This window comes from Diospyros lotus, chromosome 10, assembly GCF_014633365.1.
Source record: "Diospyros lotus cultivar Yz01 chromosome 10, ASM1463336v1, whole genome shotgun sequence".
Classification (NCBI taxonomy): Eukaryota; Viridiplantae; Streptophyta; class Magnoliopsida; order Ericales; family Ebenaceae; genus Diospyros; species Diospyros lotus.
The window spans coordinates 22,079,647-22,151,735 of record NC_068347.1 but is presented as its reverse complement, the minus strand read 5'-3'; the positions used below and the strand labels follow the sequence as shown (position 1 = coordinate 22,151,735).

The following is a 72,089-nucleotide window of genomic DNA, read 5'->3' as shown; positions in this document are numbered from 1 at the left end:
GTATCCCCCATTTGGATTCAATAAAAATATTCAAAAAATCAAAATCCATAAAAATAAGAAAGTAGAATTTGGGTTTTAGTACAAACTTAGGATTTTGTGATTTTACCACCTCCAAGATATACACTTTCTATTTCTTGAAAAATTCTTTAAAAATCATTTTATCACTAATGAATGTTAGTTATTGAAATACCGGGAGTTAGTTTTCTAAAAAGAAAATATTTTCATATATGTCTCCTTATAAGGTGCTAACCTTCCAGACTTAGAAAAATATAACTTTGAAATCTTGATACTTAAAATTCATTTGGTTTACATTCTCACAAAGTAATACTTGATATTGAAATTGATTTATGTTGAAAACCACCACCTTGATTCATGACTTAGGGATTTAATAAAATATTATTTTTCATCATCAAAACTAAGTATACAAAAGTAAAACGATAGATCTTTAAGGTTAAAGAAGGTACAAGTGAAAAGGACCCCATAAGATTTAAGACTAGGTTAATAGCCAAAGGTTTCACATAAAAGGAAGGGGTAGGTTTCAACAAATGCATGCTTGCATTTATTGCATATTTTGACTGGGAACTTGAACAACTAGATGTTAAAACTGCTTTTTTGCATGTTGACTTAGATGAAAAAATTTATATGTTTCAACCCATGTTTCAACCCAAAGGTTTTGAAGATAAGAAAAAACCTGATTTTGTGTGTTTCTTGAAAAAATCTTTATATGGTTTGAAGAAATCTCCTAGGCAATGGTATAAATGTTTTGATTCATTTGTTAAATCAATTGGTTTTAAAATGAGTAATTTTGATCATTGCCTATATTTTCAGCATAAAAATAAAGATGACTGTGTATTTCTTTTACTTTATGTTGATGACATGCTTCTTATTGGCCTTAATGTTAAAAGGATCAATAGCATAAAATCTGCTTTAGGTGGAGAATTTGACACGAAAGACCTAGGTATGCCTAAGAGAATCCTAGGTATGGAAATTGTAAGAGATAGGTCAAATTCCATATTATTCTTGCATCAAACTTCATATGTGTTAAAAATTCTAAAAAGATTTAGCATGCATGAAAGCAAATCAGTTTCTTTACTCTTAGGAGCCCATTTCATATTGTCAAGAGAAAAATTTCCAGCTAACAAAGAAGAAGAGAAGTACATGAGTAAAGTCCCTTATTCTAATGCAATATGATCGGTTATGTAGCTCATGGTGTGTACTTGACCAGACCTAGCTCATGCAATTAGCACATTAAGTAGATTTATGACAAACCTAGGTTCTGTCCATTAGGAAGATTTGGAATGGTTACTTAGATATTTGAGGGATACTTCCAATGTAGGTTTAGTGTATAAACACCATTCAGATAAAATGAGTCTAATGGGGTTTACAGATTCAAATTATGCAGGTGATAGAGACAATAGGAAATCAACATCATCATATGTGTTTACTTTATGTAATTCATGCATTAGTTGGAAGTCTCAACTCCAACACATTGTTGCTTTGTCAACTACTAAATCTGAATATATAGCTGCTACAGAAGCAATTAAAGAAGCCTTGTGGCTTAAAAGTTTGCTTAATGAACTATGTGTTCTAACAGAAAATGTTAGTGTCTTTTCTGATAGTCAGTCAGCTATTCATTTGTGTAAAAATCCTATTTTTCACGAGTACACTAAACACATTGATATATGACTGCACTTTATTCGTGATATTATATCTCAAGATGTTATTAGACTTGAAAAAGTGCATTCAGATTTCAACCCCTCTGATATAGGAACAAAAGCGCTTACTGTTGAAAAATTCAGAAGGTGCCTAGACCTTCTAAGCATTGGTAAAGTTATGTGAGAATTGGTAAGGTTTTCTTTTTCCAATTGCTTACTGATTATTCTTATGTTTTTGCTGCATGTGTGTGCTGACCTTATTAGGAAACAAGGTGGAGATTTGTTGTTTTTTGTTCCCTAATAAGGCCCGAGGCCATGACGATTTTTTGGGTGGGTCTTCATAAGCTTCAGCCCGAGATTGAAGGACCCAAGACCGTCACAATTTTCTTTTGGCAGCCCATTTTAGAAGTTGGGCCACAAGCCCACTACCTACTTTAAATGAGAAATGGGCCTTGGCCCATTTGCTCAAGTAAGGTGAAGCCCACTAAACTTAGCCCATCAACCCTCATATAAAAGGGCCTCTTTGCCCTCTGTTTGGCGTATACTCTTCTCTCATTCGAACCCTAACTTTTCCCTCTCTCTCTCTCTCTCGTGTTTCCTATCTTGGACGATTGCTTCATCGCTTCTGTCCTTGTTCATCCGATAACAATGGAGGCATTCTTGCCTTCTGTGGATGCTGTTTCCTTTCATGTATTCAGCCGCCTTTCCTTGTGTGAGAAAGGTGGTTCCTCTGATGTCGCTGAAAGCCTCTTATATATTCAAATCTGGGTTCTCTTTTAGGGTGAGCTCTTTCTCTTGACTTTGTGTTTCGAACCCACTATCTTTGTGACCGATCTACCTTCTGTGGTAACCTATTTTGTGTGGCTGTTATCGTTTGGGTGAGAGAGAGTTTCTTTGGTGTTTCGGCCGAGAAGTGTTGGGTCTTTTCTGGGCTATGGTTTGAGAGCTTCGTTTGTGGCTTGTGGTTCCTATTCGTTGGTGTTACTAAGAGTGGTGACTGGTCTTTCAGATCTAAGCCTTGAATCGGTTTTAAACAGGGAGTATTTTCTGTTTGCTTTCAATCTTGAATTGATCTATACTTTGATTCGATTTATTGAACTAACCCTTCTGTTTTGAAGAGATCTTCCGCAACACATCGACCCTCTTCCTGATGGCATCAGGGTTCGCACCCACAAGCTTATCCATCTGAGTTCCTTCCTTCATCATCACAAACGTGGGCATGGCTTTTATCACCATCTTTGCTGCTACCTTCAGAATAATACATTTAATGTTGTATTTTTAAGTAATTTGTAACCTAAACGAATCTGCCGACTCACAGGTTCTATTATTATTAGTATCATAAGATTACTACCTTAACATCATCGACATCCACCACTAAGAAGAGAATGTCTTGGTAGCTCAGGGCCAGCTCTTCAAAGAAGGGATTCATGGCTACAGAGGGCACGCACCAGCCAGCTGCAAAGTGCACTGCAACCCGCTCTATACAAATGAGATAACAGAAGGATTTTTACATAAGAAACTTTATGGGCATGGGAGTTTGTATTCACTAGTTAGAAGAAAGCATTTTAAATATGCATTTAAAAAATGTTAGTAAGCATAAATAAGTTTGTAAGATATTATAATAAATAATATCTGAAAAGACATTACTATTCATGCCGAACAATTAGTATATTTGATTTGTGTCGTGGATAAAAATGATATCCATAATACACAATGCTCCTCACTTAAAAGTCAAGGAGATTTGTAATTGTAAACAATTTTATCTTTATTTTTATAATTTGAAAATGTAACTTTTCAGTTACAAACAAGAGAAATAGTAAGAGAAAAAAAAAATATCTTGTATTACTCACGATTAAAGATGTAGAAATAAGGATATCAATTACTTATGTTCCTATATAAATTAATCTCCCAAATAAGGATAAAACTTTACCCTTCAATTTTGAGGCCATGCATGGCTTCCCACTTTGTCATGACCAAGAGAGAGTTATATTTGTACGCAACCGTATTCTTACATTTTTGCATATATAGAGGCTGTTTTCACAACTCGAATCCATGACTTTCCAATCATAAATGAGCAATTTGCAGTTGTTATTAAGACTCACCTTATGTAACATTATAAGATTAGTTTAAACATATAAAAAGTAGAACAAAATTTCAATTGCACCAATCAATAATCTTTACATTTATGATAGAGCAACTCTATGAAACATCTATCATAAAAGCAAAAACAATAAGAAGATTTGTGGAGTGAGGGAAAGAAGAAGACTTTACAAGGCAGCCTTGTTCTGTGGCTTTAGTTATGAACAAATCCCATGTTTCTTCAGAGTCTACTTTGACAACTCTGGATTTCTTAAGCTTCTCCATCCCTGCCATCTTCTTCTTTCTCTCCCTTCTTTGTTTGTAGATGGTTGCACGCCCATACACACACATATATATAAAAGCAAGCTCTTGTGGCTGCTAGATTTGTCTGATATTTCTAGTTTGAAGGCTTTTGGATGAGAAGGAATGAATTAATTAAGGTAGGACCTTCCTTGATGGTTCCTTTATCCAATTCTATGCCCACGACAAGCATGCATCCTTAAAATACACATCTGATAATAAATATATTTATTTCATACTATTTTCTTGAGAAGAAAATCTACTGGATTATTGGAATTGAACTGCGTGTTCTCCCGAACATTAGGACATGGCAATTAATATTGAATAGTAAGAGGGGAAACCCTATCTTCCCCCCATATAATAAAATCAAACAATATAGGCATCATTTTCATACTGTTCTACACATTTACAATGTTTCGAGATGCAAATGAAAATTAAATTAGGCTAATTGTTACTTGTTTGGGTGGAATCAATCCTTTGCATGTTGTAATGAGTCTTCTTTTTCTCTCTCAAGCATCATCTAGCAACCTTAATTGCAGTGTTAATTCAGCTTCAGTTAGCTTTAGCGCTGTCTTCAAGTCAACTTTGCAAGTAGGTTCCCAACCCACAAAGTTCAGTTCTAGGGTCAGGCTGTTCACATAGTTAAAGAGCTTCTCATGTTGCCATTAGCAGGATTAGACCTCTGCTTAGTAATCGTCTAAGAGACTCAATCCTGTATGACAAATTAAACAAAAACTGTCATAGACCTATCGATTAGTTAAAGATTTACCCCATAAAAGGAGCCTACTCTTCTTTAGCCAGGATGTGTTGTGAAATGTGTTGATCTTGTGTTCATAGATCTTGTAGAATTGCCAGGACAACTGTAAAATATGCAAATATTTTTACAATCCCATCTACAGAAATAGTGTGAAGGAAAAGTGCATTCTTATTAGCCAAGTCCAAAAGTGACTACATAAGAACCAACAACAGAATCCAAGCACTCCAAAAGCACAAACACAGAAATAGTTTTCTTATATCTCAGTTTGAACAACCGGTATATGGGAAAGCTGTGTTTTTATTCAGTTTTCCATGAGGACAAGGGTGGAGTCTCCGAATCCTTCCAAGAAGAAGGGGTCATGCTTCCATATCTGTCACCCTTAACTGCATCAGCAGATGCAATCGATTCCAGTTCAGCCATTTCTTCTGGCGTTAGTTTTACTGACAAGGCTCCAATATTTTGATTGAAGTTTTCAATCTTGGTGGTGCCAGGAATAGGACACACATCACGCCCCTGGTGATGAACCCAAGCCAACGCTAGCTGCCCAGTGGTGCACCCCTTCTTTGCTGCCATGTCCTTAATCCGCTCAAAAATGATGTTATTGTGTTTGAGATTCTCACCCTGGAATCTTGGGAATCTCTGTAAAAGATGAAACACATAATTCAGCATTAAACAACAAATCTGTCGGTTACTCAAGAAAGGTGCTCTAAACAAAACATGCATGCAAGATGAAAGACCAAATTCATAGTCATTATGCAACACCAAAAACTGACTTTCTATGGAATTAGAGACCATCGATGATGAAATAAGCTGACTTTCTATGGAAGTTTTTCCCATCTACTTGATTCCTCTTATCATTTTCACAATTTCCAGCATCTTCCCCACTCATGTGACGTCCTTCTTAATTTAAAGATCACATTAAACAATTTTGTTATCCAAAAAATGCTCTCTTCTCCCATTCATTACCATGCTTCCATCAGGATATAATCTAGCCCAGTTGCTTTACTATTCTTCATCTTTTTTAATGTTTGCTTTATTTCGTTTGCAAAAAAATGTCTATGAAACATGTAAGTCCCATCTTCTTTAAAGTTGCTAAGATGTCCTGACAGAAGACTTGTTTCTCACCTCCATTGAAAAACTTTGAGAAAAACTCATTCCATCTCTCCTTGATAATCCCCTCACTAACTAGTACCTTTTGGTTTTTGTCTATTATACATTCCACTTGGCTCAAATCCCTTATTACGTTCCTACAACAGTTTTTTGTCATATTCCAAATAGCAGAAGCCATCTGGTTATCCTTTCCTTCCACAACCCAATCTAGTCTACCACTTGTTTTTTTTCCTTGAAATTAGTTTGTTTTACAACTTTTATATCCTACAATCTGACTCTAGGGCTTCATTTTGTATGATTTTTCTCTATTTTTTGATATGGACTTTAAGCACCACAAGTTATGTTGATTAGTTAGACATTCTCTCGGTATAACTTCACAATCCTTACAATGGAAGTGGTCACCTTCTCTCCTACCCATCTTATCTCTATATCCATTGGTATAATTCCAAGTTTAGCATTGTCGAGTTTCCTAGAAGGATCATTGGCTCATTAACATGCATAATTCATCTGCAGAAAATGAAGCATTTTTATCATCCATAAAATTTATTATAAATGCAAAATATTACCCTGAGAAAAATTATTAAAATTTCAGAATAGCATTGCTTCAATATTGCCTAACAGAGTTACATTCCGAAAGTAAAATATTATTGTTGAAGTCAGGTTTTTCTAGATACTCCCAAGTTAGATTAGAATATTTGTAATGATATTTGGCTGTGGAGGGTTAGTAAAAAGGAATGGATGTCCTTTTATGGAAAGTTTTTTGTAAGGGCTGCTAAAGGGAAAGTTGTAATAGGTATGGCCCCTCCTTAAATCATGGGATTATGTCTTTTGTGTATATATATCAGCAAGTATCAATGAGGCATTATTAAGTTCTGAAAAACAGGAAAGTGTGCTCCTTCCTTTCTATGCTATAATTCTAACAATTATGTGTTGTACACACAAACCTTTCTGGAGTCGTTATTTGAGACGTTCTCAACAATCTTGGGACCTGAAGAAAAGAATCCCCTTCCTAGTGGACTATATGCAACAATCCCAATGCCAAGCTCTCTGAACAATGCAAGAGGATTCAAATTAGAAACTTGGAATGCCAATTAAGACTACAGATTTGTTAGCAGAACAGATATCTCACCTGCAAGTTGGAACTATGTCTTCCTCCACATCTCTTGTCCACAAAGACCATTCTAATTGGACTGCTGTAATTGGATGAACAGCGTGAGCTCTTCTGATTGTTGAAGCAGAGGCCTCAGATAGACCAATATACTTTATTTTGCCCTCTTCAACCAACTTCTTGAGTTCTCCCATCTGGTGAAGCGAAGTCAAAATGAATTTGAAACACTTGATAAGCTTTCAGAAATAAAATACAACCAAACAAGAGAATCGTTGCAAACAGGTGCAAAACCTAGTGCCTTTGAGAGAAATGGAAGTAGCAAGTGAGATTGTCATGCTCTACACGACCAAGGCTTAAAGTTTGTACAAATTAACAATTCTTTATGCATGAATTGCTTTGAGAGATGAATTGAGAGGCAGAGTTTAATATAATTGATCTCTGTGAAATGGTGATTGGTCAGGAAACAGTCTCTTTGCTAAGGAAGGATAGGACTCACTATAATTGACCTTCCTAAGAGCCCACAATGCGAGAGTAGTGCACTGGGTTAACCTCCTTGTTAAATGGTGATTTGCTTTATCATCGGTCTAACTAGTTCCGACTCCTACTAAAATAATTGGACCAATGTTTCACTATGTTAACTAGAAGGAAACCATTTGTAGTAGGTACTAAATTCATCGCTTAGTATTTGAGAATTATGGAAACCTAATCTTGATATATGGTAAGTGATTGATTAATACCGTTAGTAATAGACAGGGCCGGCCCTGAGGATAGACAACAAGGCAGTTGCCTTGGGCCCCCACCAAGACCAGTCTGGCCTTATTGGCATGACCCATCTAAAATTAGTGTGGACCCATTTTATGTTTAATTAATTTTAAATTATTATTATGAAAATTTTGAATATTTTTATATAATAAAATAAATTTATTTATATTTATTACTTATAATTTTATTTTTAAATATAGGTGCCGGCCCTAGTAATAGAAGTGAAGGTACACATACTTGTACAGAACAAGTAGAAGACAGAAAAGGGGAAGGGGGATAGTTCGAACCGTGACTTCGATGGGAAGGCTAGTGTCAATCCTATGCTGGTAATAGAGATCAATGCAATCGACGTCGAGCCGCTTCAAGCTGGCCTCGCAGGCGGCCCGCACGTAGGCCGGATTGCCGCGCACCTCCATTTTGCCGCCGGCCATTATGATCCCAAATTTGGTAGCCAGTTCCACTTTCTCCCTTACCCCACCCTTCAGCGCCTGGATAATTCCACCAAATTCATTCGGCCAATCTCTCGGCATTTCATCAAACAAAATAACTACATTGAATCGAAATGTACCCAACAAGGGGTACCTTGCCGAGAAGGATTTCGTTGGTGTGGGGGCCGTAGACGTCGGAAGTGTCCAGGAAGGTGACGCCGGAGTTGACGGCGTGGTGGATGAGCTTGATCATCTCTTCTTCGGGCTTTGGAGGGCCATAGAAGGCGGACATGCCCATGCAGCCGAGACCCTGCGCCGAGACCTCGAAACCTTGGGAACCCAGCTTAATTCTTCCCATCCCGGCCATTTCTTTCTGCTTTTGTTGATCTTCTCCTCTCTGCCCTCTCTCTTTGTCTCTGCCTCTGCTCTCTCTCGCTGCGTGGATGAATGAATACATGTATATATAGAGAGACAGAGAGAGAGAGATGGGGTGCCGAGTGGAAGATAAAGAAGCAAGGGGAGCTGGCGACGCCGTAGATACAGACGTAAGCTGTGACGTCTCATAGTCAAAAGTGAAGCGTCATGACTCACGTCATCACCACCGATTTTAGTTTGGTAGTGAGGTCATGGACTACGCTCTACCTCGTTCATAAACTGGGAGATGGATGGCCACCATAATCTCCGGGGCTAATATGGAGATGATCTTCGCAAACTACAATTCATGGAAAAGAACGACCTCCGAGACTCGTTTATTAAGATAGCATTTGTTAAAATTTGTAAAATAAATTTTATCATGATAAAATTAAAATATTTTTTGAACTAAAATATGTAATGATAAAGATAAAATTAGAAAATATTTTAAGATTTTTATCAAATTATTTGTTAATTTTTTTAAAATACACTAGAGGATATATGCGTCATTTTTTCTTATCTGTAAGGTTAAAAATATGTTTATCTAGAAAGGAAGAGATAAAAATATCTGAAAAATATTAAATAAAAAATTACATGACTTATTTTTTAAGGGTCATCTGATAAGTTTAACAAACATATTTTGGTGAAAGAGTAGATCAATATGTTTGAGGTAAGGTGTTTGAAAGTTTCAATCGCTTCTCATTTATATTCGATCTCTTATGCTTTGATCGATCCTGTATGTATACATAAAATAAGAGAAAACTTTTTTCCAAATAGGATTTTCTGCAACATATCACATCAGTTGTTTCCTTTTTTTCAAATCTTAAATATAAACAAATATATTCAAACAACAAAAACGACATTAAATCTCCATTAACAAAGTATGTATATTCACTAAACACGTCTTAAAGATGTAAAACGTTCAAAATATTTGAAAGTGCAAAATAGGAATGCATATCCAAGAGGGGGAGGGGGGGAGTGAATTAGGTGTTTCAAAAACTTTTTTTGTTTGATCAAATATTTGTGCAAAAACTATTTTGAGCACTTTATTTATTTGAAAAATAGTGCTGTGAATTTAGATTGAAAATGTTTACACCTTTATGACTTCAAAAATATTGAGTTTGATTTTTAATATGTTTTGATGATGAATAAAAATACAAAACTTTAAAGCTTTGATGATGAAATCTAAGCAAAATTTAAATATGAGATTTCAAATAGAAAAATCATGCTTAAAACTGGCATTAGGTTGTTAATTGAGTCTGACTAATCATTAATCGATTAACAAATCTTTTACACAAGTAAAGTCTAATTATAATCGAGTAATAATATTTATGAATGGTAGCTGTAACTAAATTTTAAATATTACTTGAGTATTAAATGTTGGTAATCAAGTTTGATATGATAAGTCTTAGAAGATTATGCAACTAACATGTCTGTATAATCAAGTATGTTTTGACTTGAAGTTTAATTGAGTAATTAATGTATGAGCTTAATAGAATGATTTTTTCTTAATCGAGTAAGAATATAATTTAGTTAAATAATAAATGATTATACTTGACTAACTTATCAGTTTAATCGAGTAAAACCTGATATTCAAAGGGTTAATCGATTATGTATTTGCATTACTCCAGTGGGTGATAAAATAGTCATAATCGAGAGATCAATATGTTAATCAACTAAGAGGTATATTTAGTTGAGTAACCATACTCATTAATCGAGTAAGAAATGGAACTAAAGTGACAAGTCTCTAGACTTGTATCATTAATTGACTAAGAAGAATATGCTAATCAAGTATTACATTTAATTAGTTGAGTAATGAATTGATTAATCGACTAACAATTTGAGACAGAATGTTACCTGTATTCAAATTATTAATTGAGTAAGAGAAATTTTTAGCTGAATAATGAAACTTCTTAGTCGAGTGTCAAAATTGATTAATCAAGTAACAGTTTGAAGTTACAATTGGTTGAAAAAGTTAGTTGACTACGATATGTTTAATTGATTAATATCATTCTGTAGCCGAGTAATAAAGATTTGTAATTGAGTAATGATTGTGCAGCCAATGAGTTTAATTGCATTACAAAAAAAAAATAATAATTTTAGAGATGAAATTTTTTCTATTTCTAATAGAGACGAATTTGCAAAAAGACTTTTAGAGATAGATTTAAAGGCAAAAAATAGTCGTCTATGCGTCAAAGATGGATTTTTTTCATCTTTAAATTTTTTTTGGGTAGAAACAAATTTAGAGAAAAAAAAATTTTATCTCCGATGTCAGAGATGGAAAAGTTTGTCTTTGAAATTTTTTTTTCGATCTCTGGTTTAGAGATGAAAAACTTCTACCTCTGATATCTAAGGCGGAAAAAATTGACTTCGAGACGCAAAAAATTTCGTCTCTAATTTGAGATGAAAATTTTCAATCTCTCATTTTAGATGAAATATTTCAGTCTCTGATAAAATAAAAAATAAAAAACAAAACAAAATAATAAAATAGTTGTTATTTATCACATCATAAAGGTAATTATTTTAATAAAATAATCATTATTGCCTTAATTATTTTTATTTTTGGTAAAAATGACCTTTTTTATATATATAATTCTTCTAGATTGCTTTAATAATAGAGTACATATGGTAGTTTTCCTAGAATGTTAGGGTTCTTTGGGTAGATTCATTGTCTCCATCAATTTTTGATCTACTTCATTGTCTTCTAAGTTTCGATCAACGTGTAATTGTCGCATTGCTTCGACTTTTCTTATTTTTTTTCCTCTATTTTCTTTCCCACCAATTCACCTTTAGATACAACTCTCAACCATCTACACCTTTTCTCTCAAGAATGAATATAGTATATATACCGCAAGATTAATTGACTTTGTTGAATTTATTTTTTTATTTTATGATGCATATATATATTAAAGCTAATTAAGTTTTACTCAACTTAAAAAATAAATTTTTTTAATTATTCTCATTTACTTTGAAAATTACAAAATAATAATTAACAAAACTTGGCATTTTGCAATTGTTCCAATCCTTTGATTTTTTGTTTAATTTTCACTTAATAACAATATGTTTAAAATTATAAATAATTTCTAATTTTATGGACAACTTAATAATTTGTCAAAGATTTTGTAGAGGAAAGTTAAAGATATTATTAGCCATGGACACTTAAAGTACCAAATGATGGGAGATTATGGATGGGAAGCTTTTTTTAGTTGAACTTTTTGTATTTTTTGAAAAACACGAAATGGATTATTTGTGTGTAATTTCTAAAATTCAAGGTGCAACATTGTAAATGTTACAATTTTGCATCGTTATCAACTGATATAAATAAACAAACAATAATAAATACAATAATTGAATTTGTAAATTTAATAAATTCATTAATGAATTCTTATAATGATAAAACAAAAACATTTTTACAAATCAAACAAAAAAATTATATATATCTATTATAAACCAAGGAGACCAAGAATCACAGTACACACACAATCAACACCAAATGTTTTTGCATGGAAAAGTATCTCGGTGTGAGGAGTTGTTGTTGTTGAGATACAATAATAAATTTATTTGATAGGAAACGTTGTAGTCTGGCCGCTTGAGTCTGCAAGGAAAGAAATAGTTAGAGGGTACGGAGAGGTTCCGCGCAAACACTCCGATACTTAAGTTAGATATTGTATATACTCAAAGCTCGAGAACAGTATTTACACTAGTATTAGAGACATATCTTTTTTGGAATGAGTAACTGCTTATTTATAGAGAAACATAGAGTAATTCGAAGTAGTCCAGGATCAGTACTCTTACAGATAACGTCTATCTTGACTTTTTCCAACTTGGCTAGGATTAGGATTTTTATAGATGACGTTTTTCTTGTCATTTTGGGATTAAAATTCCTTATGGATAATTGTTTATCCCTTCTTTGGAAGGATTTTCAAATGTCAAAGTTATATAGTTTGAGCGTTGCGTGGAACCCCTCCACATTCAAGGAATATTTTGATAGCGGTGTCGTCCCGGGGGCAAGGATCTCTTCCCCCAGGCTAGGGCTGTAGCCAACGGCCTTGGGCCGTCATCTGTCTACAGTGGCCTAGGCCTCGATGACCTCACGAGGCTACCTTGTTACCTTGTGATGGGGTTTTCCCTTACAGGGGCTTTGGCTATCCCGTGTGGAGATTGTTCCCTGTGAGGGCCTTGGTTGCCCCACGTGGGCTTTCCCTAGCGGGGGCCTTGGCTACCCCGGTATTTGGGTCATGGGGATGCCCTTTATGGAGGCCCCCCATGGCCTACTCTAATGTTTTGCAAGCCACAGTAGTCACTTGCATCATTCTCTGTCACTGGGTTGACTCAGTTAATCTCATTCAACCCATTTACTTTTATTTATTAATTAATTTTTTTGTTCAATGTGTACTTTTTACCATGACATATCAATTGCTCCCCACTCTTTCATTCAAGTTTCTCAGAGGGAAGAGTAAACTGTGTTATTGATTACGCTTGCTTCTTTTGCATTAAGCATTTTAAGCCTCAGGGCTCATTTTTGTGCTTCACTGGTTCTATACTTTGGTTTCTTAGATAATAGGCTTTAGATCACTCTTGTGCATTCCCTGCTTCAGTAAGCTCTTTGTAATTTGTGATCTTTATGTGTTCTCCTTAGATTTGCCAACCACATAGGTTGGGGCTAAGATGGAAGGATGGTGTTCAATAGCACCATATTTTGGTTCTATAGATGAACCGTTGTATAAAAGTTAATCATCTCGAATAAAATCCTTCTTGTCACTGACTCCCAAGTTTGACCATAGGGGAAAGTTGGGATCAAACTAGGAAGTGACGAGGATTTTAAAATTATGATGAGCGTGTTGATTGAGGCTGGAGTTAAGAGCCCACACTTGGATCTTCCATGTGTTGTTAGTCTCAAACCCATCCACCACGTGGAATCCAGGTTTAATTAACTGTAGCCAATTACCCTGGTAGGCTTTTAGGGAGGAGATTTCAAGGCTAGACCATTAAAGATGAAGGGAGATTAGGTGGAGCATCTCTTAACTTTTAGCCCCGGGTAAATCATTACTTTACATTTAAGTGTAGTTGAAGTTGGGACAAAGTAGAGACGCTATGTAATATGGTTCCCTAGTCTATTGTGGATGATTGGTTCCATCATAGGACTTTCCATTGAGGAATATTACAGCGTTGCTCCCTAGTCCCATATGTGGATCAGTTTATTATAATACTTCATATTGGGGGGAATTGCACTGTTGTTCCCTGGTCCTTCGGCTCTAACAAGACGTTTTTTTTTTATGTATAAATGTCGTGAGGGCCCATGGGCATATTATCACCCTTAGTTTGTGTTGAGGATTTGTTATGTTTATTGGCATTTGAGTCTCTTATTATATTATATGGCCATTGAGCCTAAAGTCATGAGATATTGAGAGTATAATTAAATTTTATTTAATTTCCGCTGCTAGAAATGAAATGAGTTGTCATTTTAGATCAGTTTTATTCTATATCATTTCTATAATGACATTCTTTCGAATATCCTATGCTAAGTGAAAATATTCGAAAACGAGCCTTACAGCAACGATGCCAGCCCGTACTCTCAAGCAGATGCAATGCATGATCAGCAATATCATTTTGAACATATGCACATTTCATTATAACATGTAAATGCAATCTACATGACATATTTACATTAAGACATGACAACATAATAAAATCATTCACAAAAATCGGGTTAGGGTTGGACCACTTACAAGTCATAACCATTTGCATGAAATCTATGTTCAGTTTGGTAGAACCACTCACCTTAATTTTGCTTTTTAGAATTTCTCGAATAACACATAGACCTAAAAAATCGTGCAAATCTCCAAATTTTATATCCAAATTTCCTCCTGATCAATAAATATCCAAAAAATCAATACCTATGATTTTCCTAATTTCCATATTTTTCTAATTTTCTCCCATTTTCTTCTCAAAAATTCAAAAATAATTATCTCCACTAATATTTTCTCAAATTTTCCTTCATAAAAAATCCTAAAATATTTTTTTAAAAATAATAAAAAAAATTCAAAAATATTTAACCTGGCACATGTCCTTCATGCGCCAGTTGTATTTAACCTTTTGCTGCCAGTCGCCGGTGATACTCTAATCTCGAATTTTCTTGCACCATTTTGAAGCCCACTTTAGGTCGATCTTCTTGGTACCCTTGGGTATCCGAAAGCACAATCGGAGATGACCCAAATTGCCTAAAACCAGTATGACTCCAGTGGCTTTTCTCGAAACTTTGACCAAGCTCGAAACCCCTCGAAACCTCACGAAATTTTCCAGAATCGATCATTTCAACCTAAGGAGCAAAAGCCCTTTATCCAGAACCCTCGATTCACTCTCTAGCATGAGTACTTTCAAATTTAATCTTTGATGAAATTGACCACCTCAAAACCCCTATTTTTACTCGATTTTGGAGCCTAAACGAGCCATACCTAGTTTAATTCAAGCCTTAAATGCTTGATATGAGCTTACCCAACCTCAAATCGTGATGATTTGCCATGAAACCCCTTTCCCAAATTTTTGGCAACCCGCGACAATACCCACAATTTCTTTTGTCTAATTACGACCATACTTGGCCATTTCTCGATCCATACCCTGCTCCAAACGACTTCTCATGCCCTGGAGTCCATGATGGTCCTTGAGGTAACCCTCCCTAATGACCGCTGGAGGCTGGCCAGCGGCAGTAGTGGTGGCCGATGGTGGCCATGGCTGCTTTTTGAAGTTTTACACTTTGACCTCCTTAATTTTTCTAAGTCTCTTTTAGGCCTTTCTAAGTAGCCCATTGAGTTCTTGAAAACTCCACAATGACCCTTAGAATTTCCTTTTTTACATTTTATTCTCTGAGATTCCTTTTTCCACTTTTCAGCTAAGATTCAAAAATTACACTTAGGCCCAGAACTTATGAAAAATCACGTTTGGTCGTGAATCCCTTTGTTTTTCCTCGATCCTGTTTCAGGGTCGTTCCTTATGCCATTCTTATAGCCTTTCAGGGTTTTGTTTCCTTTTCGGCAATCCCTCGAGATGCTTCGATTTTCTAGACTGCTTCGTAGCTATATCGAAAATAGTTTCTGAGTTGATTTCTTTTGACTTCAAAAATCCTATCTCGAAACGCTTGTCAATGATATTTTTTTCTTTTTAGACATGTACGTTCCGGGGTATTCCCTTCCATTGATTCGGCTATATAAGATCTTTAAACTACCTCATAGATTTTCTTAACGTCATGAAATATGTAATATTTCACGTAATAACGACATATTTATTTATTTAAACTTGGGATATTACAAGGATGACCTTTATGGAGGCCTCTCATGGACTACTTTGATGTCTCGCAGGCCACGGTAGTCGCCTGCATCAGCCTTTGTTGCTGGGTCAACCCAATTAATCTGGGTTAACCCATTTACTTTTATTTATTAATAAGTTTTTGTTCAACGTTTACTTTTTACCATGACATTTCAAGAGTAAAAATCACGGGCATAAACTATAAAAAAAATTGATAACACGAAAAGCACGAATGACGAGTAATTACTTTCCCAATCAACCTTGATGTGAGGAGTAATTATTTTTTAGCTAGCGTATAAGCAATTATTTTTGAGTAATTATTATAGTTTTATATTTTTTTGCAATATTTGTCCATAATTTTTTGTAATTTTTTTTTTTTTACCAAGAAGGGAAAAAAGACAGAAATTATCTAGATTTTGAAACAGATTATTTTTGTCTTTATTTTGAATGGAGAGGGTATTAGAGATGGGTCTAATTCCCCCTCTAATGCCAATATATATATATATATATATATGTACACACACACATCATGTAGCTTCTTCTCCCTCAAATGCTTCACACGAAACCCTAGCCACTTGTGGTTGTCGTCGTCTTTAGTGCACATCTCCTATTGTGTTGCGCATCGCTTGCTCTGTCGCCATCGTTGTTTTTCGCGCACACTGCCTGCTCTATTGTTGTTGTCGTCGCCATCTTTCGCACACAACGTTTGCTCTGTCACCGTCTTCTGTGCACACCGCTTGCTCTGTCATTGTCGTTGTAACCGCCATCGCGGTTGCCGTCCGCTGCCATCGCCGTCAAAATCTATATGTGACCACCATTGCCTCTATGTTTTTTTAACCTATAGCATTGTTTGTGATCAATCTAATTTGAAATCTACATATGATTTTGTAGCTCTGAAAAATAAAAATGATTTTGGCCTTCCCTTTTGTTACCATTTGTTTGGGATTTAATTTTTGTTTCAGTAGAGTAGAGGCTATATATATGTTAAGTATGAGTTGATTTCTAAAGTTGTTTGTGTAGCTTTCTTTTAGTGTATTAATAGTTTTTTTTTTTTTTTTAATTTGGGTTTTCCAGTCAATGCTTGGTTTATTTGACATGGGAGGGTGAAAGGGAGGCTAATTTGGTGCCCAATTTGTGGGTTAAATATCTGAAATGTTTAAAATATTCTTGTTTTGGTTTTAGTAATTATCCTCAAATCTCTAAATCGATATTAATATATATATATATATATATATATACATTCATTATTCTTTTACATATCTCCATGTAAATGCTTCATAAACAATCTTTAACCCTATAAATAATCATAATCATGCAGTTCAATTTCTTTGGGGAGCTGGACATAAGATTTTGTGTACTTAGTGTGGGTAGTTAATTTATAGGCGCTATTATTGAGTGTATAGTAAATTTTTCGCAATATATACACTTAATATGGTGAATGTGAGTTTTCATAATTAAAATTAAAATAAACCTTAATATATTTACATATGCCTAAAAGCCAATTAATATTATAATATATGAGAGAGGAATGGTAATACAAAATTTTTGGTAAATCTTTGAAAATGAAAAACACTATGTATCAACAATGACTAATTTATATAATTCCCAACTTGTTCAATTCTTCCTGACTTGACCAATTTATATTATCAGATACTATTTTCCATATTGTTCCATCCCACAAATGATGTAATTTTTCAATCTTACACATGATTCATTGTTCTGTCCCTAAATAATTTGTACATATTATGTGCATGTGATCACAAGGTGCAGTTGCATACAGGCTGTTCCCACAACTCAAATCCAAGACTTTCCAATCACAAATGAGCAATTTTACAGTTGCTATTAAGACTCACCTTATGTAGGATTATAAGATTAGTTTAAACGTATAAAAAGTAGAACAAAATTTTGATTACATCAAACCAAAATCCTTACTTTTATGATAGAGCAATAATATGAAACATCTACCAGAAAAGCAAAAAAATAAGAAGATTTGTCGAGTGTGGGGAAGAAGGCGACTTTACGGGGCAAGCTTGTTCCGTGGCTTTAGTTATGAACAAATCCCATGTTTCTTCATTGTCTACTTTGACAACTCTGGATTTCTTAAGCTTCTCCATCCCTGCCATCTCATCTTCTTTCTCTCCTTTCTTTGTTTGAAGATGGTTGTGCGCCCACGCGCGCACACACACACATATAAAAGCAAGCTCTTGTGGCTGCCAGACCCGTCTCATGTTTCTAGTTTGAACGCTTTTGGATGAGAAGGAAAGAATTAATTGAGGTAGGACCCTCCTTGATGGCTCCTGATGAGGAGAACGCCCTCGGTCCCATAATTACGCCAAGACGAATACCTAATAGCGGTCAAAAGATACACAGCAGGCAAGCATTGCCACGTCAATCAGATAAGCACTCAATAGAGAAACCCCCGAGATCTCAGGAACAGGCTATCCCACCGAAGATCACGGAGGCAACAGTTATCCCGAACTCCTCGGAGACGGAGGCTATCGCGAAACCTTTATGGGGAAAGTCCCGAAGAAGGTGGGAGAAAGATCCCGAAGATCCCTCATGATCCCTACCTCGAGAAAAGGTAAGCAAAGAAGGTGGGGGATTCTCCTTATCTTTCCATCAATTAGCATAGTTTAAAAGGGACAAGGAACCCTAGATCAAAGGACTAACTTAATCATCGGAGATCGACCGGGGGAGCAAGCCCCGTCTCCATTGCAGGTACACTCAGAGAGACAAGAAGGGAACGTGCGGCTACCACCTCCGAAGCTCTTTCATCAATTGGCGCCCACCGTGGGGCCGACATTCTTCTCTTCTGTCTTTCCAGCGCAGCAGACAATCTTCTCAACCGTGAATGGCGACCAGAAGACAGCCGTCTAGGGCCGTGGGGAGCAACCCCGTTCCGGAACCGAGTCAGCAGAACCCTCCCCGAAGCCCGCCGGGGAGGGCTCGGAGTCCGGAGGGCCCTCCGCCTCCTCCTGATCGGATAGCACTTCTGGAGGGTCAAGTGCAACGATTGACGGAGTTACTCATGGGTTTTCTAGATGGCCAGCATCAGCAAGCCCAGCACTCTCGGGCGGAGGAAAGGCGCGAGCCCCCAAGAGAAGAGGAATCTTATCGACGGGACGAGAATCCGCAGAGGCCAGGGCCAGATGACGGCGAGGCGGCCGAGTCTCTTGACTTGTCGTTTGTGCAGCAGCGGCAGGAAAGAAGACTGCGGCAGTTGGAGGAGGAGATGGCCGCCCTAAAGCCAAGGACCGGAGAGGCTCAGGGTCCAAGGATAAATCAGCCCCTTGGCCCAGAAATCATGGCGGCCATACCACCAGAGCGTCTCCGTATCCCGGCCATTAAGCCCTACGCAGGGACCACCGACCCGATGGATCACCTGGATCTCTTTACCTCGCATATGATGGTACAGGACGCCTCAGACGCGATGTGGTGTAGAGTTTTCTTGGCCACTCTGGAGGGGCACGCACGGGCGTGGTACTCAAACCTGGCTCATCATTCCATCATAAGTTTTGCGCAACTCCGGAGCAGCTTCCTGGCGCACTTTGCACCTCTCCGAAGACACCGAAGGTCCACCATGGCCTTGGTGAGTATGAAGCAGAACCAAGGAGAGCCCTTGAAGGATTTCGTTTCACGATTTAATATGGAAGCCCTGAGCATCGAGAACTTTGACCACAATGTTGCTATGGTAGCATTCCAGAACGCCCTGAGGCCCGGCCCTTTCGCCCAATCATTAGCCAAGACGCCTCCCAGCGCGTTCACGGACATATTGGGCCGGGCCACGAAGTACATAAATGCCGAAGAGGTCATGCAGGCTAAGAGGGCGGAGCATGTGGAGAAGAAGGATAAAAAGAAACATCCCGAGGAAAGGAGGAGTGACGACCGAAGAGAAAAGCATCGCCCTCGGTGGGATTCGGCGGGTTTCACTCCTCTGAACGCCCCGAGGGCAGAAATCCTCGCTACTATTGAGGGAAAAGATTACTTGAAAAAGCCTCGACCGATGAAGGCACCATCTGACAAAAGGAACAGAAGTAAATATTGCCGATTCCACCGAGATCATGGTCATGACACGGAAGAGTGTCACCAATTAAAGGAGGAGATTCAGGAACTTATCAATCGGGGTTTTCTGAGGAGCTACGTGGCAAAAACAGGTGATTCTCAGGGGAGAAAAGATCGACGGTCGCGATCAAGAAGCCCCCCCAAGAGAGACCGCGCGGAGGATCGAAATCGGGCCCAGCGGGAGAGATCACATCGAAGAGAAGATGATCATCCTCAGCCTCCGATATTCCACACACTCGCGGCGGGGGAGGTCCCAGTCATGAAGGACGAAAAAAGTAGTACGACCCGGCTGAAAAGATCGAGGAACGTGGATCCAATCTCTTTTTCAGATAGCGACCTCCCGGGGTACCCGACTCAAAATGACCCACTGGTAATAACAGCTGAACTCGGGAAGTGGGAACTTCGGCGGATCCTTGTGGATCCCGGAAGCTCTTCAGAAATCTTGTATCGGCAAGCCTTCTTAGGCATGGGGTATGAAATGACACAGCTAAGGGCAGCGAGGGTCCCTTTGGTGGGATTTGATGGTGAAGCCGTATATTCAGAAGGGATTATTCAACTCCCGATGACGGTAGGGAGAGGTTCCCGAACTTCTCGTGTTATGCTAGATATCCTGGTAGCAGACGTGCCTTCGGCTTACAACATGATTCTGGGAAGATCGGGTCTCAATGCCCTTCGAGCCATCCCAAGCACGTACCATATGATGATGAAGTTTCCCACGGATAGGGGGACGGGCGAAGTGCGGGGAGATTTGCGCTTAGCCCGTGAATGTTACATGGCCTCTATAGGCATGGCGAAGAGTAAAGAAGCAGGGTTGCAGAAGGATGCTGACCCCCCGAAGGAGGTCAGTTTTCTACTAGAAGGACCTGAAGATCCCAAAACAGCGGAGCCGGTGGATGAATTGGAAGAAGTACCTCTGGAAGAAAATTGCCCAAGTCGATGTGTAAGGGTAAGTATGGAGTTAAAAGATCCGCTAAGGAGTCAAATAATATCACTCCTTAGACAATATGCAGATATCTTCGCGTGGACAGCCCGGGATATGCCAGGAGTAAATCCAGAGGTAATGACACACAGGCTGGGGGTCCGATCAGGCTTTCAGCCTGTCAGACAGAAAAAACGAAGCTTCGCTCCTGATAGGGCAAGGGCGATCGAGGAGGAGATCGCAAAGTTAGCAGCTGCGCGCCACATTCGGGAGGTGGATTATCCAGATTGGCTAGCGAATGTTGTGCTGGTTCCCAAAGGGCAGAGCAAGTGGAGACTTTGCATCGATTTCACCGATCTTAACAAAGCCTGCCCAAAAGATAGCTACCCACTCCCGAGGATTGACGCCCTAATTGATGGAACTGCTGGATGTTCGCTCATGAGTTTCCTAGATGCTTTTCAGGGATATCACCAGATTCCATTGCACCCGGAGGACCAGGAGAAAACAGCATTCATCACCAACAAGGCAACCTACTGCTACACCGTAATGCCTTTCGGATTAAAGAACGCAGGAGCCACTTACCAGCGCCTGGTAAATAAGCTTTTTCACCAACAACTCGGGAGAAATATGGAGGCTTACGTCGACGACATGCTGGTAAAAAGTATGGTAGCCGAATGTCATCCGGAAGACCTGGAAGAATGCTTCAAAACCCTTCGTAAGTTCCATATGAAACTTAATCCTGTCAAATGTGCTTTCGGCGTTTCTGCAGGAAAGTTCCTAGGCTACATAGTACACCACCGAGGGATCGAGGTAAACCCTGCGAAGGTCAAAGCTATCATGGATATGCCGGCCCCGAGGAATGTGAGAGAGGTACAGAGCCTTACGGGTAGGATGACAGCCTTGGGCAGATTCCTTTCTCGTTTGGCAGAAAAAGGCCTTCCTTTCTACAAGGTCTTATCGAAAGCAAACAACTTCGAATGGAATTCTGAATGCCAGCGAGCTTTCGAAAAGCTTAAGGAGCACCTAGCCACGCCTCCGGTTCTTACCAAACCGAAGCCCGGAGAACCATTATACATATATCTGGCGGTGGCCAATGAGGCTGTAAGTTCGGTATTGATTCGAGAAGAAAACAGGATCCAGAGGCCCGTTTATTATGCGAGTAAACGATTATCGGGAGCCGAGGTTCGGTATCTTCCTATGGAAAAACTGGCGTTCGCCTTAATAACATCGGCGAGGAAACTCCGACCCTACTTTCAAGCTCATACGATTATAGTGCTTACTAACCAACCCTTGAAGCAGGTTCTTAGCAAGCCGGAGCTTTCAGGCCGGATGTTGAAGTGGGCAGTAGAGCTCACCGCCTTCGACATTGAGTATAGGCCGCGACCGGCCATTAAGGCGCAGTCGCTAGCAGACTTCATCGCCGAAGGGATAGGAGCTCCCGAAGGTCCCGAGGAAAGCCAGAAACCATGGTCAGTGGCGGTAGACGGAAGCTCGACCTCGGGCGGGGGTGGAGCAGGATTAATGATAAAGAGTCCCGAAGGGCAAATATGGCCTTATGCATTGCATTTTGAATTCCGAGCATCTAACAACGAAGCAGAATATGAGGCCTTATTAGCTGGGCTGAGGTTGGCTGAACAATTGGGAGCTCAAAACGTTGAGGTGAGTTCAGATTCTAACTTAGTGGTGCAGCAGGTGAATGGAGAATATGAAGCCCGAGAAAGTCACATGGCGCAATACTTGACCCTAGCCAAAGAGCTGATGGCGCGTTTCCAACACGTAAAGGTGGAATACGTCCCTCGAGCCATGAATACAGAGGCGGACTTACTGTCCCGAATCGCCTCTTCCTCTTTCCCTACAAGCTCTCGGGAAATTCGGATCGAATCTCTTCCGCAAAAGAGTATCGAAGAAGCCGCAGACCAATTTTGTATCGATGACGAGCCCAGCTGGATGGACCCCATGTTGTCATATTTAAGAGAGGAAAAGCTCCCCGAAGACGACTCGGAGGCACGGGAGGTCAAACGAAAAGCCCGAAATTTCGTGTTAGTCGGGGGGGAATTATACAGAAGGTCTTTCTCACAACCGCTGCTCAAGTGTATCCGACCTCGCGAAGCAGACTACATCCTACGGGAGATTCATGAAGGAATATGTGGAAACCACATCGGGGCTCGGGCGCTTAGTCAAAAGGCCCTGCGACAGGGGTATTATTGGCCAACGATGGTGCGAGATTCCGAGCAGCTAGTTAGAACTTGCGACCGGTGCCAGAAAACGTCTAACTTGGTCCATGTGCCGGCAGTCGCGCTAACTCATCTCGCCACACCATGCCCCTTTGCCCAATGGGGTATAGACATCCTGGGACCTTTTCCCCCAGCAGCTGGACAGGTCAAGTATATCATGGCTGCTATCGATTACTTCACAAAGTGGGTTGAAGCTGAAGCAGTGGCCTCTATTACTTCTCGGCGGGTGAAACAATTCCTATGGAAGCACGTAGTCTGTCGCTTCGGAGTTCCTCGGGTGCTGATCTCAGACAACGGCACTCAATTTTCTGACCGGTCCGTTCGGGAATGGTGCCAGGAGTTGGGAATCAAGCAACAATTCACCTCGGTAGCTCACCCCCAAGCTAATGGCCAAATCGAACTCGCTAACAGAACTATGTTGCGGGGTTTAAAAACAAGAGTAGATAAGGCGAAAGGTAGCTGGGTAGAAGAACTGTCGAGCATTCTGTGGTCTTACCGAACTACGGCGAAGGACTCCACGGGAGAGACTCCTTTCAGTCTATGCTATGGCTCGGAAGCATTAATCCCAGTTGAAATTGGAGTACCTACGCTACGAGTGGAGCTATTCGACCCTGAATCCAATGAGCAGAGTTTGAGGGACAACCTAGATTTCCTTGATGAATTTCGTGACCAGGCGAAGATTCGACAAGCTGCTTATAATCAGCGCATAGAGAGATACTACAATCGACGAGTAAGAGCACGAAACTTTCTGCCAGGAGATTTGGTACTAAGGCGAGCAGACGTTCAGGGAGCCCGAGAAACAGATAAGTTAACACCAAATTGGGAAGGTCCTTACAAAGTAACAGAAGTCCTCAGCCCGGGGGCATACAAACTACAGACCCTCGAAGGGGCACCGGTGAAAAACGCATGGAACGTGCAGAACTTGAGGAAGTTCTATCAGTGATAGCTCTTTATTATAGTCATATGATCTGTTAGTAATAATTCTACATTATATGTCTTGGCATCTTTTCTTTTTATGGCTTTGCGTATGCTATCCAGGAATAAATTCATTTTTCTCCTATGCGTAAAAACTCATCATTTCCAAAGACCTGGGAAGGCACATCAGCGCGAAGGGAAAGAATCGACATACCTTCAACGGGGCTAGACCCCTCAACTATAACAAAGGATCAAATATGATCCTCGGGGGGCCCGAACCCCCGACAAAAACAAAGGATCAAATATGATCCTCGGGGGGCCCGAACCCCCGACAAAAACAAAGGATCAAATATGATCCTCGGGGGGCCCGAACCCCCGACAAAAACAAAGGATCAAACATGATCCCGACAAGAACAAAGGATCAAATATGATCCTAGGAGGCCCGAACCTCCGGCAAAAGCAAAAGATGCAAAAGATCAGATGTGATCCTTGGAGGGTCCCGAATCCTCGAAAGGCTTAAGATTGCGAGGATCAGGCGCGATCCTTGGGGGGCCGGAGCCGAACCCTTTTGAGCAAGCGACGAAGACCAAGTCTTGCGATGAGCAGGAAGGGTAAAAGAAAAAAAAAGAGGAAGAATCAAGCCTGATCCCAAGCAGCCTTCTTTTTCTTGTTTCTCAAAAGAAAATTGTGTGAAAAATCTAAACACTTTTATTATTACGACAACAGGTTTCAATACAAATGACTACTCTAAAGAAGACAAGGCGGCGACAACATCGAAGGGGATGGAGTCTACATCCAAGTTCGGGAAGCGCTCTTTGACGAGTTTTCTCATATGCTCAAACCCACCCCGAAGAACTCCTTCTAACTCCGCGGCATAAGCTTCAGAGCTTCGGAAATCCTCTCGACCATTTTGAAAAGCCACTTGGGCATCCTTGAGGGCAGATTGAAGTTGGGCATGAGCGGTACGAAGGTCTTCTTTGCACCGGGAATAAGACTCCAACGCTTCGACCTGTCCCTTCTTGGCCTCCTTCAGCTCTAGAGTGAGTCTTTTTATATCCTCCTGAAGCTGGCGATTAACAACCTTGGTGGAATCCAGCTCCTCCCCAAGTCGGGAATTGGCCTGATTAGCCTCAAGCATGTTCTTCTGGACCAACTCCAAATCCTCCCGAGCTTGAGCTTCGGCTTCGTTGGCAAGACGAGCATCTTCTTGCGCCAGCTCCACAGACTTGGTTAAAATATGAACCCGGTGCTCGAGACCCGACAATTGGGAAGAAAGAGATTCCAACCCTCGAAGCCTTTCCACTTCAGACTCCAGGGAGGTGATCCGAGTTTGAAGTTCGGACTCTCGTCGAGAGACCAGACCTTGGAACTCCGTAAGGTTCTGAGGAAGTAAAAACAAAGTATAGATCAAGACCTACTCGCACAGAAAAAGCGAAAAGTCAAAAGAAGAAGGAATACGGTCGCACCCTTAGAATTTCAGCGCAATAGTCGATTTCATTCGGAGTTCGTAGAGTCTCCGGTAAGACTAAAGCCGTTGAAGGGGCATTGGTGGCTTCAGGAGCCGAAGGCTCGGAGGGAGCGGCAGCTGGGGAAGTGGCTTCCATCCTGCGACGCTTCGTCCGGCGCGCTAAGATCTCCTTCGCCGACAGCACCGAAGCCTCCTCCAGCGAAGCCTCTCCCGTCAGCTCCGAACGCCCCGCTGGTGCCAATGGCGTTAAAATTCGTTTAAAAATCGAACTGATAGGGATGCTGGGAGGCGTAGCACTGGACTCCGTACCTGCCATGGTTTGCCTTTTCTGGGCCTCTGCACGAGCTACAGCAAGCACCTGAGCGATGGTCGCCGAATCATCTTCGGGAGAGATCGGCAAGCGCGCAGGCATGGTGGAGGCTTCTCGCCGCGCGGTCGGAGAGCCTCGGGTTTGAGAAAGGAGAAGCGGGGAAGATGGGACCCCCGAATGGGAAGATGGGTCCCCCGAACCCCCAGCAATGTTCCCCTTGGAAGCCTCCTGGAAGGTCCCGGGGTCTTCCTCCACCGCCCTTCGCGACCTGGACGGTAATGAGTTCTTCTTGTTACTCTTCTTGCTCTTTGGAATTCGCTCGGAAGGCGCAGTCCTCTCCAACACCCTCTGGTTGCCGGAAGGTGCCGAAGGGCCTTTACTCCCAGGGAAGTCCAATATCATTCCTTTGGTGACAGCAAAATAAGATATTTCCCAGACCTCTTCATCTAAGAAAGAGATAACAACGAAAATCAAATACAGACAAAGGAAAAAGAGAGAGTAAAAGAAAAAGATGAAGGAAAAAGAGCTCACAGTTCTCGCCGTCCAGACCCGCTTGGGAAAGGCCGGGATTGGAGAGCCATCCTTCTTCCCAGTTCCGACTGTTCTTCATAAGTCGGCAGGCGAAATCTTCAATGGTCTCGACACTCGGACGCTTGTGCTTAGTGTCCAGAGTCCACTCGTTACTGACAGACCAGATCTCTTGAGGAGAGCCGGATGGCCTGGGGCGGACGAAGACAAAACGCTCCTTCCAATCATCAGAATCTTTCGACCCGCCGGATTGCATGAGAGTCGAAGCAGAGATCTCAAGATTAGAGTATCCCTTGCAGGCGAGAAGACGGCTATCTTTCACGATCCGAGGGGAGATGGAGATCCACCCTCCGGGGTCGCGGTTGGTCGTGAAGAAATAGTCGAAGAGGTCTCCAGTTGGCTCAATCTTGCCAGAATGACAAATAAGGAGGAACCCCATCAGGTATCGCCATCCGAAGGGAGACAGTTGGGCGGGAGCGATAGTAAGATGTTGAAGTAAGGTCATCACTCTTCTCCGGGGAGGGAGCCGAAAGCCCCTGTCAAAAGCACACTTATAAATGCACAGGCGGCCAGCGACGGGATGACATGCTCGTAGATGACTGTTGAACTCTACCTCCCACTCTTCGGGGACGTTGTACTTTTCTCTAAACTGTTGACATTCCGCTTGGCTCATCCATTGGCATGGAATCGACGCAGCAGGATGTTTTTCCCACTCAATAAGCTCTGCACCAGCGGGATTAAACCTCCCAGAACCGATTATCGCCATGGCAAAAAGCTAGAAGAAAGAGAGGCGAAAGAGGAGGAAAATGCTTGCGGGCACAAGAAAGGCTAAGACTGAAGGAAAGTCGCACGGAAAGAGAAGTAGAGGGACTGAAGGGTTCCCATTTTAAAAGACCAAACTGCGGGAACAAGAGGCCAAAGGACGAGCAATAATGAGCATTGATCACCCCGCACTGACAGAGCTCGAAAGACGAAAAGGCCTCGGACAGCGCATAGGGAAGGGATACCGCCGTCAAAACCGATTGATTTTCGCGTCTGTCAGACGCGCAAAAAAAAAAAAAAAAAAAAAAAAGAGAGGGAGTTAAAGTGAAGAACCTCAGGGGCCTTACTACTCCTCGGGCCCTTCAAGCCGAAGAGCTCAAGGAGCAGGGGGGCAAGTGATGAGGAGAACGCCCTCGGTCCCATAATTACGCCAAGACGAATACCTAATAGCGGTCAAAAGATACACAGCAGGCAAGCATTGCCACGTCAATCAGATAAGCACTCAATAGAGAAACCCCCGAGATCTCAGGAACAGGCTATCCCACCGAAGATCACGGAGGCAACAGTTATCCCGAACTCCTCGGAGACGGAGGCTATCGCGAAACCTTTATGGGGAAAGTCCCGAAGAAGGTGGGAGAAAGATCCCGAAGATCCCTCATGATCCCTACCTCGAGAAAAGGTAAGCAAAGAAGGTGGGGGATTCTCCTTATCTTTCCATCAATTAGCATAGTTTAAAAGGGACAAGGAACCCTAGATCAAAGGACTAACTTAATCATCGGAGATCGACCGGGGGAGCAAGCCCCGTCTCCATTGCAGGTACACTCAGAGAGACAAGAAGGGAACGTGCGGCTACCACCTCCGAAGCTCTTTCATCAGCTCCTTTATCCAATTTTGTGCCCACGATAAGCATGCATTCTTAAAATATACATCCGATATTTCTTACTATTTTCTTGAGAAGAAAATTTACAGATTATTGGAATTGAATTGCCTGTTCTCCCGAACATTAGGACATGACAATTCTATTGAATAGTAAGAGGGGAAGCCCTATCTTCCCCCCATATAATAAAATCAAACAATATAGGCATCATTTTCAAACTATTCTACACATTTACAATGTTTCGCGATGCAAATGAAAATTAAATTAGGCTAATTGTTACCTGTTTGGGTGGAATCAATCCTTTGTATGTTGTAACGAGTCTTCTTTTTCTCTATCAAGCATTATCTAGCAACCTTAATTGCACCATTAATTCAGCTTCAGTTAGCATTAGCCCTGTCTTCAAGTCAACTTCACAAGTAGGTTCCCAACCCAAAAAGTTCAGTTTTAGGGTCAGGCTATTCCCATAGTTAAAGAGCTTCTCATGTTTCCATTAGTAGGTGTAGCATTGAAAATTTGGGAAAAATAAAATATGTAATTTTGAGTATAGGAAATAAATTATAGGTAATTAATTATCTTGTTTGGAGGTATTTATGAAAAAAGTTGGGGTGCTAGCGGTATTAGTATGGGTGTGTGTGTGTGTAAATTATTAGAAACTGTGGGTGCTGAGTGTAATTTCTGAAAACGGGCATATGATTGCCTCAAATTTAATTGGGAGGGGGGGGGGAGGGGGGTGGGCGTGTTATGGGTAAGGATGGTGCTAGCTTAGGTAGCGAGGTTGCGAGTTAGAGACCGAGGAAGGTTGCGCGTGCAAAGGGGAAATTTTTTCCCAGTTGAGGCTAGCTTGAAACGACATTGTTTTGGTTTGGGGCGGTGGTAGCCGCAAGTAGCACCACGTGGCTGCCTCCTTACCCTTATTTTTGCTTTTTTAAAGCCCAAATTGAACATAATGTCACTGTGAAACAGAAGGGAGAAAAGGAGGGATCGAGCAGCAACTATTAATGGAGGGAAAGTGGGAGAAATTAAGGGGAATCGGGGAATTCTTGGGAATATTCAGCGATTAAAGTGGCCAGGTAAGAGATAAATTACCAGGGACCTTTATACGGTTGAATTATGCATTTTGCATGGTTAAAATTAATTATTTGGGGTCGAAAACTCATCGTTTGTTGTAAATATAATACTTCGCAACGGGAGTGAGAGGAATGAGGGAATCAACTATAAAGGCAAGTTCCAACCCTACTTCGTGTATTCTTCAATCCTGATGCAAGTTCCATTTGCTTTGACCATTTTATCGCTTCCCTTGTCATGATTCAGTTCCACGCATTAATTATGTAAATACAAATGGTAACCATTTTATAATTTGTGAGATACTGATGAGTTTGTTGGTTGTGGTTGAGTTAGATATAAGACCTCTCGCGATATTCAATCTAACAGTTATAGGGTTTCGTATCATCCTTTTTTTTTTTTGGAATGATGTCGAACCACTGCAGGGCTTAGAGTCAGGGAGACTTGGTATGTCTAGGGCGTTGCAGTGGTGTCTGCATGGTGGTCTCACTAGATGGTGGTGATCAACAGACCAACCTCCGTAGAGCCTTCAAAGTTACCGAGTAATATAGACCAATCAATAGTATGTGTGGTGGCGAGCGTTGCCTGTAACCGGGAGGTGACACAACACACATATTTATGCATACAGGGGTTCACACCCTAACCCCGAGATCACATGAAATGTGGACATATTGGCTTGCAAGTGTGGGCTGGACCCTAATGCCATAAATTGGTCAATGACATACAGACGTGGGTTAATGGAGTATAGCATCAACTGTGTGTGTGAAATCATGGATTCATGCATGATATGGTTGAACATGTTGACATGGGTAAGCCTGAGGGCTACTTGCATTCCAACAACATAAGCGTATGATCACAAGTCTGTTGTGTGTGTGTATGATATATAGATATTGACATTGGCGCACCTATTATCTTGCGCGACGGTGTGATCACAAGACGGGAATATCTGGTTTTAGTTGATTCGATGGTTAACGAAGGGAGATATGGCTCACCAGACTCACTTGAGTGGAACCAGGATGAAGAATACTCGATGAGTAACCGAGGAAGCTATGGCTAGCTAGACTCACCTAGAGTAGAGTTAGGATAAGGGTGAACGATGGTCCACAACACTGTCATAGCATGCGCATGTATATACATATACATAAACAAATAGGTGTATGACATGTGAAGGGCTCAATAGTGTGTGTGGGATGTGAATATGCGAGTATGTCGCAACATCCCTATACATATATATACATATGTTTGGCATGTGTAGTGCATGTTGGTGCATAATGTGTGTGAGCAAATGGTTGTGCCATAACATGGGTGCTAATCGTGGTAAGGCATAGCATTACGTCTAATGTGTTTGAAACATGACCTAGGCACAGCGTGGCTGCATGGCATGAATGTATATAATGCACTTAAAGGCATGATATGATAAGTGGAACACAAGCATGTGGTAAAATTTGAGACACACAACAAGGCTTGGGCCTTACATGAGATAACATAGCATGAGTGTGCCTGACATACCTAATGGTATGAAATCGATGGGTATAACGTGTGGAGCATATGGGGATTGTGAGTCATAGCATAGCCGTCTCTCATAGGACAGGTGGTGTGGTTCCGCTCCATTTCAATTGTTTACCATGTTCTTTTATTTCGAATATATGTGTTAAGTTTTGTGGCTCACTTTATTTTTGAAATCATTCCAAGTGCAAGAGTTGATGTCGAGGATGGGCTCATGGCGTGTGTTGAGCTCAGATGGCTACGTGTACAAAACAATCCTAATCGAGAAGATCTTTGGGGGTGAGTTGTAAGCCAGGGCTCAAAAATTGTAGGTGGACAACTGTAATTGGCTGACGAGCTGTTGTGTATGATAACCCCTATGATGTGTGATTGAAATTAAATTGCTTCCAATGTTGTAGATATAAGTTGAGGGAACATTGAGAGTGTTACAGCAGGACTAGACCCCTGCTTAGTAATCGTCTAAGAGACTCAATCCTGAATGACAAATCAAACAAAAACTGTAATAGACTTATCGATTAGTTAGAGATTTACACCATAAAAGGAGCCTATTCTTCTTTAGCCAGGATGTGTTGTGAAATATGTTGATCTTGTGTTCATAGATCTTATAGAATTGCCAGGACAACTGTAAAGTATTCAAATATTTTTACAATCCCATCTACAGAACATAGTGTGAAGGAAAAGTGCATTCTTATTAGCCAAGTCCAAAAGTGACTACAATCACAAGGGGTAGCCCTGCTCCTGCTGAGGGCACCCTAGTATGGTTTTGTATAAGAACCAACAACAGAATCCAAGCACTCCAAAAGCACAAGAACGGAAATGGTTTTCTTATTTCTCAGCTTGAACAACCGGTATATGGGAAAGCAGTGTTATTATTCAGTTCCCCATGAGGACACGGGTGGAGTCTCCGATTCCTTCCAAGAAGGGACCACGCCCCCGTGTCTGTCACCCTTAACTGCATCAGCAGATGCAATCGATTCCAGTTCATCCATTTCTTCTGGCGTTAGTTTTACTGACAAGGCTCCAATATTTTGATTGAAGTTTTCAATCTTGGTGGTGCCAGGAATAGGACACACATCTCGCCCCTGGTGATGAACCCAAGCCAACGCTAGCTGCCCAGTGGTGCACCCCTTCTTTGTTGCCATGCCCTTAACCCGCTCGAATATGATGTTATTGTGTTTGAGATTCTCACCCTGGAATCTTGGGACTGTCTGTAAAAGACGAAACACATAATTCAGCATTAAACAACAAATCTGCCGGTTACTCAAGAAAGGTGCTCTGAACAAAACATGCATGCAAGATGAAAGACCAAGTTGATGGTCATCATGCAAAACCAAAAGCTGACTTTCTATGGAATTAGAGACCATCAATGATGAAATAAGTTAAAAAACAAAGGCCACTATATGGAAGTTTTTCCCAGCTTCTTGATTCTTCTTATCATTTTCACAATTTTCAGCGCCTTCTCCACTCATGTGACGTCCTTAATTTAAAGATCACATTAAGAAATTTTGTTATCCAAAAATTGCTCTCTTCTCCCATTCATTGCCAGGCTTCCATCAGGATATAATCTAGCCCAGTTGCTTTACTATTCTTCATCTTTTTATCATCCATAAAATTCATTATAAATGCAAAATAATACTATGAGAAAACTTACTAAAATTTCAGAATAGCATTGCTTCAATATTGCCTAACAGAGTTACATTCCGAAAGCAAAGTATTATGTGTTGTACACACAAACCTTTCTGAAGTCGTTATTCGAGATGTTCTCAACAATCTTGGGACCTGAAGAAAAGAATCCTCTTCCTAATGGACTATATGCAACAATCCCAATGCCAAGCTCTCTGAACAATTCAAGAGGATTCAAATTAGAAACTTGGAATGCCAATTACGCCAACAGATTTGTTAGCAGAACAGGTATCTCACCTGCAAGTTGGAACTATGTCTTCCTCCACATCTCTTGTCCACAAAGACCATTCTAATTGGACTGCTGTAATTGGATGAACAGCGTGAGCTCTTCTGATTGTTGAAGCAGAGGCCTCAGATAGACCAATATACTTTATTTTGCCCTCTTCAACCAGCTTCTTGAGTTCCCCCATCTGGTGAAGCGAAGTCAAAATGAATTTGAAACACTTGATAAGCTTTCAGAAATAAAATACAACCAAACAAGAGAATCATTGCAAACAGGTGCAAAACCTAGTGCCTTTGAGAGAAATGGAAGTAGCAAGGACCAAGGCTTAAAGTTTGTACAAATTAACAATTCTTTATGCATGAATTGCTTCGAGAGATGAATTGAGAGGCAGACTTTAATATAATTGATCTCTGTGAAATGGTGATTGGTAAGGAAACAGTCTCTTTGCTAAGTAGGGATAAGACTCTGTATAATTGACCTTCCGAAGAGCCCACAATGCGAGACAGTAGTGCACTGGGTTAACCTCCTTGTTAAATGGTGATTTACTTTATCATCGGTCTAACTAGTTCCGACTCCTACTAAAATAATTGGACCAATGTTTCACTATGTTAACTGGAAGGAAACCATTTGTAGTAGGTACTAAATTCATCGCCTAGTATTTTAGAATTTTGGAAACCTAATCTTGGTATACGGTAGGTGATTGATTAGAACCGCTAGTAATAGAAGTGAAGGTACACATATTTTTACAGAACAAGTAGAAGACAGAAAAGGGGAAGGGGGATAGTTCGAACCGTGACTTCGATGGGAAGGCTAGTGTCAATCCTGTGCTGGTAATAGAGATCAATGCAATTGACGTCGAGCCGCTTCAAGCTGGCCTCGCAGGCGGCCCGCACGTAGGCCGGATTGCCGCGCACCTCCATTTTGCCGCCGGCCATTATGATCCCAAATTTGGTAGCCAGTTCCACTTTCTCCCTTACCCCACCCTTCAGCGCCTGGATAATTCCACCAAATTCATTCGGCCAATCACTCGGCATTTCATCAAACACAACAACTACATAGAATCGAAATGAACCCAACAACGGGTACCTTGCCGAGAAGGATTTCGTTGGTGTGGGGGCCGTAGACGTCGGAAGTGTCCAGGAAGGTGACGCCGGAGTTGACGGCGTGGTGGATGAGCTTGATCATCTCTTCTTCGGGCTTTGGAGGGCCATAGGCGGCGGACATGCCCATGCAGCCGAGACCCTGCGCTGAGACCTCGAAACCTTGGCAACCCAGCTTAATTCTTCCCACCCCGGCCATTTCTTTCTGCTTTTGTTGATCTTCTCCTCTCTGCTCTCTCTCTTTGTCTCTGCCTCTGCTCTCTCTCGCTGCGTGGATGAATGAATACGAATAGAGAGAGAGAGAGACAGAGAGAGAGAGGGGATGCAGAGTGGAAGATAAAGAAGCAAGGGGAGCTGGCGACGCCGTAGATACAGACGTAAGCTGTGACGCCTCATAGTCAAAAGTGAAGCGTCATGACTCACGCCATCACCGCCGATTTTAGTTTGGTAGTGAGGTCATCGACTACGCTCTACTCGTTCACAAAGTCGGAGATGGATGGCCACCGTAAAAGAACGATCGAGCCTAGTGTCTGTTAAGATGAGTAATATAATTATGTATTAATACAAGATTAAAATATTTTTAAATAAAATATAAAATGATCAATATAAAATTAGAAAATATTTTAAAATTTTTATCAAATTATTTGTTAAATTTTTTGAAATACACTGCAAAAAAATATGTTTGTTAGATTTTTATCAAATTAATCTGTAAGGTCAAATATATGTTTATTTAGAGGGAGAAAAGATAAGCATATTTGAAAAATGTCAAATAAGAAGTCATGTGATTTCTTTTCTAAAGGTAGCCTAATAAATTTAACAAACACATTAAAAATGACAAAAATCGAAAATACTTTCTATATCTTATATTTTTTTATTTATATATTGATTAACAAACACTACCTAAGCTTTTTTTTTTAAAACAATTATCATAAGATAAACCCCTTATCACGAAACAAATCCCTACAATTCTGAAAGTAGATAGATCCAACACCAGTAAGAAAAGTTGCGATATGGGCATTCCAAGACTTTTGAGTATGTGTTTTGGTCTCCTTGAATGTAGGACAAGATATGCTCTTTCATTTATCTCAATCCAAATCACTTCAAGACTAGTGAAAGTATGAGGAATCAAATAATCCTCTTTGATAAGGGTACAATTGACAAATTCTCAAGAAGGATACAAGATTAGAACAAAGAAAACTCTTAATGTACGTTTGATTGCAAGCATGAAATTTATATGAAAAAAAAATATTTTCTAAGTAATTTAATTACCCATAATTATATTTTAAGGAAAATATCAATTGAACGTGTTTGATTGACTTAATTTTTATCTAGAAATTGTTATAATTTTCTAATTTTTGGTGTTTGATTATAATTATTTTTTATAAAAATAATCACATATACACTAATCAATAATATACAAATTAATAATTAATTACAAAAATAAATTAAATATGCATACACAAAATATTCAAAAAAAATAAATCAAACACAAATATACATCTCCCACAATTCATCCAACGTTCCTAACTGCTCTTTTGTTGCTGGGAGAGTGAAAGAGAGACCCATCTAGAGAGCCATGGCCCATCTTTTGTTGCTGAGAGAGAGAGACCCATCTTGAGACCCATGACCTATTTTTGTTGCTGAGAGAGAGAGAGACCCATCTTTGTTGCTGATATATATATATATATATATATAGAGAGAGAGAGAGAGAGAGAGAGAGAGAGAGAAAGAGACCCATCTTTGTTGCTGAGCAACAAGGAAGGAGGTGAAGAGCAGAGACCCATTTTTGTTGCTGAGCAGTGAGGAAGAAAATGTATATATATACATTTCTGCAGATTATTTGTGCTCAACGAGGAAGAAAATATATATATATATGTGTGTATATATATATATATACATTTCTGTAGATTATTTGTTTTTGAGCAGTATTTGTGCTCAACGAGGAAGAAAATGTATATATATATATGTGTATATATATATATATATACATTTTTGTGTGTAATCTGCTCTTCATCTCTTCCGCCCCCACCCTATGAAGTGCCTCTTCCGCTCCTACAAGAAGGCTGCCGCCCGACCTCCGCCTCCCATCGTTGGCCAGCTTCTCAAAGCCGACATCATGATCATCTCCCAGCAATTGTTGTAGACTCACTGTGAAGGGAAAGGGAAAGACCAAGTTCTGGTTCATCCCCTTTCCAAGACACACTTTGATGCTGGCATAGAAAACAATTTCTCTGCCCTTCCATGAGAATTCATTTTCCAATAAAAATGAGAAAATAGCATCACGTGACTCTAAGTGAAAAAATATGTTTTATAAAAAATTTAGCCAATTAAACACTTCAAAAGTTGAAATTTAGGTAAAAAATGACAATTTTTTATGAAAAAAATAGCCAATCAGACATGCTCTTATAGAAACTATTTTCAAACTTAAAGAATAGGCTTTGTCCAAAAACAAAAACAACATTAAATCTCCATTAACAGTGTATGTATATCACATCAACACGTCTTAAAGATGTGAAACATTCAAAATATTTGAAAGTGCAAAATAAGAATGTACGTCTAAAAGAGAGATGAATTGGGTATTTAAAAAATTTATCTGTTTGATCAAATATTTGTGCAAAAACTATTTTGAGCACTTTATGCATTTGAAAAATAGTACTATATGTGAATTTAGATTGAAAATGTTTACACTTTTATGACTTTAAAAATATAAAACTTTAATACTTTGATGATGAAATCTAAGCAAAACTTAAATATGAGATTTCAAATAGAAAACTTATGCTTAAAATTAACTGGAATTAAGTTGTTAATTGAGTATGACTAATCATTAATGGATTAGCAGATCTTTTACCTTTTACACAGGTAAAGCCTAATTGTAATCGAGTAATAATATTTGGGAATGTTAGTTGTAACTAAATTTTAAATATTACTGGAGTATTAAATGTTGGTAATCAAGTAAGATATGATAAGTCTTAGAAGATTACTCAACTAACATGTTTGTGTAATCAAGTAAAGTATGTTGTGACTTAAATTTAATCGAGTAATGTATGAGTTTAATAGAATGATCTTTTCTTAATCGAGTAAGAATATATTTTAGTTAAGTAACAAATGATTATACTTGACTAACTTATCAGTTTAATCAAGTAAAACTCGATATTCAAAGGGTTAATTGATTATGTATTTTCCTTACTCAAGTATGTGATAAAATAGTCTTAATCGAGTGATCAATATGTTAGGGCCCGCTCTCGGATTACCCGCTAGCATAGGAAATCCAAGAGGAGGTCCATTCAAAATGAATACAGATACAAACATCATTTAACATTTTACCAAAAATTATTTTCATTCTCATATTCACTCGCTAACAATAGGAGCCAAAATAAACATTATACATCATTCTTTATATCATAGACTCGGGTTTACAACCCATACATTTTTTTTTTAAATTAAAGGGTATCAATGCTTTAAATACAAAAAGAAACGCTTTAATCATGCCCTCAATCTATACCCATGGATCTTCGAGGCTAGGACATCTCTGTACACATCTAACTAGAGCTCGCCCCTAAAACTACCTTCTTCTTTTCTTGGAATGACAAAAGAAGTAAGGATGAGCCATAAGACTCAGCAAGCATATAGCAAACAAGAGACATCAATAGGATAATATATGAAAGGCATGGGCAATTAAGAGCCAAAGAAAAATCACAATCCCAACAAGTAAACCTCACTTGAATCCATGCCCTCAACGCTCGACAACATCATCTCCCAAGAATTTATAATTCATTACATTTCATCAAAACTCATTTTTCAAAGTGAGCCCTAAGGCTCGACAAGTGTATAATCCAACGAAAACTAGATATGTTTAGCCTTCGCTAAACATCGTTCATATTAGACAACACAGGGACACACACCAGTCCCCAAAGCATAAGTGACACACAATCAATGCATAACATAATGCATACATGTAGGTTTTGAACAACCTGATTTCTCGGCCAAACACAGATTAAGCGCGATACACAGTAAACCAATACTTTAAATCAGAAAAGTATAAATGCAAGACACAGTGATATACGTGTTCAGATCAATAGATCCTACTCGCGGCAGAGGCTCCGCCTCTAGTCAATCCACTAGATCTCAAGTTTACAAACGATTACAAGATCATGAACAGAAAAATAGAAACAGTATTGCAATACAACTGAAAAACAGAATCGAAAAACAACAAGATCAAGGTAGATCTATTCTATACCGATCTCACGATCAAGGCAAAAATCTGTTGTATCAGTTAACAACCTCTCACGCCTCAAGCGTTTAAAACACATAGAGATTAAGCAATAACCATTCTTATCGTTAGATCTTACCATGGAAGCAACCAAAAAATCGATTGAAACATAGATCAGAACGAAGGATTCACGAAGAGTGTCTCGCTTCAAGAATTGCCGACTTAGGGTTTTCAGAGAGAGAGCACAAGACAAATATCAGAAAGTTCTGGAGATTAGGGCATCGAGCTGCCCTTTTATAGCAACACCAATATGGGTAATCAGGAATGGGCTCGGCCAGCAGCACAAGAGGCAACACGAAAATAATATGGGCTCGGCCCATATAAACACAACAGCCCAAAGATATTAATAACATGCAGCAGATATATGTATTAACATCATATATATATATAACAGCATATAATGAGACATATTTATATTTAAATGAAACAAATAAAAATGCGTCTCAGCAACATGTAACAGCATGCCAGAAATCTGATAAAACCATTTTGAATCACATAATATCAACAATACATATGGTCCTTAGGGCCCACATAAGAAAATGCACATAATGGCGCCCAAGATCCTGTATACAAACCTGTTATAGCCAAGGGCAGGTTACCAAAATAAGAACATGAGCCCGAGGCTCTCATCTCACACCCATCAACATCATTTTCATGTATCACATCACTCACAATCTCATCAAGGTCACAAGCTGCTGTGGGTCTCCACCTACAGTCTTACGTATCATGAGATCTAGTTGCTATGGGCCTCCACCCACAGTTTTACGCATCACATGATTCAGCTGCTGTGGGCCTCCACCCACAGTCTTAAACATAACATGATCTAACTGTTATGGGCTTTCACCCACAGTCTTACGCACTACCAACACAAGCTAATTTCCACCACCAACACCCTGCGCACAAAGGAACCATGCAATGCAACATATAAAGAATGCCATGGATTTTATGCATATGTTCGCCTAACATACACTCATAGGCCAATCGTATCCTATTGGGGCTCATGCTCCCATCATATACAAAGCATGAGGCAATAAAGAAACACAATACCATACAACACAACTACTAACAATACTATAATTAATGGCATTCATACATCCTCATTTGATTTCCCATTAGAGCTCTTGGCTCTTCCACACATTTCATATTGATTAAGGACAATTATTCATATAACGGTAGCCATGCATCAAGCATGAGTTACTTGGAAATGCCAACCAAGATCACTTCTTATTAACTTCCCAAAGGATTATCATCATGCTTCCTCATGCAACTCAATTACATTTTTATCTTATGAACCCCATAAGTATACATATGGAAGCTTTCAACCATATTTTATCATTATAGGGAATTGAGGGATATCACAGGAAGTATTTTAAAACATTTTACATTAGCCATTTTACTTGAGTTGGATTAAGAAGAGCCTTAACCCATTCAAATAATAACCAAAATATATTATATTGCATATCAAATCTAAGCCCTCAAAGTCTAGATTATAAAACTTCAAATGAATCATAAATCTGAGTTCTACATCAAAAGTTATGGTCGAAACAACGAGACATGCGTAGAGTAGTCAAGTTGCGGCCGAGTCGACTTGGCGGAAATCTGAGTCGACTTGGCTCGAGTCGACTCTCCCAAAATCGAGTCGACTTGGCCGAGAACGCCCAGAAAAGGCTAAAAACCCACCAAAAACACTCAAAATAGCCACCAAACCTCCAAAACTCTCAAACTAGCTTCCTAACCCACAATGTCATTCCATGAAAGGAAACATAGGGTGATCAAGCCCCAACGAAACCATCAACGGGACACTATAATGATTAAAAAGAGACCCACTACTTTAGGAAAACATGAAAATAACTCATTTAACTCAACTCTTTAAACATCATTTTGAGATGCAACAAAAACAACCGAGTTACACATGAAGACATAGCCTTGCATTAAAAGATAGAAAGAGAGAAGAGGGATGCTTGTCTTTTTTATTAAAACCAAGGGAAGAAAAGCACTCCAAGAGCTTTAAAATCTCCCTACCCTGAGCTTGATTCCACCACACTTAATGGAAAAGAAAAGAGAAGCAAAAGAAGATGAAGATGATGATGGACTGCCAAGAGAACCCAAGAAGAGAAAAGAAGGAGAAGAAAAAGAAGAAGAAGAAGAAGAATGGGAGAGGAGTGGCCTTCACGCCAACTCCATCTACCCCTAATTTTTCTCCTTCCAATCTTGCCCCTACCTCACACACACACATGAAAAAATATCCAAGCCCCCTTTTGACTTTTTCCATTTACATTTCCCTTTTCCAATTATTTCCTTCCACTAATTTACACATGGGCCCAAGCCCATTTCATTAGCCTAACTCATAGGGCTTCAACAAATCCTTAAGCCCACTTTTAGACTTTTTTCCATTTTTCTTTCATTTCCGTTTATTTCATTCCACTTGCATAAATACATGACCCAAGCCCAAATCATTGGCCCAATTCAAAGGGCCTAAACAATTCTTAAGCCCAATGGGCTTCACAACATTACAATAATTTAAAATATATAAAATCTCTCTTGGGCTCAACCCAAGTTTCCAAATCCCAACCCATTACTCAAAACACATCACATATGAGCAAAGCCCATTTATGCCATTCTATTTTAATCTATTTCACCAATGGGCTCAAGCCCAACCCATCAACTATATACACAACACACTACTACATGGCTTAGGCCTAAATAAGCAAACTAAACTCACTAATTTAATTACATACAATTTAACACATAAGAATGATTCCCAACATTTAATTTAATAGGGAAATTTCTAAATTCCCTTAATTAAAATGTTAATAAACTTCTAGACCCATTAACGGGTCGTTACACAATATGTTAATCGACTAAGAGGTATATTTAGTTGAGTAACCACACTTATTAATCGAGTAAAAAATGGAACTAAAGTGACAAGTCTCTAGACTTGTATTATTAATCGACTAAAAATGATATGTTAATCGAGTATTATATTTAATTAGTCGAGCAATGAATTGATTAATCGAGTAATAATCTAAGACAGAATGTTAAGTCCCTGTATTCAAATTATTAATCGAGTAAGAGAAATTTTTAGCCAAATAATGAAACTCCTTAATCGAGTGTCAAAATTGATTAATCAAGTACCAGTTTGAAGTTACAATTAGTTGAAAAAGTTAGTCGACTAAGATATGTCTTTAATTGAGTAGTATTATTTTGTAGTTGTGTAACGCCCCAGAAATATTCTGATATTTAGTGTAAGAGTATATGGTGAATTATGTAATATGTGAGATTGTTAAAGATAAAATTATATTATTAGGTTAATAATATGGTGTAAGTGTTATTTTATATAAGTTATGTGGGTTTAATTGTGGTGGCAGAGACTAGTGAGCGTGAGTGGCGGCCAAATTTCTTCTCCCATCTTCTGAAAGCTTCCAAGCACGTGAGATTTTAGCTTTTGGAATCATTCTATATGAATCATTTGCACCAAAGAGCTCATATATAGGTATTTATCTAAGAAAGAGATGACATTATCGACCATCACCAAAGGAAGGAAACAGAGAGGTTTTTTTTGGTTTTTGATTCTTTGTCTCTTCAAGAGTAGCAATCAAGGGGGGGCTGGAAAATCAAGATTAGGTGTTTCTCATCAAGCTAGAAGCAACAAAAGGCAAGCATCCTCATCCATATAGCCATATTTGTTCCAATTATACATACGTTTATATAGGTTTATCATTTTGTCTCAAAATCTATGTTTGATCTCATTTTCTGGTTAAACCTTGTTGTAATTGATCCAAGGGGTCTTGTTTACCTCTATTCCATTGGGGATGATGCTATTTTTGATAGGATTTCAGAGTTGGCGAAGCTTTAAACTCGGTTTTGCCGAAGAAGATGATGAACAGTAAAATTACAGCACTCTGTTTCTGATTTGCAGCTTGATTTTGACCCTGTTAAAGTCCGAATCTCTCAAAACTTAAAACATGAAAGTTGTAGATATTCCTCTTGTATTTTTATAGCAACTTGAATCAGATAAATCTGAGTTCATATGAGTAAGTTATTCCCAAAATACAGAGAGATGTCAAAACTGTAAAACTTCCGTTTTTTTGTAAATAATGCCCCATGGCCGAATTTGCTTCATGAAAATCTCCATGTTCAACTATGCATTACACATATGATTTATATAAATGTAAGAGAATTATATGGGGTATTATATGAAGCATTTTACATGATTAGAGCTTGCTATCTTATTTAAGTATGATTAAATGCATGGTTAAAGTCTTAAATGCATGGTTAAAGTCTAATATTTACTATACATTCATGGGTTCATGATGAGGTGTGCAAGCATGGGTTTATTCATGGGTTTATTATTATCAAGATTAGCGCGCCTATATTTTTGCGCTGAGTGGGTAAAGCATGCTGCGGATTATTCCGTTGGGGCATATACACAGGCTATTAGGGGCTAGGCTTGTGTGGTATGTGAACCCTACAATTCAGATCAGTGCGGGGCTTATTGGCTCCGGAGGTTATTTATGTATTACATGCATCTTGATTATGTATTCATTATATAAACATGAGTCATGTTTCAGTTGTATAATAATACAGAGTCCCACGTCAGTTTATTGTGGGTGTCAGCGGTATATTGCATGTGATATCATGGCCCATGCCAATATTGAGTGGCTTTTAGCTTTCCATAAGTATGGTATATTTCATGTTTGTGATGCGTGAGATTCAGTTATCTTTTCATGTCTCGCCATCTTATGCTTCAGTTCAGTTATTTCAGCTTCCAGTTATTTTATATTGCTTGCTGGGCCTTGTGGCTCACTTTGCTTGCGTCATTCCAGGTAGGGGCAAGGCTAGAGCGGATGCCGGGCCTAGTGGAGTCTGAGTGTTGATCTTAGACGTGTACAGAGTAGTCCAGAGTTCAGGGCTTCTTTTGATGTCAGCTTCCGCTGTTTTGTTATGTATGGGTCAAATCAATGTATTTTGAGACTTATTACGGTTATATGACCCTGATGTACACGGATTTGCCACATATATGTATGTTATTTTAGTACCCTTGTTGGGGGTTTTCAGTTCAGTTGTTTGGCATTTATGTTTGTGAGTGGCAGGTACCATCCTTATTAACACTTTCTCCTTGGGTCCCTGAGCTAGGGTATTTAAGGGTGAGGGCGCCACAAGCTGAGTAATAAAGATTTGTAATCGAGTAATAATTGTGTAGTCAACGAGCTTAATCGCATTACAAAAAAAAAAAAAAAAAATTAGACGGGTTTGTAAAAAGGTTTTTAGAGATGAATTTAAAGACAAAAAATAGTCGTCTTTGCATCAAAGATGGATTTTTTTTGTCTTTGAAATTTTTTTGGGTAGAGACAGATTTAGAGATAGAAAAATTTTGTCTTTGATGTCAAAGATGGAAAAGTTTTTGTTTTTGAAATTTTTTTTTCGTCTCTGGTTTATAGACGAAAAACTTTTGTCTCTAATATTTGAGGTGGAAAAAATTCTATCTTTGAGACGCAAAAAATTTCTTCTCTAAGTTGTAGTCAAAGACGGAAATTTTCCATTTCTCATTTTAGAGACTAAATATTTCAGTCTCTAATAAAATAAAATAATAAAAAAATTGTTATTTATCACATCATAAAGGTAATTATTTTAATTAAATAATCATTATTGCCTTATTTATTTTTATTTTTTGGTAAAAATGACCTTTTTTTATATATATAATTATTCTAGATTGCTTCAAAGATAAAGTATATCTGGTGGTTTTCCACGAATATTAGGGTTCTTTGGGTAGATTCATTGTCTCTATCAATTTTTGATCTACTCTATTGTATTTTAAGATAAACAATATAGGCATCATTTCCATCATGTTCTACACATTTACAATGTTTCAAAAGGCAAATGAAAATTAAATTAGGCTAATTGTTACCTGTTTGGGTGGAATCAATTGTAAGGAGTCTTCTTTTTATCTCTCAAGCAGCATCTAGCAACCTTAATTGCAGTGTTAATTCAGCTTCACTTAGCATTAGCCCGGTCTTCAAGTCAACTTTGCAAGTAGGTTCTCAACCCACAAAGTTCAGTTCTAGGGTCAGGCTGTTCCCATAGTTAAAGAGCTTCTCATGTTGCCATTAGCAGGACTAGACCTCTGCTTAGTAATCGTCTAAGTGACTCAATCCTGTATTACAAATCAAACAAAAACTGTCACAGACCTATCGATTAGTTAGAGATTTACACCATAAAAGGAGCCTATTCTTTCTTTAGCCATGATGTGTTGTGAAATATGTCGATCTTGTGTTCATAGATCTTATAGAATTGCCAGGACAACTGTAAAGTATGCAAATATTTTTACAATCCCATCTACAGAACATAGTGTGAAGGAAAAGTGCTTTCTTATTAGCCAAGTCCAAACGTGACTACAATCACAAGGGGTAGCCCTGCTCCTGCCGAAAGCACCCTAGTATGGTTTTGTATATGAACCAACAACAGAATCCAAGCACTCCAAAAGCACAAGCACGGAAATAGTTTTCTTATATCTCAGGTTGAACAACCGGTATATGGGAAAGCAGCGTTTTTATTCAGTTCCCCATGAGGACACGGGTGGAGTCTCCGATTCCTTCCAAGAAGGGACCAGGCCTCTGTGTCTGTCACCCTTAACTGCATCAGCAGATGCAATCGATTCCAGTTCAGCCATTTCTTCTCGCGTTAGTTTTACTGACAAGGCTCCAATATTTTGATTGAAGTTTTCAATCTTGGTGGTGCCAGGAATAGGACACACATCTCGCCCCTGGTGATGAACCCAAGCCAACGCTAGCTGCCCAGTGGTGCACCCCTTCTTTACTGCCATGTCCGTAACCCGCTCGAATATGATGTTATTGTGTTTGAGATTCTCACCCTGGAATCTTGGGACTGTCTGTAAAAGACGAAACACATAATTCGCCATTAAACAACAAATCTGCCGGTTACTCAAGAAAGGTGCTCTGAACAAAACATGCATGCAAGATGAAAGACCAAATTGATAGTCATCATGCAAAACCGAAAGCTGACTTTCTATGGAATTAGAGACCATCGATGATGAAATAAGTTAATAAACTAAGGCCACTATATGGAAGTTTTTCCCAGCTTCTTGATTCCTCTTTATCATTTTCACAATTTTCAGCGTCTTCTCCACTCATGTGACGTCCTTAATTTAAAGATCACATTAAGAAATTTTGTTATCCAAAAATTGCTCTCTTTTACCATTCATTGCCAGGCTTCCATCAGGATATAATCTAGCCCAGTTGCTTTACTATTCTTCATCTTTTTATCATCCATAAAATTTATTATAAATGCCAAATATTACTATGAGAAAACTTGCTAAAATTTCAGAATAGCATTGCTTCAATATTGCCTAACAGAGTTACATTCCGAAAGTAAAGTATTATGTGTTGTACACAAACCTTTCTGTAGTCGTTATTTGAGATGTTCTCAACAATCTTGGGACCTGAAGAAAAGAATCCTCTTCCTAATGGACTATATGCAACAATCCCAATGCCAAGCTCTCTGAACAATTCAAGAGGATTCAAATTAGAAAATTGGAATGCCAATTATGCCTACAGGTTTGTTAGCATAACAGATATCTCACCTGCAAGTTGGAACTATGTCTTCCTCCACATCTCTTGTCCACAAAGACCATTCTAATTGGACTGCTGTAATTGGATGAACAGCGTGAGCTCTTCTGATTGTTGAAGCAGAGGCCTCAGATAGACCAATATACTTTATTTTGCCTTCTTCAACCAACTTCTTGAGTTCCCCCATCTGGTGAAGCGAAGTCAAAATGAATTTGAAACACTAGATAAGTTTTCAGAAATAAAATACAGCCAAACAAGAGAATCGTTGCAAAAACCTAGTGCCTTTGAGAGAAATGGATGTAGCGAGTGAGATTGTCAAGCTCCACACGACCAAGGCTTAAAGTTTGTACAAATTAACAATTCTTTATGCATGAATTGCTTTGAGAGATGAATTGAGAGGCAGAGTTTAATATAATTGATCTCTGTGAAATGGTGATTGGTCAGGAAACAGTCTCTTTGCTAAGGAAGGATAGGACTCTGTATAATTGACCTTCCTAAGAGCCCACAATGCGAGAGTAGTGCACTGGGTTAACCTCCTTGTTAAATGGTGATTTGCTTTATCATCGGTCTAACTAGTTCCGACTCCTACTAAAATAATTGGACCAATGTTTCACTATGTTAACTGGAAGGCAACCATTTGTAGTAGGTACTAAATTCATCGCTTAGTATTTGAGAATTATGGAAACCTAATCTTGGTATACGGTAGGTGATTGATTAGTACCGCTAGTAATAGAAGTGAAGGTACACATATTTGTACAGAACAAGTAGAAGACAGAAAAGGGGAAGGGGAATAGTTCGAACCGTGACTTCGATGGGAAGGCTAGTGTCAATCCTGTGCTGGTAATAGAGATCAATGCAATCGACGTCGAGCCGCTTCAAGCTGGCCTCGCAGGCGGCCCGCACGTAGGCCGGATTGCCGCGGACCTCCATTTTGCCGCCGGCCATTATGATCCCAAATTTGGTAGCCAGTTCCACTTTCTCCCTTACCCCACCCTTCAGCGCCTGGAAAATTCCACCAAATTCATTCGGCCAATCACTCGGCATTTCATCAAACAAAATAACTACATTGAATCGAAATGAACCCAACAAGGGGTACCTTGCCGAGAAGGATTTCGTTGGTGTGGGGGCCGTAGACGTCGGAAGTGTCCAGGAAGGTGACGCCGGAGTTGACGGCGTGGTGGATGAGCTTGATCATCTCTTCTTCGGGCTTTGGAGGGCCATAGAAGGCGGACATGCCCATGCAGCCGAGACCCTGCGCCGAGACCTCGAAACCTTGGCAACCCAGCTTAATTCTTCCCACCCCGGCCATTTCTTTCTGCTTTTGTTGATCTTCTCCTCTCTGCCCTCTCTCTTTGTCTCTGCCTCTGCTCTCTCTCGCTGCGTGGATGAATGAATACATGTATATATAGAGAGACAGAGAGAGAGAGATGGGGTGCCGAGTGAAAGATAAAGAAGCAAGGGGAGCTGGCGACGCCGTAGATACAGACGTAAGCTGTGACGCCTTATAGTCAAAAGTGAAGCGTCATGACTCACGCCATCACCACCGATTTTAGTTCGGTAGTGAGGTCATGGACTACGCTCGACCTCGTTCATAAACTGGGAGATGGAAGGCGACCATAATCTCAATCTCCGGGGCTAAGATGGAGATGATCTTCGTTAGGGGTGTTCGCGGTGTGATTTGATTGATCTGAATCATTTTTAGTACGCCAAACTGTTAGTGCGATTTTTCAACCAAACTAGACCGTCTGGTTTGGGTTTGGCCAAACCGCACCAAACCAGACCGCATTTGCGGTCTAGTTTGGTACGATTTACCGCAATTTAAAATGCTACTTAAAATCATTAAAAAAGATATTTAAAAATGGTAAATAAAGACACAAATATTGGCAAATAAAGATAATTAAATGTAAATAAATAGGAACAAAAAATAAAGACAAAATAGTGTAAAAAATAAATAGGATGTGCTGTCAATTATTATATTTTTATAATAATAATTTTTTTATAATCTTTTTTATTATTTTCTTAGGCGGTTCGGTTTAAAACCGAACTGTCAACTGTCCAAACCGCAAACCGTGCAGTTTAAATAGAATGCAAACCGTTTTCGACCGTCAAAAAAAAAAAAAAAACGATCGGTTCGGTTTGGCCGGTTTTTGCGGTGCACCGATTTTTTTGAATACCCTTAATCTTCGCAAACTACAATGCAAGGAAAAGAGCGACCTCTACACTTATTTATTAAGATAGCATTTGTTAAAATTTCTAAAATAAATTTTATCATGATAAAATTAGAATATTTTTTAAATTAAGATATAGAATGATCAAAATAAAATTAAAAAATATTTTAAAATTTTTATCAAATTATTTGTTAATTTTTTTAGAATATATTAGAGGATATATGCGTTATTTTTTCTTATTTGTAAGGTTAAAGATATGTTTATCTGGAGAGAAAGAGAAACATTACCTGAAAAATACTAGATAAGAAGTCATATAACTTATTTTATAAGGGTTACATGATAAATTTAACAAATACATTAGAAATGACAAAAATATAGAATGTTTTTCATATTTTATCTTTTTCGATCTATATCTTGATTAATAAAGGTATATCTTTTACACAAGTAAAGTCTAATTGTAATCGAGTAATAATATTTGTGAATGGTAGCTATAACTAAATTTTAAATATTACTCGAGTATTAAATGTTGGTAATCAAGTACAATATGATAAGCCTAACAAGATTATGCAAGTAACATATTTGTGTAATCAAGTATGTTCTGACTTGAAGTTTAATCGAGTAATATATGAGCTTAATAGAATGATTTTTTTTTAATCGAGTAAGAATATATTTTAGTTAAGTAATAAATGATTATACTCGACTAACTTATCAGTTTAATCGAGAAAGGGTTAATCGATTATGTATTTGCATTACTCGAGTATGTGATAAAGTAGTCATAATTGAGTGATCAATATGTTAATTGACTAAGAGGTATATTTAGTTGAGTAACCACACTCATTAATCGAGTAAGAAATAGGACTAAAGTGACAAGTCTTTAGACTTGTATCATTAATCGACTAAGAAAGACATGTTAAACAAGTATTACATTTAATTAGTCAAGTAATGAATTGATTAATCGAGTAACAATATGAGACATAATGTTAAGACCATGTATTCAAATTATTAATTAAGAGAAATTTTTAGCCAAATAATGAAACTTTTTAGTCGAGTGTCAAAATTGATTAATCAAGTAAGAGTTCGAAGTTACAATTGGTTGAAAAAGTTAGTTGAGTAAGATATGTCTTTAATTGAGTAATATTATTTTGTAGCTGAGTAATAAAGATTTGTAATTGAGTAATGATCGTGTAGCCAATGAGCTTATTCGCATTACCAAAAAAAAAAAAAGAATGATTTTAAAGACGGAATTATTTTCATCTCTAATAGAGACGAATTTGCAAAAAAGGCTTTTAGAGATAGATTTAAAGGCAAAAAATAGCTATATCTGCATCAAAGATGGATTTTTTTTGTCTTTAAAATTTTTTTGGGTAGAGAGAGAAAATTTTCATCTTCGATGCCAGAGATGAAAAAAATTTTATCTTTGAAATTTTTTTTTTCCATCTCTAATTTAGAGGCGAAAAACTTCTGTCTCTAATATTTTAGGTGGAAAAAATTTCGTCTTCGAGACGCAAAAAATTTCGTCTCTAAGTTGAGATGAAAATTTTCCATCTCTCATTTTAAAGATGAAATATTTCAGTCTTTGATAAAATAAGAAATAAGAAATAAGAAATAAAATAATATAATAAAATAGTTGTTATTTATCACATCATAAAGGTAATTATTTTAATAAAATAATTATTATTGCCATAATTATTTTTATTTTTGATAAAAATGACCTTTTTTATATATATAATTCTTCTAGATTGCTTTAATAATAGAGTATATATAGTGGTTTTCCACGAATATTAGGGTTCTTTGGGTAGATTCATTGTCTCCATCAATTTTTTATCTACTTCAATTGTCTTTTAAGTTTTGATCAACATGTAGTTGTCGCATTGCTTTAGCTTTTCTTATTTTTTTCTCTATTTTCTTTCCCACCAACTCAGATCCAACTCTCAACCATCTTCATCTTTTCTCCAATTTTCTCTCAAGGATGAATATAGTATATATACAGCAAGATTAATTGATTTTGTTGAATTTATTTTTTTATTTTATGATACATATATATATATTAAAGCTAATTAAGTTTTACTCAACTTAAAAAATAAATTTTTTTAATTGTTCCCATTTACTTTGAAAATTACAAAATAGTAATTAACAAAACTTGGCATTTTGTAATTGTTCCAATCCTTTGATTTTTTGTTTAATTTACACTTAATAACAATATGTTTAAAAATATAAATAATTTCTAATTTTATGGACAACTTAATAATTTGTCAAAGATTTTGTTGAGGAAAGTTAAAAGATATTATTAGCCATGGACACTTAAAGTACCAAATGATGGGAGATTATGGATTGGAAGCTTTTTTTAGTTGATTTTTTTTTTTTGAAAAACATGAAATGAATTATATGTGTATAATTTCTAAAATTCAAGGTGTAACATTATAAATGTTACAATTTAGCATCGTTATCAACTAATATAAATAAACAAACAATAATAAATACATTAACTGAATTTGTAAATTTAATAAATTCATTAATGAATTCTTATAATGATAAAACAAAATATTTTTACAAATCAAACAAAAAAAATTATCTATATCTATTATAAACCAAGGAGACTAAGAATCACAATACACACAATCAACACCAAATGTTTTTGCATGGAAAACCATCTCGGTGTGAGGAGTTGTTGTTGTTGAGATACAACAATAAATTTATTTGACGAGAAACGTCGTAGTCTGGCCGTCTGAATCTGCAAGGAAAGAAATAGTTAAAGGGCACGAAAAGGTTTCGCGCAAACACTCCGATACTTAAGTTAGACATTGTATATGCTTAAAACTTGAGAGCAGTATTTACAACTAGTATCAGAGACGTATCTTTTTTTGGAATGAATACCTACTTATTTATAGAAAAACACAGAGTAATTTGAAGTAGTCCAGGATTAAGACTCTTACAGATAACATTTATCTTGACTTTTCCCGACTTGGCTAAGATTAGGATTTTTATAGATGACGTTTATCTTGTCCTTTTGAGATTATGATGTGTGATTTTATGCACAATTAATTCGGGCAAGTATACCTTAGTCAAATTTGCATATAGAGATGAAAAGATGTCGATCCCACGAGAACTAGATCACAATACCAAAACGATTCTAAATTAACCTAAGTTGAACCAATTAATTAATCAATGAAGAAAAATGAAAATAAATAGAAAACTGGATTCTTTGTGAGAAAAATTAATTAATAAATGCACTAGGGTTTAGATTTCATTTAATCTAGGTTATGGAATTATCTATTCAATCCGATTCAAAACCATAAATACATTTACAGTATTTTATAATTATTTGCATGTGATGGTGGATTTCCCTCAATTAATTAATAAGCTTTCTCAAGTCATAGTAATCCTTTATTAATTCAATTTCACTGTCAGATTTCTGAGCAGATATCAACGAAATAAATAAGCATTAAGTTCTTTGGAAACCTCTAATCTCGGAAGGGGATTTGACTCACTAAGCTTCCTCAATTCCCACACATGAGCTAATCATCTTTCGATCTCATAGTCAAACATGTGATTTATATTGCCTATGGATCTAATTTATAACAATCCTTTAGTCAGTCATGCATAAATCATTAAATCATTAAAAGGTGGCCAATCTTTTAAAGCATTAAACACAACAATATAAATTTCTCACGCAAATAATAATCGGGTTTTGAATCGAACCAAACAAATACTCACATAATTCCAGAATTAAAATCCATCCAAACCCTAGTTAAAATAAATTAACCAAACATTATTAACATAAAAATAAAAACAGAAAATTGAAGAAATAGAGAGGCTCCCTGTCCTAGTGCGAAGCGTGAGGCTGCTCTGTGCGCCTTGGCTTCTTCCTCTTCAATTCCGCTGCACTCCAATCCTTCCAATCTCCCCACTGTGCACCGCAGAGCCCTTTTAAATCTTCACTATCCGCGTCCGTTCCTTTCTGTTCCAATTCTCCAGTTTTGCCTTTATTGCGCCGCGTCCAGAAACCCTCTTCATTCCTCCATCTCCTCTCATCTTCACATATTATTATACATATATATGTGTGTGGCGTGGGCCGCCCTAGCCAAGCCCAATTCACCACTGTTAGATTCTTATTTAATAATATAATATATAAAATGCATATGGCATGTCCTAATCTTCACCTTCACGCCTTCACGCCATTTATTACTATATATATATTATATATAATAGTTATCAAGCATGTAATATTATATATATAAATAATATAAGATAATAAATATATAACTATTATAATTTAAAATATAATATAATATATAATATTTAATAAATTATAAATTTAATTATGTTATAATATTAATTATTCAAAATATTTATTTATTTTTTACTTTATAATATTAATTTTAAAATTAACTTTATAATATATATATATATTTTTTTTTACACCCAAATCTTCGAATTTATTTCTTTTGCTGGATTCTTACAAAATAAGATTAAAATAATTTAAAATCCATATAAACACACATTTATGTAGAAAAAATAGCATAAGGTTAAGATAAAAATTAGATAAAAATATGTAAACAATTAAGCCCTATCAGATTAAAATTCCTTATGGATAATTGTTTATCGCTTTTTTGAAAGGATTTTCAAATGTCGAAGTTATCTAGTTTGCGCGTTGCATGGAACCCCCTACCTTCAAGGAATATTTCGACAGCGATGTCGTCCCGGGGCTGGGGGGGGGGTGGAGGGGCGGATCCCTTTCCCTGGGCCTAAACTATAGCCAACGGCCTTGGGCCGTCATCTGCCTATAGTAGCCTAGGCCTCGACGACCTCACGAGGCTGCCTTACCTGAGGGTTTTCCCCCACGGGGGCCTTGGCTGCCCCATGTGGAAGTTGTTCCCTACGAGGGCCTTGGTTGCCCGACGTGGGCCTTGGCTACCCCCGCATTTTCTATATTTGAGTCATGGGGATGCCCTTTATGGAGGCCCCCCATGGCCTACTCCAATGTTTCGCAATCCACAATAGTTACTTGCATCATTCTCTGTCACTAGGTTGACTTAGTTAATCTTAGTCAACCTGTTTACTTTTATTTATTAATTAAGTTTTTGTTCAATGTGTACTTTTTACCATGACATATCAATTGCCCCGCACTCTTTCATTCAAGTTTATCGGAGGGAAAAGTAAATTGTGTTATTGATTATGCTTACTTCTCCTGCATTAAGAGTTTTAAGCCTCAGGGCTCATTTTTGTGCTTCAATGCTTCCATACTTTGGTTTCTTAGATAATAGGCTTTAGATCACTCTCATGCATTGCCTGCTTCAGTAAGCTCTTTGTAATTTGTGATCTCTATGTGTTCTCCTCAGATTTTCCAACCACATAGGTTGGGACTAAGATGGAAGGACGGTGTTTAATAGCACCATATTTTTGTTCTATTGATGAACCGTTGTATAAAAATTAATCGTCTCGAATAAAATCCTTCTTGTCACCGACTCCCAAGTTTAACCATAGGGGAAAGCTGGGATCAAACCAGGAAGTGACGAGGATTTTAAAATTATGATGAGCGTGCTGATTGAGGCTGAAGTTAAGAGCCCACACTTGGTCCTCCATGTGTCATTGGTCTCAAACCCATCCACCACGTGGAATCCAAGTTTGATTAACTGTAGCCAATTACCCTGGTAGGCTTTTAGGGAGGAGATTTCAAGGCTAGACAATTAAAGATGAAGGGAGATTAGGTGGAGTGTCTCTCAACTTTTGGCCCCGGGTAAATCATTACTTTACATTTAAGTGTAGTTGAAGTTGGGACAAAGTAGAGACGCTATGTAATATGACTCCCTAGTCTATTGTGGATGACTAGTTCCATCATAAGACTTTCCATTGAGGAAGATTACATCGTTGCTCCCTAGTCCCTTATGTGGATCAGTTTATTATAATACTTCATATTAGGGGGAATTACACCGTTGTTCCTTGGTCCTTCGGCTCTAACAAGACTTCTTTTTTTTTTTTTTTTGGTCTAAATGTCGTGAGGGCCCATGGGCATATTATCACCCTTAATTTGTGTTTGCTTCTCTCTTACATGTTGCTTTCGCTAGGAAGAGGGGTGTCACGCCTGCTCCCTAGTCCTTTATGTACATGGGACGAGCGTTATGCTTACTCCCCTGCTTTGTAGTTCTTTGTTGACGATGAACTCGTGCTTCTGCATTTCTGGTTTTAATCCAGTTTTTGACTTTAGATTATGCTTGATTGTTCTTGCTTATCTATCACCTTTGATTTTAGGTTAGCCTAGATCATTCTTGTGCTTTTAGCATTTTTTACCCTTAATCTACTCTCCCGTGTTCTGCACCCTTGATGCTGTATTTTTCCTTTATCATTCTAGCTATTCTTTTTTTTTCTTTGATTTCTTGAACTATTCTCTCGATTTCGCGCTTCAATTTTTAGACCATTTTTGCTCTTACACACTCAAACTCTTGGGTAGTTCTGGTGCTTATGAACTTTGGCTCTTGTTTTCTAGCTATGGCAATGTATGGTTTCATTTCCTCTATTACAGGCGATTGTATCATTTTGATATGGACTACTCTGTTAGCCTATTTTATGCTATGTTTGACACCGATTCCACATCTAAAGTTGGTTGCTTCTTAGTCCTTTGGTAAAACTAGCTCTGTTAATGGACTTGTCGGGTGCGACGTCTTACCACTCCTCGGTTTATTGGGGGCCTTGCAAATTTCTTGTGATTTGTTGGGGAAGGCTACATTGCACTTCCTAGTCCTTTGTTGTTTTTATTGCATACTCTTCAATGGTCTTTTAGCCATGTATGTTTGCCTCGATGAGTTCTTCAACAAGTCACATGTGCTTGGGGTGACCCTCTTTTTCCCCAAATATCTTGATGGTCTTTTCGTTAATATTCCATTGACTTTGACCCCCAAACATCAAAACAGTCTTTTTATTAGTAATTTTGTCACGTGTGTCCGAGGAAAGTCTTTCATCCATCGACATTATTGACCCCCCTGGCATCTTAATAATCTTTTCACTAGTAGTTTTACCGTGTGTGTGTCCAAGGCGAGTTTTTCATCCGTCGACATTATTGACCCTTGGACATCTTAATGGCATTTTCATTAGTAGTTTTTCTGTGTGTGTCCAAGGTGAGTCTTTTGTTTGTTGACATTATTACCCTCGGACATCTTAACAGTGTTTTCATTAGTAGCTTTGTCGTGTGTTACCTAAAAAAATATCTAATAGGGAGTGAATTGGGTTTTTCAAAAATTAATAATTTTAGCTCTTTTGAAAACTCTTAAATTTGTGATCTTAATATGTGATGATTGCAGTAAGATTACTAACAATAAAATCACACAACCACAAAGAACAAGAGAAAGTTATAGAGATTCGACCCTAAAGAGCCTAATCCTCTCTCTCAAGACTTAGCTTGAGGTTTCATTAGGGAGAATCAACATACAATCCATTACCTAAGCAAGAACCACTAGCATATTACTAGTAAATATAATCTCCCTACACAACAAATGAGTAAAATAATCTCCTCACACAACAAGTGAATAAAAATAACAAACTTACAGCCAGAAGTAATTATAAACAAGTCACCAACGGTTGAGAATTCCACTAGCCAACACACTTCCAATACTTCCAACCTTCTTACTTTTGTTTGAATGCTCTATCACGTTTGTTCTCAACCTTAAGCCTCCATATTTACTCTCTATATATACATCTTCCAAACACACTAACCCTTAAAGAAAAGATTAATATGAAGTTTGAAATTCAAAAAATGTGTAGGCTTTCTCAAACAATAAGAAAACATGTCTCACCTTTAATTCAAAATAAATTTACTTTTTGCATGAGAAATCAAGATTTGAAAATTCAAATATAAGCTTTTGAGACATAAATGATTAAACAAGAAAATATATCTAAAAGTAATTCTCTTTTAATTCAAAATAAATTTACTTTTTGCATGAGTAAGAGAAAACATATCTAAAAACAATTCTCCTTTAATTCAAGATTTAAAAATTCAAATATAAGCTTTTGAGATATAAATTATTAAAATAAGAAAATATGTCTAAAAGTAATTTTTCTTTAATTCAAAATAAATTTACTTTTTGCATGAGTAAAAGAAAACATCTCTCAAAACAATTCTCTTTTAATTCAAAATAAATTTATTTTATACATGAGTAAGAAATGCATTTATCAAGATATGAAAATTTAAATATAAACTTTTGAGATATAAATGATCAAAACAAGGAAACACGTCTAAAGACAATCCACCTTTAATTCAAAATAAATTTACTATGAATAAAAAATACATTTATATCATAAAAATATTTTTGTTATCATCAAAATCATATTTACTTACCCTTGAACTTAACAATCTCCCCTTTTTTTTATGATGGCAAAAATTTCATGTTTTACCATATATAAACATAACTTCTCCTAAGGATATGCTCCCTCTAAATTTATGCATAAAAAAAATTTGATAAAATAGTTAATTAATAAGACAAACAAATATGGAAGTACATAAGATTAAGACAAGAAATAAAACATGAAGTCATTTCTCTCTCTTTTTGTCATAAATCAAAAAGGTATTATGAGTTAAGAGAATAAAGATATATAAACAATACAGCTCATGAGAAAAATATATCAAGCATAATCCACAATATGATGGATAATGAACAAAGAGTACTGAAAATATAGATGCAACGTTAAGTACTAAGAATAGTCATCATACCTATCATAGAATTACGCGCTAACTATTCCAACCATAGATCTAAGATTACACAACATCAAATAGAGTAATCATATAATATTCAAGTAGTATAATATCATTACAAAATCTACAGAGCAATAATCTAATCCATCCATGTTGATAGTTTTGGATTTCACTGATGCTCAGTGCTGATGATGGTTGCCGAACACGACGAATCTAAGTTCATCCATATCACCTAGGAATGGCCACTGGCTGCTGCTTTCAACTAGGTAATGTTGCGAACTAATCTCTTGGAAACAAGGAAACGACACATTTTCTTTTGGGATGACTAGGTTTTCAAAATTCCAAATAGGGTTTTGATCATCCAAGAAAAAAGATCCATTGTCAGAATATGGGTTTAAAGTAGTTTTTGGGTGAAACCAATTTTGAACATTGTGAGAATTTTCATAAGAGTTTGTAAATACTAATTCCTCCAATAAAATTAGATGAAATTGAATATCGATGACTTGCTATTGGAGGGAAAAAATATAGGATACACAATCGTAAATAGGATCTTAAAGCCTAGCTTGAGTTTCATATAAGAGTGTAGTGACAGCCCCAATACGGTCACTAACTAAAAGTTGGGCTAGGAGCTTTGAGGCATTACTGGCACAAAAAACGTTATGGATAGCTGCAAAATCAGTAGGTCCTTCTTCATGGCAGAAGAAATGGGCAAAGATGCATGATTTGGTACATTTTCTTCTTAATACTTTGTAGGCACTACCCGAAAAATCAAGTCCTGACATAATCTTCTAGTTTTTTTATTTTATTTTTTTTAAATTGGGTAGATTTGGGTACTGGGTAGATCTAGATGGATGTTGGGACTGGGTAGATCAAGTCAGACTAACAGACAGATGGACAGGCTTGGAGGCCGGATCTGGATAAATCTAGTTGGAACAACGAATAACTACGAAACCCTAACAAGAATAATCACAAAGATAGAAAAAAAAATGTAAATGAAAAGAAGCTCACTGTGAATCCGATCGATGTTGTGGATCTGATTGGCTGCACAACAAAGAGGTGGCGGTGAACAAGGGAGATACCAAGGGTAGCGGCGAACGAGGGAGATACTAGAGGTGAAGAGGTGGTGGCGAACACAGACCTAGGTAACTGTTGGCGTATATCTGGGAGGCAGTAATAGCGACATCAAGAGCAGATTTGGGTGGCGGTAACAGAGACAGCGATCTAATGGTGGTGAAGGAGATTTGAGTAGATATAAACTCACTGTGGATTTAATCTGGCGGGAGTAGTGGCCAACGTAGGTTTGGGCGACAGCAACAGTGGTGGGAGGTGCAGATCTTAGTAATAGTAACAACAGCAGCAAGCGCAAATCTGGGCGATGGCGATAACGGTCACAGATCTGGAGGCTGCAATGACGGCGAGGGTTCAAATGAGAGGCAGTGGACAAAGGAGACGATGGAGAGGTGGCGGCGAGGGCGACAAGAGAGAGAGAGATGATATTTCACTCTTAGTAATAAAATAGTTTTGATAATGACTATATGAAAATCAATTTCTACTATGTGGATTATATGAATGAGAAAATGCATTTTTAGTATATAAGTCTTAAAGCAAGATATGAAATATTGAGTATGGATGAAAGAATGATTTGTTTCAAATTATACCTTTGATAATCTCAACTTGCTTTCAAGATAATCAAAATGAGTTTTTAAAAGAATTGAATAAGGATGTATTAAAAATTCAAGATTTTCAAAAGGATAGTCGACTATCAGGTTCATTCTGTTGACTATGCCTCAAAATAGTCGACTATTTTGATTGTTCTGTCGACTATTCAAGCATCTGTCGACTATTTTAGCATCTGTTGACTATCGAGTAAAGATAGTCGACTATGCCTTTTGATCTGTCGACTATTTTTGTTCATGAAATTCAAAAATTTCTTCATATTTCTGCATTTGTCGACTATCCAAGTGTATCTGTCGACTATTGAAAATTTTGTGTTATAAGATAGTCGACTATTCGTTTTGTCTGTCGACTATTTCTTGCTTTACTTGTAAAAATAGTCGACTATACATTTTTTCTGTTGATTATTTCTTTTTGCAGAAAGGTATAATTGCTAGTTTTTCAACTCCAACGGTCACAAAAATGGCTAGTTTCCTCTTCAATCTTTATGGATGCTTATACATACAACTCATGGAGTATTAAGAGAAGGCTAATGGACGGAAACGAGATGATCTAGAATTTGGAAATCATTTTATTTGAGCTTACAGTGTTCTCTGTGCTTTAAATTTTATATTTTTTTATGCAAGGCTTTGTTCTATCATTGTAAATCTATTCTTAAGCCTAGTTTTCATTGTGAGAGAACTTGTGACTAAGAGTGTTAACTCTTAGCTTCTCTCTTTCATTTGTATCGTTGTTATTTTCCTAGCTTGTGTAGCTAGAGGGCCCATTTGAGTGGGAGGTTGTAATTCCTAGTCTCGGATTAGAGGACCTACTTGGTTTAAGTAGGGGGTTGATAGTGGATGGTTTGAAAAATCCTTAGTGAGGAGCTAAGGTAGTGGATTAGGCTTGAGTTAAGCTGAACCACTATAAATCCTTTGTGTTCTTCTCTTTTGCTTGTGTTTTTATTTCATTTATTTTTTCAAGCATTTCAATAATCCTCACTTGCATCAAATTTTCCATCAAAAGGATTTCAAAATTCTATCAAGATTTTAATTATACCAATTCACCCCCCCTCTTGGTGTGTGCCATAGAACCTACCCGTTCTAACAAGAGAGAGAGAGGTAGTCGGAGAAGGTTTGGGTGAGATGAGGAAAAGAGAGAGATAAGGGTTTGATTTTATTTATTTATTTATTTTTTTGGTTGTTAAAGGCTATAACATTTGTGTTATCACATTTGATTTGAATATTGTGAGTTTTTATACCATAATCTTGATGTTCCATCCATAAGATTTTAGTAGATATATATTCAACTTTAATGAAAGAGAGAGGAATGGAATTTTACTTCCTTCTAAACTATGACACGAGGGAATTTCCTAAAAATTGGCATTAAAGCATACTCTATGTCCCTTATCACACAATTTACTTATGCTAATTAGGTTGTACATAAGATCATCTACCAAGATAACATTTTTCAGCACGTATCAACAAGGTTTATTCTCCTTAATCAATGCATATATCAAAGATTTGACAATCACTCTAAATTTTAGAGATCTATGAAAATTTTCACAAAAACATAAAGACAAACTTATAACTCAAAATCATTAAAACTCATATGCCAGTTGACAAAACAATGAAGCACTAGGATACCAAATGATTTTAAGAAATATATTTAGGCATACTTATATTTTAAAAATGGGAGATGAAAATTAATCGATTAATCTCATTTTCTACTGGAGGCTTTAGGAGAGTCGACTGTGAAACCTTCCACAGTTGATTGCAATAATACAATTTTGAAAGAAGCTTCCTCCTTTTGAAACATAGACAAAAAATAATTAACAAAACATATACCAATATATTCTAGAAGGCCTAATAATTTCATAAATGAAACATTTAAGCACACAACATATTTAGACCCTTCCAAAAAAAGATAATTCTTCTAGAAAATAGGGACTAAATTGTTCAAAACCTCATTTTTCTTCCAAACGAACCAATTTTGCTTGCATTGAATGACTCCAAAAATATATCTATCACAATAGGTCATGCAAGTTGGATCAACATTATGGAAATAAGGGTTTTCAAACAAAATCTCAAAGAATTTCAAACATTTAAACACCATGGAATAAAACCTAGACATAAACATGAAAATTTTTATTAAGCCCAATTCTTTTATATGCCACAGGATGATTTTTCACATTTTAAGGCATTTGACAAACTTAGATTTTAATGCATAATAATTTTAGAATTTAGGAATGAGGTGATTACCCAAAAATTAAACCTCTCCTATTCCATTTTTTCCATTGGCTTTCCATCCTATTTTTGAGAGTGAGGTCTAAACCATAGAACTCCTCACCTCTTTTATGCCATGAGTTTTCACTTAAACAAATATAACATGTTCCCCATATGGATGTCATACACATTGGCACACATAAGGCTAAGTTTTAGCCTTGGGTACCCATCCATAGATGGGACCTTTGGCTTTTGCCTCTTGAATGCCCTTTGCCTTAGTGTTAGACCCTTTAGGAGGATCCAAAACTCTCATTTGTTGAACTACCCCTTTTGGCACCCAAATTTTGATTTCATTTCTCTTAGGGGGTTGGGAAGTCCATCTATATGGTTTCTAAGATTTCTTTTAATGTTTAAGCTTTGGCTTTGGGGGATTATAATTCTTTTTCACAATCAAGGTTGTCAAAGACTTCTCTATTGCACCCTTTTCTAATGTGAGCTTGGAGTTTTGAGCTTTTAAAACCAATACTTCTTTCTCCAAGATGGGAAATTTTTGAACTACTTTATCATCTATTTTTGCTTCATTTTTCTTTTTAAGCTTTTCTTCTAAGACTTCATTTTCTTCTTTGAGTTCTAGATTCTTTTCCTTTAAGATCTCTACTTCATTTTTCAAAGATTCATTCTTTTCATCAAGATTTTCTTTTTCCTTAGGAAAGAATTTCTTTGCATTCTTAAACTCCTTCTTAAGACACTTAAACTTAACAAATAACTCCTTAAATGACTCTTGGAGTTCATCAACTCTTACATTCTCTTCTTCTTCATCCTCAAAGGCCATGAAACATACTTTTGCCTCTTCTTTTTCGGATTGGGAAGATTCACTTGATTCACTTCCATTCTATGCATTAAAGCATGCCTTTTTGGATATTTTAAATGCTTCTTCTTTCTTATATTTCTTTTCTTCCCCTTTCTTTGGACACTCATTTTTATAATACCCAACTTTTTGATAATTGTAGCAAGTAGGAAGCGATTTCTTGCTATCCTTACCTTATTTTTTTTTATTAAACTCTTTAAAGTCTTTTCTAGGGGAATTACATCTTCATCATTTTTACTAGAAGACTCACTTTCACTTTTAATTAAAAATTTCGCTTTTAAAGCTATATTCTTCATCTTCTTTATGGGTTCTTTCATTTGATTAAGAACTAACTCATGGGTTAAGAGATTTCCAATGAGCTCTTTCATTTTTAAAATTCTAAGATCTTTGGCTTGAGTGATAGCGGTAACCATAGGTTACCAATCTATGCTAAGTAACCTAAGTATTTTCTTTACTTGATCATTTTCGGGGATAACCTTGTCAAACATCTTTAGAGAGTTAACCAATTTTTGAAACCTAGCATTCATATCACATGGTCTCATTGGCTAACAATTTGAACCCTTCATATTGGGACATCAAAAGATTTATCCTAGTATCCTTAATTTGATCGGTCCCGTCATACATAACTTTTAATTTTTTTCATATTTCATGAGATGTGGAGCATGAAGAGATTTGTTCATACTCACTAGGCAATATAGAACAAAACAAGATATATTTGACCCTATGGTCCATTTCAAGATTATTTATATCATCTTCACTCCAATATTTTTCTTCTTCCTTAGATAAGGTAAAACCATCCGGAACTTTCCACAACATATAGCTAATTGAAAAAATGTAGGATTTCATCCTTATTTTCCAATAACTATAATTGGTTCCATAAAATAATGGGAGATGGGAGGGAGAAGTTTCCTCAACTATACCATGAGGTAGATATGAGGCCATTTTATGATCTTTTCCTAAGATTTGAGATTTGAAACACAAATATTTTAGGACCTAATCTGATACCAATTATTGCCCCCAAAAAAATCCAAGAGGGGGTGAATTGGGTTTTTCAAAAATTAATAATTTTAGCTCTTTTGAAAACTTTTAAATTTGTGATCTTAATATGTGATGATTGCAGTAAGATCAATAATAATAAAATCACACAACCACAAGGAACAAGAGAAATTTATAGAGGTTCGGCCCTAAAGAGCTTAATCTTCTCTCACAAGACTTAGCTTGAGGCTTTCAAGACTTAACTTGAGATTCCACTAGGGATAATCAACACTAGCTTTTAATTGGAGCTAAAAACAACTTATAGTCCCTTGCTTAAGCAAGAACCACTAGCATACTACTAGCAAATATAATCACCTCACACAACAAGTGAGTAAAATAATCTCCTCACACAACACGTGAGTAAAAATAACAAATTTACAACCAGAGACAATTACAAACAAGTCACCAACGGTTGAGAATTCCACCAACTAGCACACTTCCAACACTTCGAACCTTCTCATTCTTGTTTGAATGCTCTATCAAGTTTGTTCTCAACCTTAAGACTCCATACTTACCCTATATATACATTTTCCAAACATACTAGCCATTAAAAAAAAGGTTAATATGAAGTTTAAAATTCAAAAATATTTAGGCTTTCTCAAATAATAAGAAAACATGCCTCACCTTTAATTCAAAATAAATTTACTTTTTCCATGAGAAATCAAAATTTGCAAATTCAAATATAAGTTTTTGAAACATAAGTGATTAAACAAGAAAACATGTTTAAAAGTAATTCTCTTTTAATTCAAAATAAATTTATTTTTTGCATGAGTAAGAGAAAACATGTCTAAAAACAATTCTCCTTTAATTCAAGGTCTGAAAATTCAAATATAAGATTTTGAGACATAAGTGATTAAAACAAGAAAATATGTCTAAAAGAAATTTTCATTTGATTCAAAATAAATTACTTTTTGTATGAGTAAGAGAAAACATGTCTCAAAACAATTCTCCTTTAATTTAAAATAAATTTATTTTATACATGAGTAAGAAATGCATTTATCAAGATATAAAAATTTAAACATAAACTTTTGAGACATAAATGATCAAAATAAGGAAACATGTCTAAAGATAATCCACCTTTAATTCAAAATAATTTTACTCTTTGTACCCACTTTTAATTCAAAATAAATTTACATTTTGCATGAATAAAAAATATATTTATATCATAAAAATATTTTTATTATCATCAAAATCATATTTACTTACCCTTAAGTTTAACATTGTGTGTGTCCAAGGGAGTCTTTCGTCCATCAACGTTATTAACCCCCGAACATCTTAACGGTCTTTTCATTAGTAGATTAATTGTGTGTGTTCGAGATAAGTCTTTCCCCCATTGGCGTTATTGACCCCCGAACATCTTAACGGTATTTCTATTATTAGCTTGGCCGCGTTGGTGATTTGCATAACAAATCATGCAAACAAAAGAGGAAAAATCTACGAGAGAATTTTATTGTCTTGTCCCCTACTAAGCTTGAGGATTTACTTATTACATTAAAAACTAGATACTAATTAACTTCTAAAAAACTATTTTCTCATGTTAGAAGGATAATATAACTTTAGATAGTTGGTGTTCCATGTTTTGTTGAGATCACCGCCATGTGGCGTTTTTAAGATGCACATGTTTTGGTTCAATCATCTTTGCAATTAGGCTATTCGGTAATGGTGAGGGTTTCCACTTTGTTTTTTCTCTTTGTGGATGTGACGATCCGGGATTTTTCTCATTTTTTAATTACATTCAGCTAATATCCCAAATACACGGGCTGGGGTTCTGCCCTAAAATAATACCACAGCGGAAGCAAAATGAACATGGGACAATCACTCAGGGGATTAATCATACATAACAACCAATCAAATCTGATAAACCGCGACATCTAAGCCCCTGATCAAAACTCGCACTTCACGGATCTTTTAGTCAGGATTGCCCTGTACACACAGCTATATACGATTGACATGCCCAACGGGCTAGCCACGGTGTCAGCTCTCACACCTGGAATAATGATAAAAACAAGATGAGCCACAAGGCTCAGCAAGCATAACAAAAGAATATAGGTAAGGCTAGGCATAGATCTCCCACACTATAGTGCATCCCACTAAAGACAGGTAAGACAGACCAAAACTAGAAATAGCCACACTCGACATATGCCTCGTTAGACAAAGTTATTCCAGAAATAAACCACATTCGAGTACACCTCGCAACATAACAATAACAAAGCTGAGAACACATCCCTCACCCAGAATACACCCGCACAAAGTGCAATGCAACATATGAACATGCCATGCCATACCGCGCAATAGAGAATTTAGTGCTCAATACAAATATATACCAATGCACATAATAGTCCCTGTGGCCCATATAAGAAATGCACATCCTGGCGCCCAAGTCCCAGCATACAAACCTGCCACATCCATGAATTGGCTGGCATTATGCCCATGAGCCTGAGGCTCCCACAACACAATCCACACGAGCTCGAGGCTCCAATCAGAATCACATACCAAAGTCCCCAAGTCATAGCTATTTGGAGCCTAGCTTCCACTCATAGCTAGTTAGGGTCAACTCCATACCATGAATCACAATCACATACCGGAATTCCCGAGTCATAGCTATCTAGAGCCTAGCTTCCACTCATAGCTATCGAGGATCAACTCCATATCATGATCCATAACTACCAGTAACCATGCAATGCAACAAATAATAAATGTATTGGCTCTTGCAGCATTAACGTGATGGCAAGGCCCCTATAAGCCAAGCATCAGGCCGTGTTACGCCCACATAGGAACCCATACAGGCAAAATGCTCTAAATGCACGTGCTCACCTATCGTACCTCTGTCGGCACTCAACAGGCCAACCGGTTATGCCAATGTGCACACTTTCTTGTACATACAAAACATGACGCCCAATGAATGTAAGTCCAATCCCATGCATTGTAATGTCATGCAATATGCCACATAATGGTAGAGCCAGTCGACAATGATCAAGTACCGGTCGACAATCCATGACTAGGAACAACAGTCGACAGCCGCCCCCAGCTCGATGACGGTTTGCTCTAGTGTCACTAAATAGTCAACACGTTACCTCACCCGACAACAGCTCATGTCGCTTGTTAATACCACTCACGCCCACATGGAACCACAACCACATCATGATACGCATGGCACCAGTAGTGGGTGTCCGACGATACTAGCTTGCCCGACCCGTCTATAGTCTCTCGTAATAGCTGATAACCAGTGCCCATACATCCAGCCATCAACTGCTACGACCCAATGATCGATAGTCAGTAGCTATGTATCCCACACCCTACGACTCACACAAACAAATCCCGAGACTTTCGATTACAACAACTTACCCCGGAGGGTACTCACAACCATAACTGACTCACTAGGAACCTAACCCCAACCAGGTTCGGCATCATTCCCAAGGAAGTAGGGTTGATACAATACCCTATAAGCACTTACAGAATTAGACCCTGAAAGTCTCCTATTTAATTTAATTAAATTTAATTCGCACAATAATTGTCTATAACGTACACAATTAATTTCTAGAACCAAATCGGGTTGAAGAAGGATATAGAATTCATAAATCGAATGAGAATCACGAAGGGAGTAAAAAGCTTGCCTTTAATTAGCTGATTTCGGTGTTTATACGCTCATACACCGCTGAGTTAATACATGCTGTAAATTAACATATAACTTCCCAAAATTAATAAAAGTGAACCCAAAATTAAATTCTAACCGTAAGGAATTATTAATGCATAGTTCTCTACTCACCTAACTAATTAAACCTCGATTAAACCTCACTTAATCTTGAATTTCGCCAAATTTTCCCACCTGGCGCAACTTTTCTTCCCTTTAATTTGCTCACTGGAATTGCTCAAATTGGAGCCCCAAAGATAGCCGAATTTGGCTTTAAAACAACAAAGAAATTGGTGGCTTAGAGCCCGCCACGTGGCTGCCCACCGTCTTGCCCCAAAACGACGTCATTTTGGGGCTAGGCTGCTGATTAAAAATCATCTTTTCTCCTCCAGCGCGCACAACCCTCGCGACTCGAACCTGCTATCGCACTTGCCTTCTCGTGCCCGCGTGTCACCCACGCTGGCTGCACCTTCAACACATATACTCACCTCATTAAATTTTAAATGAATCATGGCCACTTTGGCAAATCACATTTTAGCACCCACAATTCCCATTAATTACACCCGTACTCGAACTTTCATTTCCACTTACACCCCAAATTTCCAGAAATTCACCCAAATCATTTTATTTTAATCTTTCTTTATTTCCATAAATAGCCCCAAGATTTTTAATAATTAATTGCCTCTTTCCTGAATACCAAATTATTTAATATTTTCTTTAAACTCGCAAATAATCGATAATCACCATAAATACAATAATTAATAATTACCAACCTCTCCCAATTTAAATTAATAATTATCAGCTGCTCCCGATTAAATTAATAATTATTAACTATTCCTGATCAAATTAATAATCATTAATCATTCCCGAATTACCGGGATATTACAGTGGATGTGATATAATAGCTTTGTGCCTTAGCAGGTATCCCGATGATATTGACCCCCTATTCCATTGGTTATTGGGAATTTCATTAGCAGGTATCCTGATGATATTACTGGCCTCATATCATTGAGAAGTGGTCACCCAAATATAACATCGTATGCTAACAATGGTGTATTGACTACCATTAAGTTGGCCTATTTGGTGGTGCTCAAGGGCTCTATTCCCAAGGTGATTGCAAGTTGTATTGCTCTAACTATGGGGACTAGATCTCCTATAAAATTGAATAGAGGGACTGTACTGGCTTCAAACGATCTCTAGAGATATTCTTTTTTTACAAAACAATTCCAGTATATGTGTCGTCGTGGGCCATTATAACCTTCCCTTGATCAGCGGCCGTGAAGGTGATGGCTTCCTTATGGCTTGTATTAGCATTACCAAATTAACTTGGTAAGCCTGTCATGCATAGGCCTTCCTTGAAGATGAGGTATGGCTAACCAGAGTTTCTCCCCCCTATTATCATGTAGATAGCCTGATTAGTTGGTTGGTTGTCCACTGGGGGATTTTGTCTTTCTTCTTTTCCTTGGTCACCATCTTGCCTTTCATATGTATGTCGGTCCCTTCTTCATTTTCACACCTCTTCTGGTCCTTTTCTTCTATTCGTACATACCTTTGATCGTCATTTCTAATTACAGATTCGATTAGATTCATCAAATCTTAGCATTAGTTGGTGTTGTGCCCATACATCCTATGAAACCTGCAATATGTGTCTCTATCTTTTCCCATAGATTAATTTGTTTTCTTAGGAAATTTTAATAGATCAGTCCTCTTAATGGTAGCTAAGATTTGAGATCGTGATTCAGAGAATGGACTATAGTTCTTGTATTGTAACTTTGGATTACCATCATTTCTCCTTTCCCTTTCTTTCATTCAATCTTCACGGTCTTTAGAGTCTCTTCTATTCCTCTTTAGGTCTTTTTCTTCATTTGTTCCCATAGTTCTCATGACTTCTAATTGAAAAATATATTTGTTTGCCCTTATGAACAAGTCTGTTAGAGTAATTTGTGGTTCTTTAACTAAGGATTTTTGTTGTGATCTAAACTGGGGTCCACGCAACATTGCTGCCACTACTACACCTACCTTCAAACCGCGTACTTCCAATGTCGCATTGCAAAATCTGTCAACATATTATCATAGGGTTTCATTATTACTGTAGGGTCACATTGCAAAATCTATCAACATATTATCGTAGGGTTTCATTATTACTGTAATCACCCCTAACTAGGGACCCACAAGAAAGATGACATAAATGCCAAACCCATTAAAAACATAACACATCCTTCTTGATATTAACAACGGAAGCCATACTCATACAATCTTACTCAGACATATACATTAGGGTCCACATACCCACATAAACAAACATAACTCGCTATTACACACCACATCAAGGTCCATAAACCCACCATATCCCCTCAAGGATATAACTTAAAACATAAACAAGCATAACTTAATATTACACACCACAAAACAGCCCCCAAGGACCTTTGATTGAGACGGCTCTATACACACTTCTACCCCACGACTCCAGATTCACTTGGCTCGCCCTCTACTTTGGCCTTACCCTTATCTGGAATGATGCAAGCAAACATGAGCCATAAGCCCCAACAAGTATAACTGGAAGAAAGTAAGCATAAGAGTCATGGGTATCGAGAAGCAAAAGAGTCATGAATGCCATTTAAGGTACTTTCACATGATAATATGATGAAACATGCATCCATGCTCGTATGCAATCTTTTTAAAACCATAATCATGGGACTAAGCCCAAAACCATGGGATCGAAGTCCAAAACCTTGGGACCGAAGTCCATATCATAAACTTGGGACTGAAGTCCAACTCTGAGCCGAAGCTCTCTCTGCAGATATATCCTACGGACTTGTCCACTGCACTATCATGAGGCCTTTTCACATTTAAAAAAAAAAAATATTTTCATGCACATGCTTCATGCATTATCATAACATGCACATCCGTAATAACTTCTCATATATAACTGATATGCGATTAACGAAGCAGTAAGTACAATAGGGCAACATTCATGCAAGATAACATCAAACCCTTGCATGTCCTCAATAAAGCATCATTCCCAAAGAAAGATAGGGTGATACAAAACCTTATTTGAGACTCAAAAGGCGTAACTGAGAACCATAAAATAATTTACTAGAAAAAGGAGAGTAACTTGCAAAATGACTTGCTAAAATAGAAGCTTGAACTTACATTAACAAGAATAAAAGTAGGGAACTTGCATAAAGAAGAATTGAGTTTGCAATTAGGGAATAGGAACTTGCAATCATAGGCATAGAACTTGATACAATAGGAGGAATAAAAACTTGCAAAATAGTAATAAGAACTTGTAATAACAAGGATAGAGATTGGAACTTGCATATTAATAAGAAAATTGAGATCTTGCCTCTTGAAAGAAACAAAGAGGAAGAAGAACTTGCCTTAATTATTTTCCTTAATTCCTGCAGCGTACCGGGGTCGCTAAGACTCAACCGAAACCCACACCACCAAAAATTCCCTAATCACTCTCTAAATCCCCCCCTTTTCCTCAAACGTTAATGGCCTATTTACAGGCCAAGAGGAGGGAACATCGCAAGGGTAGCAAGTTTTCTGGGCAAAACAACATGTGGGACAAGTGGCATGGCTATTTGGATAAGTGGCGGTGGCTAGAAGCCACTTGGCAGCAGCTGGAAGTTGCTGGCGTGCGGCACAGCTACACAGGGCCCTGCGTGGAGCGCAGGGAAACGTGACTGCGTGCATGTGGCTGCGTGTTCTTGCGCACTCATGGGCCCCCACAAGGCCGCTTGCGTACGCGCTTGGGAGGGCTGGCGCCTTGCTGGGTTTTAAAAACCCAACTTTGATTTTGCATGGCCGCGGGTTCCATCCCGCAACCTCTCCCTCCTCCTTGGCACCCCCAACCGTCTCACCTACAACTCTCCTTGCTCTTTATCGTAAGAAATTTATTTTTAAGGCATTTTCAGTTTCCAAAATTTCATTTTAATGCCAATAACTTTTAGAAATTAACCCAAATTAATTTATTTCAATCTTTCATTATTTCCATAATGCCTTAAAATAATGAATTACCCATTTTCTCAAAATAACATAAACTATTATTTCCCCTTAAATCCCCAAATTTTCTATAACGACCTCAAATAATTTCGAATAATTACCAAAACTCACTCGATAAATTTTAATTTTCTCCAATTAATTTCTCACACCCAAATTCACATTAATTCACAAATAAACGAGTCATTACAAATCCTCCCCCCTTAAAAGAATTTGGTCCTCCAAATTCGTACCTGGTCATTCAAGCATCTAAGGGAAGGAATGCTTCATTTCTTCCTCTAGCTCCCATGTGACTTATTTTGGACCATGATACTATCATTGAACCTTTACATATGGAATGGATATGCTCCTCAACACTCTTTCTTTTCGTTCCAAAATGGCTACTGGAAATTCATCATATGACGCATCTTTCTTGACTCCAAGAGTTCGATAATCAATAATATGTTGAGGGTCTGGCACGTACTTTCGCAGCATGGACACATGAAATACATTATGAACATTGGCTAATTGTGGAGGTAAGGCTAGCTGATAGTCTAATGATCCTACCCTCTCCAATATCTCGAATGGTCCTACACATTGAGGGCTGAGTTTTCCTGACATCCCGAATCTCCGCACGCCCTTCACAGACATTACCTTGAGCCATACATGATCTCCAACAGCAAACTCGAGGTCACGTCGCCGTCTGTCAGCATAACTTTTCTGCCTATCTTGGGTTGTCTTTATTCGGGACCTGATGAGTCGGATCTTCTCAGAGGTCTGCTCAATTACTTCTGGCCTGAGTAAAGTCCTGTCTCCTGCTTCTTCCTAGCAAATGGGTGATCTACACGGCCGACCATAAAACGCCTCATACGGTGGCATCCCAATATTAGAATGGAAACTATTGTTTTAGGCAAATTCCACTAATGGAAAATGATCATCCCACATTCCGTAGAAATCTAGCACACAAGCTCTTAACATATCTTCCAAGGTTCGGATAGTCCGTTCTGTCTGTCCATTTGTCTGAGGATAGAATGCAGTACTAAATTTTAATTGAGTCCCTAAAGCTTCATGTAAGGCTCCCCAGAACCGAGAAGTAAATTTGGGGTTGCGATTTGAGATAATACTGGTTGGGAATCCATACAACCTTAGTACCTCTTCAATATACAACTTAGCCAAACGGTTTAAGGGAAATGTCTTCTTAATTAGTAAGAAGTGGGCTGACTTCGTTAATTGGTCTACTATTACCCATATTGCATCATGCCCTTTCGAAGTTCTAGGCAAGCCTGTGATAAAATCCATAGCAATGTGATCCCACTTCTATTCTGGGATCTGCAGTGAGTGTAACAAACTAGCGGGCTTTTGATGTTCTGCTTTCACTTGCTGGCACACCAGGCATTGTGAGACAAACTTGGCCACATCCCTCTTCATACCATCCCACCAAAACTGTCGCCACAAATTTTGATACATTTTTGTCATGCTCGAGTGAATGGTATAATGGACTTTATGGGCTTCAGTCAGAATTTCTTGTCTCAATTCTTTGTTCTCCAATACACAAATATGACCTCGAAACAGTAATAGTCTGTCGGCCCTTTAGCTATATCCTACAGCCTTGAATTTCTCCCTGTTGGCTAAAACTTTGGCTAGCTTCACATCAGTAGACTATTAGACCCGAATCTATTCAATCAATTCCTATTGCACCTTCATATAACTGCAAAACATGATTGGGTTTTCCTCAGACGGAGAGATAGATAAACCATTTAGTTGCTCCGACAATAACCATTCTTGCACCATCATAGTTGTAATGGATGCTCCACGTCGACTTAAAGCATCAGCCACTACATTAGCCTTTCCTAGGTGATATAAAATGTCACAATTGTAGTCCTTAAATAACTCTACCCACCGACGTTGCCTCATATTCAATTCCTTATGGGAGAAAAGATACTTTAAGCTTTTATGGTTCGTATAAATCTCCACCTTCTCACCATATAGGTAGTGCCTCCAAATTTTCAGTGTGAATACCATGGCAGCCAATTCCAAGTCGTGTGTTGGGTAGTTCATTTCATGATTTTTCAATTATCGCAAGGCATAGGTAATTACACGACCGTCCTGCATCAGCACACATCCCAATCCTGAATGTGAGGCATCACTACATATTATAAATTTCTCCCCACTCCTAGGGATAGCTAACACCGGAGTGGTAGTCAATATTTGCTTCAATTCTTGGAAACTGGTTTCACACGCCTCACCCCACTCAAACTTCACTCCCTTCCATGTCAATTTAGTCATGGGAGCAGCTAAACGGGCAAAGCCCTCTATAAATCTTCAATAATAGCCAGCCAAGCCAAGGAAACTATGAATTCCAGTCACTATCGTAGGCCTTGGCTAATCCATTACAGCCTTAATCTTGTCTAGGCCAACTGAAATA

At 37.9% G+C, this 72,089-nt stretch overlaps 4 protein-coding genes across 5 annotated transcripts; 1 reads left to right on the top strand and 3 right to left on the bottom strand.

Moving 5' to 3' along the window:
- Positions 1–4,912: 4,912 nt before the first annotated feature.
- LOC127811451 (probable aldo-keto reductase 4) lies at positions 4,913–8,667 on the bottom strand. Of its 2 annotated transcripts, none has more exons than XM_052351336.1 (5): positions 8,354–8,667; positions 8,059–8,259; positions 7,031–7,203; positions 6,846–6,948; positions 4,913–5,430 (listed from the first exon to the last, which is right to left on the bottom strand). In XM_052351336.1, the coding sequence occupies exons 1-5, from the start codon at positions 8,654–8,656 to the stop codon at positions 5,089–5,091; spliced, it is 1,122 nt and encodes a 373-aa protein (XP_052207296.1). In that variant the 5' UTR covers positions 8,657–8,667; the 3' UTR covers positions 4,913–5,088. The 2 variants fall into 2 exon arrangements, with proteins under 2 accessions (XP_052207296.1, XP_052207297.1); XM_052351337.1 differs by lacking the exon at positions 4,913–5,430 and adding an exon at positions 6,531–6,549 and having other exon boundaries at positions 6,829–6,948; positions 8,354–8,663.
- Positions 8,668–18,763: 10,096 nt separating this feature from the next.
- Positions 18,764–24,070, top strand: LOC127811179 (uncharacterized). The gene is made up of 2 exons (XM_052350884.1): positions 18,764–19,701; positions 19,786–24,070. Exons 1-2 carry the CDS (start codon positions 18,764–18,766, stop codon positions 24,068–24,070), a joined length of 5,223 nt encoding a protein of 1,740 aa, XP_052206844.1.
- A 7,155-nt stretch (positions 24,071–31,225) lies between these two features.
- LOC127811453 (probable aldo-keto reductase 4) lies at positions 31,226–33,881 on the bottom strand. The gene is made up of 5 exons (XM_052351339.1): positions 33,548–33,881; positions 33,253–33,453; positions 32,476–32,648; positions 32,291–32,393; positions 31,226–31,763 (listed from the first exon to the last, which is right to left on the bottom strand). The coding sequence occupies exons 1-5, from the start codon at positions 33,758–33,760 to the stop codon at positions 31,425–31,427; spliced, it is 1,029 nt and encodes a 342-aa protein (XP_052207299.1). The 5' UTR covers positions 33,761–33,881; the 3' UTR covers positions 31,226–31,424.
- Positions 33,882–44,182: 10,301 nt separating this feature from the next.
- LOC127811452 (probable aldo-keto reductase 4) lies at positions 44,183–46,811 on the bottom strand. Its single transcript, XM_052351338.1, has 5 exons — positions 46,514–46,811; positions 46,219–46,419; positions 45,432–45,604; positions 45,247–45,349; positions 44,183–44,720 (listed from the first exon to the last, which is right to left on the bottom strand). The coding sequence occupies exons 1-5, from the start codon at positions 46,724–46,726 to the stop codon at positions 44,382–44,384; spliced, it is 1,029 nt and encodes a 342-aa protein (XP_052207298.1). The 5' UTR covers positions 46,727–46,811; the 3' UTR covers positions 44,183–44,381.
- Positions 46,812–72,089: the final 25,278 nt, after the last annotated feature.

Coding starts and splice junctions, on each gene's coding strand:
- LOC127811451 (XM_052351336.1), bottom strand. CDS start 8,656: ATGTATTCATTCATCCACGCAGCGAGAGAGAGCAGAGGCAGAGACAAA. Junction 7,204..8,058: donor GCCTTCCCATCGAAGTCACG/GTTCGAACTATC, acceptor TCGCTTCACCAG/ATGGGAGAACTCAAGAAGTT. Junction 6,949..7,030: donor GACATAGTTCCAACTTGCAG/GTGAGATATCTG, acceptor TGCATTGTTCAG/AGAGCTTGGCATTGGGATTG.
- LOC127811453 (XM_052351339.1), bottom strand. CDS start 33,760: ATGGCCGGGGTGGGAAGAATTAAGCTGGGTTGCCAAGGTTTCGAGGTC. Junction 33,454..33,547: donor ACGAAATCCTTCTCGGCAAG/GTACCCGTTGTT, acceptor GGAATTATCCAG/GCGCTGAAGGGTGGGGTAAG. Junction 31,764..32,290: donor CGAATAACGACTTCAGAAAG/GTTTGTGTGTAC, acceptor CGTCTTTTACAG/ACAGTCCCAAGATTCCAGGG.
- LOC127811452 (XM_052351338.1), bottom strand. CDS start 46,726: ATGGCCGGGGTGGGAAGAATTAAGCTGGGTTGCCAAGGTTTCGAGGTC. Junction 45,350..45,431: donor GACATAGTTCCAACTTGCAG/GTGAGATATCTG, acceptor TGAATTGTTCAG/AGAGCTTGGCATTGGGATTG. Junction 44,721..45,246: donor CAAATAACGACTACAGAAAG/GTTTGTGTACAA, acceptor CGTCTTTTACAG/ACAGTCCCAAGATTCCAGGG.
- LOC127811179 (XM_052350884.1), top strand. CDS start 18,764: ATGGCGACCAGAAGACAGCCGTCTAGGGCCGTGGGGAGCAACCCCGTT. Junction 19,702..19,785: donor ATATTGGGCCGGGCCACGAA/GTACATAAATGC, acceptor TCCCGAGGAAAG/GAGGAGTGACGACCGAAGAG.